We start from the raw sequence: 72,089 nt of genomic DNA, 5'->3' as shown, positions 1-72,089 counted from the left end.
TCCTTTGTGCGTTCTGTAACAGCACCAAAGAGGAAGGAGATCCCATTTTCAGCTTTTAGGTATTTCTTGCTGTACCTCTTTTCTTTTCCTTCTTTTTTTAAGTATTTTTTTTGGTTGGATCAGACCTATCTCATAAGTAGAACCATTTATCCACTTACTTACTAAGCCCAAAACCAGTAGCTTCTTATTTTGTTTTTTTTTTTCCAAGCCCACTTATTATCTATAGAAGCCCACAATCCAATTTGCCTCCCTGTTATACTACATGTAGTTTAGGCTGGTCACACATCACCCTAAGCTACAAGTAGTTTAGTGTCACACCACCAAAAAAAAAAAAAAAAAAAAAAAAATCAATCATGGTTGAAACTACAACTCCCACATCCTCTACAGTGTCTATACCTCCTTGCCAAGATCCCAATCATCATTTATACCTCCACCATTCCGATCACCCTGGTGTGGTACTAGCATCTCAGTCTCTTAATGGAGACAATTATCAAACTTGGAGCCGGGCAATCATTATGGCTCTCAGCGCCAAGAACAAGCTCGGATTCATTGACGGGACCATCTCTCCACCAGTAGCCTCCTCCGACGATTTTCCACAATGGAGTCGTTGCAACAATATGGTAAAATCTTGGTTATTAAATTCCATTTCTAATGACATTTGCACTAGTGTTATTTATTGCAACCTTGCAAGCGACATTTGGTCGGATCTTAAAGAGCGATTTTCTCAAGTGAATGGTCCTCGCATGTTTCAACTCGAGCAAGATATCAGCACCCTCGTTCAAGGCACTTTGCCTATTGCCACATACTTCACAAAACTCAAAGGGTTATGGGATGAACTATCAGCACTTCAGCCCACCTCCCCTTGCACCTGTGGCGCACTAAAGGAAGGTCTCAAACTACAGCAATGTCAGCGTACTATCAAATTTCTCATGGGTCTCAATGAGTCATATGCAGCTGTTCGGGGACATATCCTCTTGATAGAACCATTGCCTGCAGTAAGTCGTGCATATGCCTTGGTCCTTCAAGAGGAACGCCAACGTAGCATTACCATCCCACCCACCATTGAGGGCATTGCCCTGGCTGCAAAAGGCAATCTACCACCACGAAGGGACAATCGATCTATTTTTCAGAAGAAGGAAAGACCGAAATGCACTTATTGCGGTCGTGATGGCCACACTACTGAGCGGTGCTACCAACTTAACGGATTCCCTCCTACTCGTCGCAAGATTGACTCAGGCTCAGGCTCTAGCCTTAAGCCCCGTGCTCATCAAGTTTCCACTACCAGCAGTTTTCCTTTTACACCTGATCAATGCCAACAGCTCCTTGCAATTTTGAATAATGTCACTCCACAACAGTCCATGGCCCACCAAGCAGGTAGTACCGAACCATCTCTCTCAGGTATGTCTTCTGTTTTATCTAATAATTCATTATGGATTCTTGATAGTGGTGCTACTGATCATATGGTCTGTTCTCCCACTGCCTTGACCCAGTCATATCCTGTCCATGGTCGTACTGTCCAATTACCTGATGGCTCATATGCTTCCGTAACTCACATTGGATCTGTGACTTTCTCCCCATCACTCATTCTTCATAATGTCCTTTGTGTTCCTACTTTTCATTTTAACCTAATCTCTGTACGTACACTATGTCGGACATTGCATTGTCTCATTATTTTTTCTTCTGATTTTTGTCTCATCCAGGACCTTCGCTCGATGAAGATGATTGGTCTGGGCACTGAGTGGGATGGCCTGTATCACTTCACTAACACGAGACCCTCACGATGTCAGGTGGCAAAGTCAACCTCACAGCTTTGGCATCGCCGATTAGGTCACCTCTCCAATAAAGTTTTGTCATATCTTTCCAATAATGTATCTGAAATTTGTAGTTCAAATTCAGAACAATGTTTTATTTGTCCTCTAGCAAAGCAAACACGTATACCATTTACAACTAGTCATATTTATTCTATTGCACCTTTTGCATTAATACATGTTGACATTTGGGGTGGTTACCGCACATCTTCAATTAATGGGGCACATTATTTTCTGACCATTGTTGATGACTACACCCGATGTACATGGGTATATTTGATGCAACATAAATCTGAGGCTCGTTCTCTTCTCCAATCCTTCATTAACCTTGTCGAGAACCAATTCTCGACTACCATCAAAACTATTCGTAGTGACAATGGCCCTGAATTTATTATTCCATCCTTTTATTCTAGCAAAGGAATCATCCATCAGACTAGTTGTGTCTCTACTCCCCAACAGAATGGAGTTGTTGAACGCAAGCATCGTCATCTTCTCAACATGTCCCGAGCCTTACTCTTTCAAGCCCACTTACCCACACGTTTCTGGGGAGATGCTATCCTTACTGCTACCTATTTGATCAATAGAACGCCTACCCCCTCCTATCTGGAAAATCTCCATATGAGAAGTTACACAACTTGAAACCTCAATACAATCACTTGCGAGTTTTCGGTTGTTTATGCTTTGCTTCCACTCATTCACAAAATCCATCAAAATTTGACCCTCGTGCCATACGATGTGTCTTCCTCGGCTATCCTTATGGTCAGAAAGGATACCGTCTATATGATCTTGAACATCACAAAACTTTCATATCTCGTGATGTCATTTTTCATGAAGATCATTTTCCTTTTGCCAAAACTCCCACTGAGCAATCTCTACAGGTCTTACCTATCCCTTTTGACATTCCTGATAATGTCACAAACCCTTTGTCACCTGTTGTTGAAACTCAAGTTGCCCCTTCCACCATCCAGACTTCCGCTTCTCCTTGTCCGGTCACTCGGCGATCCACTCGGTCGACCCAGCCACCTGCATACTTACGTGATTTTCATCTTGCACAGGCTTTACCGTCTCGTCCTACTCAATCGTCTGAATCAGCGTTGGTGCGTTCGTCAGGTAACCCTTACTCCCTTGATTCCTTTTTATCTTACACATGTCTCTCTAACCACCATCGTGCCTTTACCACTGCTATTTCCCTTGCACAAGAGCCAAAGTCCTTTTTGCAGGCCATGCAAGATTCCAAATGGCGTGATGCTATGCGTGCTGAGGTGGATGCTCTTGAGTCGACTCAGACATGGACTCTAACTCCTCTTCCACTCGGAAAGAAACCCATTGGCTGCAAATGGGTTTACAAAATCAAATATTACCCAGATGGTTCAGTGGAACGGTATAAAGCTCGCTTAGTGGCTAAAGGTTACAACCAACAAGCAGGCCTTGATTATACAGAGACCTTTGCTCCTGTCGCTAAGATGATAACTGTTCGCTCTCTCCTTGCACTTGCTGCCTCATGCGGATGGCACTTGCATCAACTTGATGTAAACAATGCCTTCCTTCATGGTGACCTTCACGAAGAAGTCTACATGCACCTTCCTCCTGGTTTCGGACGAAAGGGGGAGACTAGAGTTTGCAAACTCAATAAATCTTTGTATGGGCTTAAACAAGCGTCAAGACAATGGTATGCAAAACTCTCTTCCACTCTCATTAATGCAGGATATAAACAATCCAAGGCCGACTACTCACTATTCGTCCGATCCCACGAAGGTAACTTCACAGCTATTCTCGTATATGTAGATGATATTATATTGGCAGGCAATAACTTGGAGCAGATTCAAAAGCTTAAGAAACATTTGGGGGACCATTTCAAACTCAAAGATTTGGGCAACCTAAAGTATTTTTTGGGTATCGAAGTGGCTCGTTCAAAGAAAGGCATCTTTCTATCACAAAGAAAGTATGCTCTTGAAATACTTGAAGACACAGGCTTCCTCGGTGCTAAACCCAACACTTTTCCCATGGAGCAAAATCTGGCACTCAGTAAACATGATGGAGACCTCATTGCGAATCCCTCGTCATATCGTCGACTAGTTGGTAAGTTGATTTATTTAACGATTACCAGACCAGATTTGGCATATGCAGTGCAGGTGTTGAGTCAGTTTATGGACAAGCCACGAACATCTCATTTAGATGCAGCACATAGAGTATTACGCTACATCAAGCAGTCTCCAGGACAAGGAATTCTCTTATCGGCCACAAGCAACATTCAATTGCATGCATTCTGTGATGCAGATTGGGCACGATGTAGAGACACTCGACGTTCAGTCACTGGATATTGTATACTTCTTGGAAGCTCACCAATATCTTGGAAAACAAAGAAGCAGACAACAGTATCCCGTTCTTCAGCTGAGGCAGAATACAGAGCTATGGCTTCAACCTGCTGTGAAATTACCTGGTTAAAACAATTGTTGGCAGACCTCTATATCCCACATCCACAACAAGCAAAATTGTATTGCGACAACAAGGCGGCCATCCACATCGCCTCGAATCCCGTCTTTCATGAAAGAACAAAACATATAGAAATTGATTGTCACCTCATTCGGGAAAAGTTGCAGGATGGCATAATTCAGACTTTTCACATACCTACCACTCAACAACCCGCTGATCTATTTACTAAGGCTTTGGGTTCAAAACAATTCAATCACCTACTTGACAAGTTGGGTGTTATGAATATCCACTCCAACTTGAGGGGGAGTGTTGAAGAAGGAAATATCAGCAACGGTCATAAATTAAATGAGAAAATAAATCCACAACGTTAACATCCCATCTACGTGAATGATTTCCTTGTATAGAAGATCACAACATCAATTCTCAACGGCTATGTAAACCAAAATTTCTGTACAAATACATGTTCATGTAATTCGATTATCATCAAGTAAATATACAAGTATTTTCTTCTATTGGATTTTTTCAGTGTTGAATATTAACTAAATAATTAAATCAACTATTTTCCATAAGCTTGAATTTTTAAACTTTTAAAATAACTGGTGATTTACTAGTTGTCACATCCTATATACCCGCAAAAAGCCCATGAGATGTTGTTCAGGATCGTTGAGATCAGGGACGGAACCAATAAATTTTATTGGAGTGGGCCAGCCATTTTTTTAAATTTTTTTAAATTTTTTTTTTATTTTCAGTTCTTTAGAATTTTTTTATTAAAAAAAAAGTATTTTTGTTATTTTTTATGAACTAAAGACATTGTAAAGGCCAAAAAAATGGGCAATAAAATTGAATGATATCAAATAATACAAACTTTGAGTAGAACTTACGCTGAAAAAATTGGCTTATAAAGAAAGGGTGTTGAAAAGCTTATATACACATTGTTAATATTAGATTTAAATTATGTAGGGCACAATGTTTGTATCATATTGAGCCTCATTTGTTGATGGGAAAGTTTGTGTAAATTCATAATTTTCTATCAATTTAAGCTTTTGAGAACGACGTTATCTTGTCATTCTCCTCACATCTCAATTAAATATTATACTGTGTTGAGCTTCACTTATTAGGAGATAGTGTTGAATATTAACTAAGTAATTAAATCTACTATTTTCCATAAGCTTGAATTTTTAAACTTTTAAAATAACTGGTGATTTACTAGTTGTCACATCCTATATACCCGCAAAAAGCCCATGAGATGTTGTTCAGGATCGTTGAGATCAGGGACGGAACCAAGAAATTTTATAGGAGTGGGCCAGCCATTTATTTTTTATTTTTTTCGGTTCTTTAGAATTTTTTTATTAAAAAAAATATATTTTAGTTATTTTTTATGAACTAAAGACATTGTAAAGGACAAAAAAATGGGCATTAAAATTAAATGCTATCAAATGATACAAACTTTGAGTAGAACTTACGCTTAAAAAATTGGCTTATAAAGAAAGGGTGTTGAAAAGCTTATATACACATTGTTAGTATTAGATTTAAATTATGTAGGGCACAATGATTGTAACATATTGGGCCTCATTTGTTGATAGGAGAGTTTGTGTAAATTCATCATTTTCTATCAATTTAAGCTTTTGAGAACGACGTTATCTTGTCATTCTCCTCACATCTCAATTAGATATTATACTGTGTTGAGCTTCACTTATTAAGATATAGTGTTGAATATTAACTAAATAATTAAATCAACTATTTTCCATAAGCTTGAATTTTTAAACTTTTAAAATAACTGGTGATTTACTAGTTGTCACATCCTATATACCCGCAAAAAGCCCATGAGATGTTGTTCAGGATCGTTGAGATCAGGGACGGAACCAATAAATTTGATTGGAGTGGGCCAGCCATTTTTAAAAATTTTTTAAAATTTTTTTTTTTATTTTCAGTTCTTTAGAATTTTTTTATTAAAAAAAAAATATTTTTGTTATTTTTTATGAACTAAAGACATTGTAAAGGCCAAAAAAATGGGCATTAAAATTGAATGATATCAAATGATACAAACTTTGAGTAGAACTTACGCTGAAAAAATTGGCTTATAAAGAAAGGGTGTTGAAAAGCTTATATACACATTGTTAATATTAGATTTAAATTATGTAGGGCACAATGTTTGTATCATATTGGGCCTCATTTGTTGATAGGAGAGTTTGTGTAAATTCATCATTTTCTATCAATTTAAGCTTTTGAGAACGACGTTATCTTGTCATTCTCCTCACATCTCAAGTAAATATTGTACTGTGTTGAGCTTCACTTATTAAGAGATAGTGTTGAATATTAACTAAATGATTAAATCAACTATTTTCCATAAGCTTGAATTTTTAAACTTTTAAAATAACTGGTAATTTACTAGTTGTCACATCCTATATACCCGCAAAAAGCCCATGAGATGTTGTTCAGGATCGTTGAGATCAGGGACGGAACCAAGAAATTTTATGGGAGTGGGCCAGCCATTTTTTTAAATTTTTTTTTTTCGATTCTTTAGAATTTTTTTATTAAAAAAAAATATTTTTGTTATTTTTTATGAACTAAAGACATTGTAAAGACCAAAAAAATGGGCATTAAAATTAAATGATATCAAATGATACAAACTTTGATTAGAACTTATGCTTAAAAAATTGGCTTATAAAGAAAGGGTGTTCAAAAGCTTATATACAAATTGTTAATATTAGATTTAAATTATGTAGGGCACAATGATTGTAACATATTGGGCCTCATTTGTTGATAGGAGAGTTTGTGTAAATTCATCATTTTCTATCAATTTAAGCTTTTGAGAACGACGTTATCTTGTCATTCTCCTCACATCTCAATTAAATATTATACTGTGTTGAGCTTCACTTATTAAGAGATAGTGTTGAATATTAACTAAATAATTAAATCTACTATTTTCCATAAGCTTGAATTTTTAAACTTTTAAAATAACTGGTGATTTAGTAGTTGTCACATCCTATATACCCGCCAAAAGCCCATGAGATGTTGTTCAGGATCGTTGAGATCAGGGACGGAACCAAGAAATTTTATTGGAGTGGGCCAGCCATTTTTTTTAATTTTTTTTTTTTTTTTTTCAGTTCTTTAGAATTTTTTTATTAAAAAAAAAATATTTTTGTTATTTTTTATGAACTAAAGACATTGTAAAGGCCAAAAAAATGGGCATTAAAATTAAATGCTATCAAATGATACAAACTTTGAGTAGAACTTACGCTTAAAAAATTGGCTTATAAAGAAAGGGTGTTGAAAAGCTTATATACACATTGTTAATATTAGATTTAAATTATGTAGGGCACAATGATTGTAACATATTGGGCCTCATTTGTTGATAGGAGAGTTTGTGTAAATTCATCATTTTCTATCAATTTAAGCTTTTGAGAACGACGTTATCTTGTCATTCTCCTCACATCTCAATTAAATATTATACTGTGTTGAGCTTCACTTATTAAGAGATAGTGTTGAATATTAACTAAATAATTAAATCAACTATTTTCCATAAGCTTGAAATTTTAAACTTTTAAAATAACTGGTGATTTACTAGTTGTCACATCCTATATACCCGCCAAAAGCCCATGAGATGTTGTTCAGGGTCGTTGAGATCAGGGACGGAACCAAGAAATTTTATTGGAGTGGGCCAGCCATTTTTTTTAATTTTTTTTTTTTTTTTTTTTTTTCAGTTCTTTAGAATTTTTTTATTGAAAAAAAAATATTTTTGTTATTTTTTTTGAACTAAAGACATTGTAAAGGCCAAAAAAATGGGCATTAAAATTAAATGCTATCAAATGATACAAACTTTGAGTAGAACTTACGCTTAAAAAATTGGCTTATAAAGAAAGGGTGTTAAAAAGCTTATATACACATTGTTAATATTAGATTTAAATTATGTAGGGCACAATGATTGTAACATATTGGGCCTCATTTGTTGATAGGAGAGTTTGTGTAAATTCATCATTTTCTATCAATTTAAGCTTTTGAGAACGACGTTATCTTGTCATTCTCCTCACATCTCAATTAAATATTATACTGTGTTGAGCTTCACTTATTAAGAGATAGTGTTGAATATTAACTAAATAATTAAATCAACTATTTTCCATAAGCTTGAATTTTTAAACTTTTAAAATAACTGGTGATTTACTAGTTGTCACATCCTATATACCCGCCAAAAGCCCATGAGATGTTGTTCAGGGTCGTTGAGATCAGGGACGGAACCAAGAAATTTTATTGGAGTGGGCCAGCCATTTTTTTTAATTTTTTTTTTTTTTTTCAGTTCTTTAGAATTTTTTTATTGAAAAAAAAATATTTTTGTTATTTTTTTTGAACTAAAGACATTGTAAAGGCCAAAAAAATGGGCATTAAAATTAAATGCTATCAAATGATACAAACTTTGAGTAGAACTTACGCTTAAAAAATTGGCTTATAAAGAAAGGGTGTTGAAAAGCTTATATACACATTGTTAATATTAGATTTAAATTATGTAGGGCACAATGATTGTAACATATTGGGCCTCATTTGTTGATAGGAGAGTTTGTGTAAATTCATCATTTTCTATCAATTTAAGCTTTTGAGAACGACGTTATCTTGTCATTCTCCTCACATCTCAATTAAATATTATACTGTGTTGAGCTTCACTTATTAAGAGATAGTGTTGAATATTAACTAAATAATTAAATCAACTATTTTCCATAAGCTTGAATTTTTAAACTTTTAAAATAACTGGTGATTTACTAGTTGTCACATCCTATATACCCGCAAAAAGCCCACGAGATGTTGTTCAGGATCGTTGAGATCAGGGACGGATCCAAGAAATTTTATTGGAGTGGGGCCAGCCATTTTTTTGAAATTTTTTTTAAAATTTTTTTTTTTAAAATTTTCAGTTCTTTAGAATTTTGTTATTAAAAAAAAAATATTTTTGTTATTTTTTATGAACTAAAGACATTGTAAAGGCCAAAAAAATGGGCATTAAAATTGAATGATATCAAATGATACAAACTTTGAGTAGAACTTACGCTGAAAAAATTGGCTTATAAAGAAAGGGTGTTGAAAAGCTTATATACACATTGTTAATATTAGATTTAAATTATGTTGGGCACAATGTTTGTAACATATTGGGCCTCATTTGTTGATAGGAGAGTTTGTGTAAATTCATCATTTTCTATCAATTTAAGCTTTTGAGAACGACGTTATCTTGTCATTCTCCTCACATGTCAATTAAATATTGTACTGTGTTGAGCTTCACTTATTAAGAGATAGTGTTGAATATTAACTAAATAATTAAATCAATTATTTTCCATAAAGCTTGAATTTTTAAACTTTTAAAATAACTGGTAATTTACTAGTTGTCACATCCTATATACCCGCAAAAAGCCCATGAGATGTTGTTCAGGATCGTTGAGATCAGGGACGGAACCAAGAAATTTTATGGGAGTGGGCCAGCCATTTTTTTAAATTTTTTTTTTTTTTTTTCGATTCTTTAGAATTTTTTTATTAAAAAAAAATATTTTTGTTATTTTTTATGAACTAAAGACATTGTAAAGGCCAAAAAAATGGGCATTAAAATTAAATGATATCAAATGATACAAACTTTGATTAGAACTTATGCTTAAAAAATTGGCTTATAAAGAAAGGGTGTTCAAAAGCTTATATACAAATTGTTAATATTAGATTTAAATTATGTAGGGCACAATGATTGTAACATATTGGGCCTCATTTGTTGATAGGAGAGTTTGTGTAAATTCATCATTTTCTATCAATTTAAACTTTTGAGAACGACGTTATCTTGTCATTCTCCTCACATCTCAATTAAATATTATACTGTGTTGAGCTTCACTTATTAAGAGATAGTGTTGAATATTAACTAAATAATTAAATCTACTATTTTCCATAAGCTTGAATTTTTAAACTTTTAAAATAACTGGTGATTTACTAGTTGTCACATCCTATATACCCGCCAAAAGCCCATGAGATGTTGTTCAGGATCGTTGAGATCAGGAACGGAACCAAGAAATTTTATTGGAGTGGGCCAGCCATTTTTTTTTAATTTTTTTTAATTTTTTTTTTTTTTTTTTTTTTTTCAGTTCTTTAGAATTTTTTTATTAAAAAAAAAATATTTTTGTTATTTTTTTTGAACTAAAGACATTGTAAAGGCCAAAAAAATGGGCATTAAAATTAAATGCTATCAAATGATACAAACTTTGAGTAGAACTTACGCTTAAAAAATTGGCTTATAAAGAAAGGGTGTTGAAAAGCTTATATACACATTGTTAATATTAGATTTAAATTATGTAGGGCACAATGATTGTAACATATTGGGCCTCATTTGTTGATAGGAGAGTTTGTGTAAATTCATCATTTTCTATCAATTTAAGCTTTTGAGAACGACGTTATCTTGTCATTCTCCTCACATCTCAATTAAATATTATACTGTGTTGAGCTTCACTTATTAAGAGATAGTGTTGAATATTAACTAAATAATTAAATCAACTATTTTCCATAAGCTTGAATTTTTAAACTTTTAAAATAACTGGTGATTTACTAGTTGTCACATCCTATATACCCGCCAAAAGCCCATGAGATGTTGTTCAGGGTCGTTGAGATCAGGGACGGAACCAAGAAATTTTATTGGAGTGGGCCAGCCATTTTTTTTAATTTTTTTTTTTTTTTTCAGTTCTTTAGAATTTTTTTATTGAAAAAAAAATATTTTTGTTATTTTTTTTGAACTAAAGACATTGTAAAGGCCAAAAAAATGGGCATTAAAATTAAATGCTATCAAATGATACAAACTTTGAGTAGAACTTACGCTTAAAAAATTGGCTTATAAAGAAAGGGTGTTGAAAAGCTTATATACACATTGTTAATATTAGATTTAAATTATGTAGGGCACAATGATTGTAACATATTGGGCCTCATTTGTTGATAGGAGAGTTTGTGTAAATTCATCATTTTCTATCAATTTAAGCTTTTGAGAACGACGTTATCTTGTCATTCTCCTCACATCTCAATTAAATATTATACTGTGTTGAGCTTCACTTATTAAGAGATAGTGTTGAATATTAACTAAATAATTAAATCAACTATTTTCCATAAGCTTGAATTTTTAAACTTTTAAAATAACTGGTGATTTACTAGTTGTCACATCCTATATACCCGCAAAAAGCCCACGAGATGTTGTTCAGGATCGTTGAGATCAGGGACGGATCCAAGAAATTTTATTGGAGTGGGGCCAGCCATTTTTTTGAAATTTTTTTTAAAATTTTTTTTTTTAAAATTTTCAGTTCTTTAGAATTTTGTTATTAAAAAAAAAATATTTTTGTTATTTTTTATGAACTAAAGACATTGTAAAGGCCAAAAAAATGGGCATTAAAATTGAATGATATCAAATGATACAAACTTTGAGTAGAACTTACGCTGAAAAAATTGGCTTATAAAGAAAGGGTGTTGAAAAGCTTATATACACATTGTTAATATTAGATTTAAATTATGTTGGGCACAATGTTTGTAACATATTGGGCCTCATTTGTTGATAGGAGAGTTTGTGTAAATTCATCATTTTCTATCAATTTAAGCTTTTGAGAACGACGTTATCTTGTCATTCTCCTCACATGTCAATTAAATATTGTACTGTGTTGAGCTTCACTTATTAAGAGATAGTGTTGAATATTAACTAAATAATTAAATCAATTATTTTCCATAAAGCTTGAATTTTTAAACTTTTAAAATAACTGGTAATTTACTAGTTGTCACATCCTATATACCCGCAAAAAGCCCATGAGATGTTGTTCAGGATCGTTGAGATCAGGGACGGAACCAAGAAATTTTATGGGAGTGGGCCAGCCATTTTTTTAAATTTTTTTTTTTTTTTTTCGATTCTTTAGAATTTTTTTATTAAAAAAAAATATTTTTGTTATTTTTTATGAACTAAAGACATTGTAAAGGCCAAAAAAATGGGCATTAAAATTAAATGATATCAAATGATACAAACTTTGATTAGAACTTATGCTTAAAAAATTGGCTTATAAAGAAAGGGTGTTCAAAAGCTTATATACAAATTGTTAATATTAGATTTAAATTATGTAGGGCACAATGATTGTAACATATTGGGCCTCATTTGTTGATAGGAGAGTTTGTGTAAATTCATCATTTTCTATCAATTTAAACTTTTGAGAACGACGTTATCTTGTCATTCTCCTCACATCTCAATTAAATATTATACTGTGTTGAGCTTCACTTATTAAGAGATAGTGTTGAATATTAACTAAATAATTAAATCTACTATTTTCCATAAGCTTGAATTTTTAAACTTTTAAAATAACTGGTGATTTACTAGTTGTCACATCCTATATACCCGCCAAAAGCCCATGAGATGTTGTTCAGGATCGTTGAGATCAGGAACGGAACCAAGAAATTTTATTGGAGTGGGCCAGCCATTTTTTTTTAATTTTTTTTAATTTTTTTTTTTTTTTTTTTTTTTTCAGTTCTTTAGAATTTTTTTATTAAAAAAAAAATATTTTTGTTATTTTTTATGAACTAAAGACATTGTAAAGGCCAAAAAAATGGGCATTAAAATTAAATGCTATCAAATGATACAAACTTTGAGTAGAACTTACGCTTAAAAAATTGGCTTATAAAGAAAGGGTGTTGAAAAGCTTATATACACATTGTTAATATTAGATTTAAATTATGTAGGGCACAATGATTGTAACATATTGGGCCTCATTTGTTGATAGGAGAGTTTGTGTAAATTCATCATTTTCTATCAATTTAAGCTTTTGAGAACGACGTTATCTTGTCATTCTCCTCACATCTCAATTAAATATTATACTGTGTTGAGCTTCACTTATTAAGAGATAGTGTTGAATATTAACTAAATAATTAAATCAACTATTTTCCATAAGCTTGAATTTTTAAACTTTTAAAATAACTGGTGATTTACTAGTTGTCACATCCTATATACCCGCCAAAAGCCCAGGAGATGTTGTTCAGGGTCGTTGAGATCAGGGACGGAACCAAGAAATTTTATTGGAGTGGGCCAGCCATTTTTTTTAATTTTTTTTTTTTTTTTCAGTTCTTTAGAATTTTTTTATTGAAAAAAAAATATTTTTGTTATTTTTTTTGAACTAAAGACATTGTAAAGGCCAAAAAAATGGGCATTAAAATTAAATGCTATCAAATGATACAAACTTTGAGTAGAACTTACGCTTAAAAAATTGGCTTATAAAGAAAGGGTGTTGAAAAGCTTATATACACATTGTTAATATTAGATTTAAATTATGTAGGGCACAATGATTGTAACATATTGGGCCTCATTTGTTGATAGGAGAGTTTGTGTAAATTCATCATTTTCTATCAATTTAAGCTTTTGAGAACGACGTTATCTTGTCATTCTCCTCACATCTCAATTAAATATTATACTGTGTTGAGCTTCACTTATTAAGAGATAGTGTTGAATATTAACTAAATAATTAAATCAACTATTTTCCATAAGCTTGAATTTTTAAACTTTTAAAATAACTGGTGATTTACTAGTTGTCACATCCTATATACCCGCAAAAAGCCCACGAGATGTTGTTCAGGATCGTTGAGATCAGGGACGGATCCAAGAAATTTTATTGGAGTGGGGCCAGCCATTTTTTTGAAATTTTTTTTAAAATTTTTTTTTTTAAAATTTTCAGTTCTTTAGAATTTTGTTATTAAAAAAAAAATATTTTTGTTATTTTTTATGAACTAAAGACATTGTAAAGGCCAAAAAAATGGGCATTAAAATTGAATGATATCAAATGATACAAACTTTGAGTAGAACTTACGCTGAAAAAATTGGCTTATAAAGAAAGGGTGTTGAAAAGCTTATATACACATTGTTAATATTAGATTTAAATTATGTTGGGCACAATGTTTGTAACATATTGGGCCTCATTTGTTGATAGGAGAGTTTGTGTAAATTCATCATTTTCTATCAATTTAAGCTTTTGAGAACGACGTTATCTTGTCATTCTCCTCACATGTCAATTAAATATTGTACTGTGTTGAGCTTCACTTATTAAGAGATAGTGTTGAATATTAACTAAATAATTAAATCAATTATTTTCCATAAAGCTTGAATTTTTAAACTTTTAAAATAACTGGTAATTTACTAGTTGTCACATCCTATATACCCGCAAAAAGCCCATGAGATGTTGTTCAGGATCGTTGAGATCAGGGACGGAACCAAGAAATTTTATGGGAGTGGGCCAGCCATTTTTTTAAATTTTTTTTTTTTTTTTCGATTCTTTAGAATTTTTTTATTAAAAAAAAATATTTTTGTTATTTTTTATGAACTAAAGACATTGTAAAGGCCAAAAAAATGGGCATTAAAATTAAATGATATCAAATGATACAAACTTTGATTAGAACTTATGCTTAAAAAATTGGCTTATAAAGAAAGGGTGTTCAAAAGCTTATATACAAATTGTTAATATTAGATTTAAATTATGTAGGGCACAATGATTGTAACATATTGGGCCTCATTTGTTGATAGGAGAGTTTGTGTAAATTCATCATTTTCTATCAATTTAAACTTTTGAGAACGACGTTATCTTGTCATTCTCCTCACATCTCAATTAAATATTATACTGTGTTGAGCTTCACTTATTAAGAGATAGTGTTGAATATTAACTAAATAATTAAATCTACTATTTTCCATAAGCTTGAATTTTTAAACTTTTAAAATAACTGGTGATTTACTAGTTGTCACATCCTATATACCCGCCAAAAGCCCATGAGATGTTGTTCAGGATCGTTGAGATCAGGAACGGAACCAAGAAATTTTATTGGAGTGGGCCAGCCATTTTTTTTAATTTTTTTTAATTTTTTTTTTTTTTTTTTTTTTTTCAGTTCTTTAGAATTTTTTTATTAAAAAAAAAATATTTTTGTTATTTTTTATGAACTAAAGACATTGTAAAGGCCAAAAAAATGGGCATTAAAATTAAATGCTATCAAATGATACAAACTTTGAGTAGAACTTACGCTTAAAAAATTGGCTTATAAAGAAAGGGTGTTGAAAAGCTTATATACACATTGTTAATATGAGATTTAAATTATGTAGGGCACAATGATTGTAACATATTGGGCCTCATTTGTTGATAGGAGAGTTTGTGTAAATTCATCATTTTCTATCAATTTAAGCTTTTGAGAACGACGTTATCTTGTCATTCTCCTCACATCTCAATTAAATATTATACTGTGTTGAGCTTCACTTATTAAGAGATAGTGTTGAATATTAACTAAATAATTAAATCAACTATTTTCCATAAGCTTGAATTTTTAAACTTTTAAAATAACTGGTGATTTACTAGTTGTCACATCCTATATACCCGCAAAAAGCCCACGAGATGTTGTTCAGGATCGTTGAGATCAGGGACGGATCCAAGAAATTTTATTGGAGTGGGGCCAGCCATTTTTTTTAATTTTTTTTTTAATTTTTTTTTTTTAATTTTCAGTTCTTTAGAATTTTGTTATTAAAAAAAAAATATTTTTGTTATTTTTTATGAACTAAAGACATTGTAAAGGCCAAAAAAATGGGCATTAAAATTGAATGATATCAAATGATACAAACTTTGAGTAGAACTTACGCTGAAAAAATTGGCTTATAAAGAAAGGGTGTTGAAAAGCTTATATACACATTGTTAATATTAGATTTAAATTATGTTGGGCACAATGTTTGTAATATATTGGGCCTCATTTGTTGATAGGAGAGTTTGTGTAAATTCATCATTTTCTATCAATTTAAGCTTTTGAGAACGACGTTATCTTGTCATTCTCCTCACATGTCAATTAAATATTGTACTGTGTTGAGCTTCACTTATTAAGAGATAGTGTTGAATATTAACTAAATAATTAAATCAATTATTTTCCATAAAGCTTGAATTTTTAAACTTTTAAAATAACTGGTGATTTACTAGTTGTCACATCCTATATACCCGCAAAAAGCCCATGAGATGTTGTTCAGGATCGTTGAGATCAGGGACGGAACCAAGAAATTTTATGGGAGTGGGCCAGCCATTTTTTTTAAATTTTTTTTTTTTTTTTTTGATTCTTTAGAATTTTTTTATTAAAAAAAAAATATTTTTGTTATTTTTTATGAACTAAAGACATTGTAAAGGCCAAAAAAATGGGCATTAAAATTAAATGATATCAAATGATACAAACTTTGATTAGACCTTATGCTTAAAAAATTGGCTTATAAAGAAAGGGTGTTGAAAAGCTTATATACACATTGTTAATATTAGATTTAAATTATGTAGGACACAATGTTTGTATCATATTGGGCCTCATTTGTTGATGGGAGAGTTTGTGTAAATTCATAATTTTCTATCAATTTAAGCTTTTGAGAACGACGTTATCTTGTCATTCTCCTCACATCTCAATTAAATATTATACTGTGTTGAGCTTCACGTATTAGGAGATAGTGTTGAATATTAACTAAGTAATTAAATCTACTATTTTCCATAAGCTTGAATTTTTAAACTTTTAAAATAACTGGTGATTTACTAGTTGTCACATTCTATATACCCGCAAAAAGCCCATGAGATGTTGTTCAGGATCGTTGAGATCAGGGACGAAACCAAGAAATTTTATTGGAGTGGGCCAGCCATTTTTTTTAATTTTTTTTTTTTTTTTCAGTTCTTTAGAATTTTTTTATTAAAAAAAAATATTTTTGTTATTTTTTATGAACTAAAGACATTGTAAAGGCCAAAAAAATGGGCATTAAAATTAAATGATATCAAATGATACAAACTTTGATTAGAATTTATGCTTAAAAAATTGGCTTATAAAGAAAGGGTGTTCAAAAGCTTATATACACATTGTTAATATTAGATTTAAATTATGTGGGGCACAATGATTGTAACATAGTGAGCCTCATTTGTTGATGGGAGAGTTTGTGTAAATTCATAATTTTCTATCAATTTAAGCTTTTGAGAACGACGTTATCTTGTCATTCTCCTCACATCTCAATTAAATATTATATTGTGTTGAGCTTCACTTATTAGGAGATAGTGTTGAATATTAACTAAATAATTAAATCTACTATTTTCCATAAGCTTGAATTTTTAAACTTTTAAAATAACTGGTGATTTACTAGTTGTCACATCCTATATACCCGCAAAAAGCCCATGAGATGTTGTTCAGGATCGTTGAGATCAGGGACGGAACCAAGAAATTTTATTGGAGTGGGCCAGGCATTTTTTTTAATTTTTTTTTTCAATTCTTTAGAATTTTTTTATTAAAAAAAATATATTTTTGTTATTTTTTATGAACTAAAGACATTGTAAAGGCCAAAAAAATGGGCATTAAAATTAAATGATATCAAATGATACAAACTTTGAGTAGAACTTACGCTTAAAAAATTGGCTTATAAAGAAAGGGTGTTGAAAAGCTTATATACACATTGTTAATATTAGATTTAAATTATGTAGGGCACAATGATTGTAACATATCGGGCCTCATTTGTTGATAGAAGAGTTTGTGTAAATTCATCATTTTCTATCAATTTAAGCTTTTGAGAACGACGTTATTTTGTCATTCTCCTCACATCTCAATTAAATATTATACTGTGTTGAGCTTCACTTATTAAGAGATAGTGTTGAATATTAACTAAATAATTAAATCAACTATTTTCCATAAGCTTGAATTTTTAAACTTTTAAAATAACTGGTGATTTACTAGTTGTCACATCTTATATACCCGCAAAAAGCCCATGAGATGTTGTTCAGGATCGTTGAGATCAGGGACGGAACCAAGAAATTTTATGGGAGTGGCCAGCCATTTTTTTTTTTTTTTTTTTTTTTTTTTTTTTTTTTTTTTCAGTTCTTGAGAATTTTTTTATTAAAAAAAAAATATTTTTGTTATTTTTTATGAACTAAAGACATTGTAAAGGCCAAAAAAATGGGCATTAAAATTAAATGATATCAAATGATACAAACTTTGAGTAGAACTTACAGTTAAAAAATTGGCTTATAAAGAAAGGGTGTTCAAAAGCTTATATACACATTGTTAATATTAGATTTAAATTATGTGTGGCACAAGATTGTAACATATTGGGCCTCATTTGTTGATGGGAGAGTTAGTGTAAATTTATCATTTTCTATCAATTTAAGCTTTTGAGAACGACGTTATCTTGTCATTCTCCTCACATCTCAATTAAATATTATACTGTGTTGAGCTTCACTTATTAAGAGATAGTGTTGAATATTAACTAAATAATTAAATCAACTATTTTCTATAAGCTTGAATTTTTAAACTTTTAAAATAACTGGTGGTTTACTAGTTGTCACATCCTATATACCTGCAAGAAGCCCATGAGATGTTGTTCAGGATCGTTGAGATCAAGGACGGAACCAAGAAATTTTATGGGAGTGGGCCAGCCATTTTTTTTATTTTTTTATTTTTTTTTCGGTTCTTTAGAATTTTTTTATTAAAAAAAAAATTTTTTGTTATTTTTTATGAACTAAAGACATTGTAAAGGCCAAAAAAATGGGCATTAAAATTAAGAATATGGCCGAAATATTTAAAAATAGGGCCAATTTTTTTTTGGGAGGCCATGAATGTTGATATTTTTTAGTAATTATCTTCACACTTGTTGACAATTTGAGCCATTATCAACAGATTGTAACATATTGGGCCTCATTTGTTGATGGGATAGTTTGTGTAAATTCATCATTTTCGATCAACTTAAGCTTTTGAGAATGACGTTATCTTCGTCATTCTCCTCTCATCTCAATTAAATATTATACCGCGTTGAGCTTCACTTATTAATAGATAGTGTTGAATATTAACTAAATAATTAAATAAACTATTTTCTATAAGCTTAAACTTTTAAACTTTTAAAATAACTGGTGATTCAATAGTTGTCACATCTTATATTCCCGCAAAAAGCCTATGAGATGTTGTTCAGGGGATCGTTGTGATCAGGGACGGAACCAAGAAATTTTACGGGAGTAGGCCAGCCATTTTTTTTTTTTATATATATATATATATATATATATATATATATATATATATATATTTTTTTTTCGGTTCTTTAGAATTTTTTTTATTAAAAAAAAAATATTTTTGTTGTTTTTTTATGAACCAAAGATACTGAAAGGGCCAAAAAAGTGGGCATTAAAATTAAGAATATGGCCAAAAAATTTAAAAATAGGGTCAATTTTTTTTTTTTGGGAGGCCAAATGATTAAAATTAAAACTTTACCTTTTTTTTTTTTTTTTCCTTATTTTTGTGGGGTGGGGGGATGGCCTAAGCGGGTTCCCCCTCCATCATTGGGTTGATACGATACAATTTAGTAAAAAACAACTAAAAAAAAGAAAAAATAGTATAAAAAAAAATTACGTGATTTGACAATGTGTTTACCTTCATAAAAGTAAGTGGGTAATTTTTTAATATATCAACAAAGAATATGATATATATACATATGTCATAGTACTTACATAATTTAGAATATGATTCACCATCTTTAAAAGATGCAAACTTACTCAATATTCTATTCCTCGTTCCAAACAATTTATCCACATTCTTACCCTGATTATCTTATACGAATAATTCATTTTTATTTAATATTTATGCAATAGACTTGGGCTTGGAAATGACAAACAACACGTCAGCAATGAAGACAATAATGGGCCGGAAATTGAGCCTTGGGCTCTGTCCTTTCTTGTTTTTTTTCAAAAAGTCATTTCTTAAGCAGAAAGAAGGCCTCGCTCTCTTATCTATTATCTATGGATCTTGCACGATCTTCTTAGAGTATTAAATCAATAAAAGGATTTTTGGAGGAACCAGGTTAACTGGCCCAAGGCCTCCCCGTCCAAGTCGCCTTCTCCCCCTCCCCGCCGGTCAATTTCTCTCCGTTTGGGTCACCTTCTCCCTCTCTCAGCCGGTTACTTTCTTCCTCTCTCGGACGGTCACCTTATATGCTTGTAAATAAGGCTTACAGTACACAAATCTCGACCTACCCTACCTACACTATCAATAATATTTTCTCCTCACCACATAGCTCTCCATCACATGCCATATTGACTTGGGCGTCAGAGTCCCTCTACCCCTTTAGGGTTGGCGGGAGCTTCTGACGCTTTTTTCCTCATTAGCAGGCAGTTCTCCTCCCTTGAAAGACGGCTTGGTGCTGGTTATTCTTGACATCAACAATTTTGATTATGAATTTGAAACTTTTTAAAAAACCTTTTCAAAGAAAAATCATTTAGAGGCCGACCATCACATAATTTGTTAATTCTATTAATTTAATTAAATGTAGAATATTTAGCAATCGCATGTCATAAAAATAAATAGGGGTAATTTCACTTTAGACCTTTGAATTACCACGCGATTTGAGAAATCTCTCAAAACTTTAAAACCTCTCAATTTTGACCATTGAACTTTTAATTACAATCAATTTGAATCATTCCATCAGATTTTAAACTGTAAAAGTGAGACAATAACGTTTGTACCCTCGAATTTTTTATAAAATTTCAAATTTACCCTTAATTCCAAATTAAAAAAATTAATTTTAATTTTTTTTATTAAAAAAATCAAGGATATTTTGATTATTTTAGGGGTAAATAAGGAAAATTAATGGCTAAATCTGATTGAGGAGTTCAAATTAACTGCAATTGAAAGTTCAAGGGTTCAAATTGAGAAGTTTTGAAGTTAGAAAAACCTTTTCAAATCGGATGATAATTCTATAATTTAAAAGTGAAATTACCCCAAATAAATATTAATTTAATAAATTTCCGCCCACCCGGATGAAAGGAAAATCAGTTTATTTATCCTCGCCAAAACGTACAAAATTTCGCGCCTTGAAGCCTTCTTTCGCTTTCTGTTTGTAAATTTTCCCACAACCCCAACACCCCCAACGCCCCCGTCGCTCTCGCAGAAGGAAAAGCCACTCCCATGCACCATGCATGAAGAGACTCAGACGATCCATCAAAACCCTACTCACCAACGGTCTCTTCTCACAAGCCCTCAAAGCCTCAACCGTCTCTCTTCCCAACCCGCACCTTACAGACCAAACCTACGCCCTCTTCATCAAGTCCGGCCACTCCCTCGACCCCTTCCTCTCCACCACTCTCATCTCCCACTTGTCCAAGCTCGGAGATTTCTCTCGCGCTACCAAATTTCTTTTTGACACCCAGAAACCCGATAATGTCGCCTTCAACGCCCTCATTTCTGGATTCGTCCGGTTTCGCCGACCCGGGCCCGTTTTCGAGCTCTTTCACACGTTAAGGCATATGGGTCTGAGACCTGATGTGTTTACTTTGAGCTCTTTGGTGAAAGCGTGTGAGAGTTTGGAGGAAAACGAAGCTGCCCATGGGGTTTGTTTGAGAATGGGATTTGGGTCGGCTGCGTATTTGGTGAGTGGATTTGTTGAGAATTATGCGAGAGCTGGGGATGTTGAAAAGGCTGAGAAGTGTTTTGGGGAGTGTTTGGAAGTGGACAATGTGGTTTGGACGGCAATGGTTTGTGGGTATGTGTGGAATGGGGAATTTGAGAGGAGTAAGGAGGTTTTTGTGGAGATGAGGGGTTTGGGTATGGAGCTAAATGAGTTTTGCTTCACTGGGGTGCTTGGTGCATTGTTTGATGTCAGAGAGGGGGAACAGGTTCATGGGATTGGTGTTAAGATGGGTTTGTTATGTAGTGGATCGATCCATTTGAATAATGCAATTATGAGCATGTATTGTAAGCGTGGGAATAAGGTGGCTGCTGTTAGGGTGTTTGATGAAATTGCTGACCCAGATGTTGTATCTTGGACTGAGCGAATTGGAGCTGCTTGTGATGGTGTGGAGGCTTTTGAATTGTTTAAATTTTTGCATTCTGGAGATTTGGAGATGAATGAATATACAATGATCAATGTTTTGTCTGCCATTGCTGGCCCTAGGCTGTTAAGTTCTGGCAGGCAAGTCCAAGCACTTTGTCAAAAGGTGGGGTTTTTGCAGGTGATTTGTGTTAGCAATGCATTGGTATCAATGTATGGGAAGTGGGGTCGAATGGATGATGCTAGGCGCATTTTTGATGATATGCTTTGTCGAGATTCTGTTTCTTGGAATTCTCTGATTGCTGGGTCCTCTGAGAATGGATTTTGTGGTCAGGCTCTTGAGGTGCTCTCTAAGATGCGTGATCTTTCAATACAGCCAAATGAATATACTCTGGCTAGCATTCTGGAAGTGGCTGCCAGCTCATATTCTGTAAAGCAAGTGATGCAAGTCCATTCACATATGATTAAATGTGGCTTCATGTTGGATGATTCTATGGTGTCTTGCTTGATAACAACATATGGGAAATGCGGCGGGGTTGATGAATCAAAAGAGGTATTCTCTGAGATTGATAAGATCAATGTGGTGCACCTCAATGCAATGGCTACTACCTTTGTTAACACCGGGTGTCATGCCGATGCTCTAACATTGTTCCACACCTCAAGAAGCTCATACCTTGAGGTGGACAGTATAATTTTCAGTATTGTCCTTAAAGCTTGCGGTATTATGACCGATTTGGTACACGGAAGAGTAATCCACTCCCTGTGTCTTAAATTTGGAGTTGATCAGGATAGTTTCGTTGAAAGCACTATTATTGACATGTACTGTAAGTGTGGAAGCATAGGTGATGCAGAGAAGGCTTTCAGGGTTATATCTAAAGACAATTTGGCTGCTTGGAATGCTATGATAATGGGATATGCTCAACATGGTTGTTTTCATGAAGTTTCCGAGATTTTTGATAAGATGTGCAAATTTGGAGTAGAACCTGATGAGATTACTTTTCTTGGAGTTCTTACTTCATGCTGTCATGCAGGGCTGGTGAGAGAAGCATGGGCTTACTTAAACTCTATGTTTCAACGTCATGGAATAATCCCGCATTTAGAACACTATGCCTGCATGGTTGACCTGCTTGGTCGAGTTGGACTCCTAGAAGATGCAATGAGGACAATAGATCAAATGCCTATTCACCCTGATGCTCATATATGGCAGATTCTTCTATCAGCCTGCAACGTCCATGGAAATGTTGCTCTGGGGAATTTCGCAGCCAAAAAACTTCTTGAGCTGCAGCCTGGAAATGAATCTGCCTATATTCTTCTGTCAAACCTCTATGCTTCTGCTCGTATGTGGAATGCTGTTGGGAAATTGAGGAAGGAAATGAAAGAAAATGTAGTTCGCAAAGAACCTGGTTATAGTTGGATTCAAATTGGAGGATCCATGCATTACCTTTTTGCTGGCGACACATCACATCCTGAGAGTAAAGAAATATATACGGAGCTAATGAGGCTGTATGAGCATATACTAGTGTCACCAGGACTGGAACAAAATGATGTTTTTCGAATGGAAATATTAGCTATGAAGTAGAGGAATTCAAGTTTGATTTTTACCTCAATTAACTATGGGGTTTCTGTGTTTCCAGAACTCATCAACTTTTGTACCTGTCAAATCTAATCAGGTTGGTGTATGAAATCCACTCGATAGTATGTTACATTCGGTATCAGAAAATTCCTCTGGCTAGCAAAGGGAGGCACAAGTCTGAAAATGCCATAAATTAGGCTGTGCAGCTGAGCATTCAAGGTAACGAACACGACTGTGAGATAGAATTCCCCATGAAAATTATAATCAGCCATAAGCTATGGTTGCAACTTGCAAGGTGTTCATTGCTCACTGAAGGGTCTGTAATTGTTAACCTACTTGGGTACTATGTTACTAATCACAAGTTATAGGCTCAACCAATGGTATCTTACTTCCATTACGGATACCGTTAACAATTATGAAGTTCTTTCAACTGAAATCTATAAATGAACTCATCGGAAGAGTTAAAAAGAAAAAAAAAAAACGAAATGCTTGATTGATGGATAAGTTGGGGAGTTGGTGTAGATGCAAGCCAATATCTAGCTGTACTAGATTCCTTTCGGACCAACTTGAGATTCATTGAATTGATACAATGACCTGGCATTTGACTGATAATTGATTCATGCTTGAATATACTAGTGGTTGTGAGACTATCTGATTGTGAACACGTGTGGGTTGAGAAGAATATGAAAGATCACATTATCTTTGTGATGGTTTATGGTTCTTGCTGTAGAAAGTGGATGAGGACAGTGGGTAATTAAGGAATCTGTGATGGATGAGGATGTGGTAGAATTAATGTATATAATGTTTAGATATTCTTTGACCATTATGTTTATTTCACGGAGCCAGTTTCATATTATATAGTGTAAAGATAGATTGTGGAGGTTGCTTTACCCAGAATGGCCTAAAGTCCCGGTAAGAATAAGCTTGGCACGTGAAACCTTGCTACAACATGTATAACCTATTATTTGACATTTTCAAATGCCTCAGTAATACACATTTATTGTAACTCCTAATTTTAAGCATTGGAATTGCTTTATTATATTTATTGGTGGGTGAAATTCATCAAGTTTCACACCGGATTCGATGTGACCTCTTGCCTTGAGTAAGCTGGATTAGGGGAACCGACGCCGAACTTACTGACTTTCTTACAAATTACATCTCATATTGTTTCAGGCCAATGTCTATTGGTTTCATACTTGGTTTTCATTAAATAGTTGTTCTTTAATTTAGTGGCCCCTTCGGTAAAAACTCTGGTAGTGGTAATGGTATGACATGCTAATTTGCTTTCATGTTAGCTTCTGTTGCATAACCTTTGCCAATCGTGAAATCATGCTTGTCCAGTTCAATGCTAATATTACCATGGATGTTGGAAACTTAAGTAAAATCAATCAGACTAGAAACACTGTTCAAAGAAGAAGGGAAAGAAGAGGGAAAAATAAAGTAGAAGAAGAAATTTGTAAGTACATTAAGAGCTAATCATCAAGGATCATACAGTGTCTTGACATCAATACTTTCTATTGTTTCAGGTCTCGCTCCTAGGTTTTCCTGCAGGAGTGTTGGCGATCTGAAGAGGCTTTAGAGAGCACAGAGACTATCGAATGGAATGCATGTGCTGCTATCCTTGACTTTATCTGCCCCCTTTTTGGAAGAGGCATTTTGTCCCCCAAACTTTTGGTGATTGCAGTAGCGGGAGCATTACTGACCCTGTTGCTCATTGTGTAAACAAAGGCGATTTCTCCTTCTTCCTTGAAGATATTCTTGTTTGATAAATTTTGGGTATGATCCAATTTGCATTGGTGATGAGTTTATATAGCACAACATCTACCCACTATAATACCAGTGTCTGGGGGTGATTTGATCTGGGTGAATGAAGCTAGAAACAGCCTTTGCAGACTGGTGGGGGTTGGGGTGCATGCCAGCGAGATTGTCTGGCTGTCCAAGATTCCTTTCAACTCAGCTCGAGACAACCTGAAATCATAGTAGGATGGTTTTGAGCACGATGGTTTTGAGCCGGTCTCATCATAAACACGTGTGGGTTCAAGACATATCAAGAAGCTCCCTTGTTGACCTTGGGGCTGGTTTCTGGATTTCTTTAGTCAATAAGGTACGGGAGGATGCAAATTCGTATAATGGTCAGGATTTAGTGATTTGTTGTTTTGTTATTTTGACAGGAATAATATTATTTAGTACATTGTTATACAACTGCAATACAATTGAAATGTCGTAACAATAAAAATTTGTCATTGGATTACTATTTGTAAAAAGAAAAATTGATCTTTACTGCTATGCCATTCTAATTGTATAACAGTTGTATAATAGTCTACTAAATAACATTACTCTTTTGACAGACATAATTTGTTAGTTTAATACAATTTGGCCGGGGTTTTTGGAAGCAGAGCTCATATTTATGGATGTTTTTAATGACTGTCCTTATTTTCAGGGAGATCTCATTGGAAATGTCAAGCAAACTTGCTCAATTATATGTTATATTTCATGCTGCATCACATGGTCGACTGGTTTGTTTCCCAGGGAGAGACTCGTGCATTGGGATGATGATGATGCTGACGGTTGTGATGACCATTATACTCTTTAAAATTTCCCCTCGTAGTTCTTTTGTTATGGAAAGTTGCATAAAATTTGCGTGTGTTTTTGCTCATTTCACTCTGGAAACCAATACTACTGCTAGAATTGAAACAGGGGCTCATCTTTGTCTTGCATACTGACACTCCTGCACACTCCTGCCATCTGTGCGATGCGCTACTTACCGTATTGTATGCATGAGAGCAGAAACAGAGACTCGTGCTTAGGGCATGTCTGATAATGGTTTTGAAATGATTTGGTCAAAGGGGATGGCTCCCAAATGGCCGAGCCACCCCCAATTTTTCCCCTTTTTTTTTTTTTTTTAAAATATGTGTCACGTGTCGACGTCTGATTGGTCTACGTGTCAGTTGTAACGGTGAATGGACTAATTTGGTCACTTATCAAAACCACAGGAACCTCGTGTGATAAAAATAAAATTACAAAAATAAAAATAAAATTAAAAAATCCTAAAAGAGTACAGAGTATTTAACCCTTATAAATAATAAGATTCTTGTAGGCCTCAAGATAAACATTTGACAATCTTAAAACTCATTGGGCAGCCATCCATATAATATATGCAAGTGTTTATGGTCATAGTCAACAACATAAAGCCGTGAATGCACATAACTTTTCTGCTCTATGTTCAACAGTGCCAAAAGATTCCCAAGACCTAGAGCTCTACTCTATTGAAGCTATATATATATATATATATATATATATATATATTACAGCAATTTCCGCTGGCGTGCCTCCCAACACCCCCCCACCGTTTTAGACTTTTAGTGATTCTGTTCCAATCGTATGTTGTGGGCTGCGACTCAAAATCAGATCAAGCAATTGACTCACAACCGCCTGATTCAATTTAATGTAAACATTTTTTTTTTTTTAAATTGACTTGCAAAAAATAAAAAATAAAAAAATAAAAAAATTCAAAAGTTTATATACATATGATTAAAATTACATTTAAGTTATATAAGACATTTAAAATCGTAACATACCATAATGCTTCGCAGTTGCTGTCCATGTCTACAGTCCATCTATAAATTACCTATTCCGTGACTTAAATTCGTGATGTGGAGTTTGACTTTGATGTCAAATAATACGAATTTTAGATAAACTTACCTTTGAACGCCTATTTGCAAGGAAAGGGTACTCAAAAATTTATATTACATATGTTTAAGATTGCATTTAAGCTATTTGTGACACTAAGGATCGTAATACCGTGCGGTTCAACGTTTAAAATCCTTCATATCTTTTAAAATGCACAACACCTATTTGCTAGCGGTTTGAAAACTGATTTTTTTTTTAATTTTTTTTTTTTTAATTTTAAAATTTTTTAATTTCACAAAATGTCATATTTAACTACGAGTTTGGAAAAGCAATGCAGATAATGAAATATATTAAGAATGTTTGGTTGTTTTAGTTTCTTGGTTGAAAATATTAGATAATTAAAGTTGGCAAATTTGGCGATTGACAAAATCTTGGTGTTGTGAGGTATTTGCCAAAAGTATGCTCATACAAGAGAATGCACCCAATGCCCTCTTTGGGACCTAGGGCAAGCTTTCATATATTCTTTTGTTTACCTGTAAATTCTAGCCGACCATCCCAAGAATCCAGGTATCAAGGGGAGAAATATTCCATACTTATTATTCATCCAAAAACTTAAAAAATAAATAAATAAATCACTCCTTATTCTTCAGTGCAATTTAGGCAAGAAGAGCATCAACTTGGAGATCTAGATCCTCAACAATTTGTTGTTGGGACTGCTAGTAATCCAAGTAATAAACGTAAACGTAAAAAAGCTTCTATGAAGCCTACCTATCTAAAACTTATCCAGGCAAATGAGTTTCTGACGAAATCTCTCATATTTATTATCTAAATTACTAGCAATCTAAACAGTAAAATTGGAGCCCCTATGATGCCTACCTACCTAAAACTTGTCTAGGCAAATGAGTTTCATATTGATAGAATCTCATATTTATTGTCTAAATTACTAGCAATCTAAATGGTAAAAGTGGGTGCTAATACTTAAGGCAGAAGTGCTAATAGTACGTTGCCATTTATATTGCCTATATGCTATTCTTAGGTGTGATGTCCTCGTACAAAGGGAATCACCATTTTGCCAAAAGAGTAAATTCTTAGATTTCATAGCAAGGAACAAAACATTGGAAAGCAAAACAAAGGAAACCAAAAACCCCCTCTAAATGGAGATTCCTTGTTAAACTAAGGAAAAAGACGTATCTTTATTCTTTGCTCTATTCTGTCACACTACACAACCTATTAACCCTATTCTTTTCTTTAATTTCTCACCATCATCATGTGCTACTGCATTCAAATGATTTGACAACAAAATCGCCCGGCCGGACTCATCTTTTCAGAGGGTAATGGCTGCTGCTATCAATTTCTCCGGCCAGGCTTCACCGCCGCATATGTGCTTCAAAGCAGTGGCAAGGCACCCCCGTGGCATCTTGCCCTGCAAAGAAACTTTTCAACTTAAGAACAACAGCTTGAGATCACTGCAGCATGGCCTTCATGTTGGAAGGAAGGCAGAAAGTAGAATGTTGAGTGGCCGAGCACCCATTATCGTTATGTCAGCAAATAGTCATTCAATTTTCGAGTCATTTTCATCATCTCCATCAGACACAATCAACAAATTTTACACAAGCATCAATGAGAAGAACTTGAAGGAACTAAGTGAATTCATATCAGAAGACTGTTATATTGAGGACTGCTCCTTTCCCCAACCATTCAATGGAAAAAAGGTCTCATCTTCTAACTATTCTTCTTAACTAGCATTGAATACCTATTTTTGTTACATTAACAGGGCACTGTTGCAGGAGATTATGCATTTTTATGAACAACTTACTGCATCCATGGGTCAGAATGTGAAGTTCAGCATTGGACATGTTTGTGAAGGAGATGAAAACACAGCTGGAGTGCAATGGCACTTGGGTAATTCCCATTTTTATTGTTTCAGCTACTTGTACCCCTACAAAATATTTCTGTGAATGATGAGTTTCTTCTATGATATGGTAGAATGGAAACAATCACAGATCCCCTTCACCAGAGGCTGCAGCTTCTTTGAGTACTCAAAACATGGAGAAAGAATAATCATCAAGTATAGAAAAAACCTATTCAATTCTTAGCCTTTCAATTGCACCAAGAAGATCATTTTCTCACAAATTGATATTTCTCTGCAGGAAAGCTCAAGTTGTAATTGAATCACCAGTCAAACCAGGACGCTTCGTTCTGGTAATTCTGCAAACGATACTTCTCAGAAAAAAAAAAAAAAAAAAAAAAAAAAAAAACCTCCCAAGTGTATGACAATATTGTGAACACCAATGACTACATATATTTTTTGAAACTTGGATTTTATTAATCATGGGACTTGCATCATTAAATTCAGATTCTATTCAAGACAGTGACATCACTATTTGATGATTTCCCAAGGATCACTGAATGTATGTTAAACTTCCACTAACTTTCCACAACTTCAGTTTATCATAAGCATCATATCCTCATTCTGACACACCATTGATATATGACTACTTCAGGGTTCCTAAGAAGTCCTCATGTCATATTTCAATTGATAATGAAGATTTACAACATGGTTGTGGCTCCTTTTATCAATCCGCTAATAACAGGCTACATACAGATTTGGAATCTCTCGACTCGGATTCTTCTCTTCACATTCAACATTTTGCGCTACATTTCTAAAATCTTCTTTAAGTAGATAACATTGAATATACAAGTTCTATTTCCACATCAAGGCTACCAGTAAATGGGTGGCTTCAGATCACCTGTCAGTCATCGTTTCCGTCACAACTAGACCACGTATCGAACAATGAGAGAGCGAGCAATGGTCCAAGTACAGGCGGGAGTCGCGGTGGCCTGCTTAAGGCGACAATAGGATCATTCTTTTCTTTTGTAATTAGCCCTTCTTCCCAAGGATTATTGTTCCCTTGTTTCTTTGGCATTGAAGTGGCCAATGTACCTGATTTCATTAACATATTATTGTAAGATAAAGGAAATTCAATATACAATTGCAATCATAAGGGCATCAAAGGATGAGTATGATGTAATTACCCCATGATCCAGCCATAGGGAAGATTTGTTTGAATTTGTACTTTGCAGGCGAAAACACAGCTGTTCCACGCATGTAGGCTCTAGTTAATTATTTGATGCCTCTTCAGCAAGCAACAATTAAACTAAGAAACCAGCAATCCTACAAAGTGGAAAACATGGTAAAAGATCATCAAGAATCATCATTTGGGCAAGTGTCCAATCCAAATACCAAGCTAAATAAAGCAAAATATAATCATGATAGCAAAGTTTGGGCAGCAATATCATTGGTTCATCTTCCTAAAGATGTACTTTTGTGTTTGTTTGTTAAGGAAATGTTCTGAATTTGAGATCCTCCCTCCCTTGAAATTACCAAACCACTTATCCAAAAACACTGATAAAAAAGAAACTAATATATAAAAAAAAGTAAATTTAATCATTTAATTAACATTTTAACATTAACTGCTCCTTAATTATGTCCGATATGACCTTAATCATTCAAGATTACACACATGCATGCTTTAACATAGAAATCATGCTTCAAGTTCTTCCTTAATGCACCATTTTAACTAGAACAAATTAAGCCAAAAACTAATGAACAAAGTTTTTCAGCAAATTGGGTCGAAGAAAATAACTTTTTCTATTAAAAATACATATAAAAATCACCTGCATTTTCAATCCATGTCAGTTTGGAAGAAAATTTGTTCAAAACTAATACAATCTAATTAGCGAAAGCTGAGAATTGTAAAATTTAGCAAAAAAATTTACGAATAGAGAGCAGAGTAAAAGAGAAACAGAGCGGGATTAACAGTACCTGCTACGGTTCTACTTCGCTTTCTGGGCAGCCGGCTAGAGACTGACAACGTTGGGAGATTCCGTGTTTTGTGGAGAGCCGAAGAACGTTCGGGAATTTTCAGGCTGTCTGGTCCCACCACTATAACTGATCTCAGGCCCTATGGACAGTTTGATCCGACGATCTGGACCGTTTGGATTGATTCTGCTAACGCTATCATGGACTAGGCCAAGCCCGGCCCGTTAGTCAGGCTACTATTTGAACCAAAGCCCATTAATGATAACAACCATGAATTGCAGTTTTGTGGCAGATAAAAAAACAAAGAATTAGATTTTACCTAAAGAAAAAAAAAAATAAACAAGAATTTGATTTAAAAGCATGCAATACATCATTCTATCAATCATTTCATTTTGTAAATTTAATGAATTCACCATTAGACTTGTGAATACATGTGAGTCCCACACAAATTCAATGGAGATGGTTAAAACCTATAAACTCAAGAAAAATATTATACAGACTTGTTGACACATGTTAGCATATCATTGAAGGGTATTCATTTTCTTTTTCTTTTTTTTTCTTTTTTTAAATTACACAGTCCAAATCACATACTGACATGTGTTAACAAGTTGTAAAAGAGTTTTAAGTATAACATTACTTTAAACTCAATGGTTTCTAGTAAATAGAAATATTTAAATAATGACAAGAGAACAATTATAGGCAGTCTTATTGGGTAGAAGGATGAGTAATATTACTCTTCACACAATTTTATCATATTTATTTAGTTGATGTGACGTGTTTTAAGTGGCTTGCACGTTAGTTACTTGAAGCAAAAGAACAAAAGAAAAACCAATTAAAATATGTCATATTAGCAGAGCACATTACCTTGACTTCGCGCGAGCAAAATTCGAGCAAAGCATACAACTTTGATTCCGTTCGAGCTGATTTCGAGTCGTTCATCCTATCTTTCTATTTGTCATTCTTCAATTGGTCATGTAAATAGCATAAGCATCGTCTCAGTGGCGGAACTAGAATTTCACATTTGGATGGGCCAAACTAAATATAAAGTAGTAAATAAAAAAATCATTATTCATTTAATAAATAAAATCATTTTAGAACAATCAACAATATGTACATCTTTAAATCGTTCCTCGTCAGTGGTTTTTTTTGTTGTGGTTATTTTTTGGGTGTGTTGCAACAGTTTTCTCAACTTTACAAACCACCTCTTTTTTAGTGGCTAGGTTTCTTAGTTGTCCCAAGAAGCGATGGACTTGGATCCTTTGAAATGGAGAGGAACAAGTTGGTTTTTTTTAGGGGGCAATTTTGTCATTTATGGTTTCCTGTTTTTTATTTGAACAAAAATTTCCTCTTAAAACAATTAAATGGATACCCTCAATTTCAAAATGGAGAGGATCCTTCTCCAGAAGCAATACGACCGCGTCATTTATTTGATACATTTCTTTTTATTTTTTGTTTACCTTTTCTTATGAGAACATTTTGGGACTTATTGTTAGGTTGCCCAGCCGTTGATGTTTTTTTCCCTTTCCTGCTTTCCCATATTTACTTAGAATTATTTTATTTTTTATTTGTTTTTGGGTAAAAGCGTATAAAGTTCATTAATTGGTAATAAACATCCAATTGGACGATGTTGTTTGGACGTTGGTGGATTATTTGCTGGCAGCCTCCACATGGCAAGAACTATTAACTGACACGTGGAGGTCTGTCGTTTAGTTTCCCCATCGTTGCATGTCAATTTCCAAATTAGGCTTTGCTACTTGTCATACTTTTTGATGCTTGGAAGTTGCAAGTTGCAAGGCGGCCTCTCAAACTCAACTCCTAGCTTCCTTGCACGTCATCTCTTCCCAAAGTGAAGTACTGCCTTGGACGTCAAAACATCCCCTTAAACATCATCATTAGGTTGAAGGAAGCTTCTCATATTTCTTATAGCACGTGATGCTAATCACATATTTTAAGTGAAAATGTTACTTTAATAAATTGAATTAAAAAATCATTTCTATCGTTGAACTTAGAGGTAACAGTTCATGTTCATGTGTTGAATTTTAATCGTGCGTCAAGACATATGTATAACTATATGAATCAACCATAACTTGACATGATCAACTTAATTAAATGGGTTAGACCTATCACCTGCAACTCGTTGATTTCGTGTTGGGTGTCAAAAATGACCAACATTGGTGTAATGTGTTGGGTTCGGGTTATGTTAAGACATGTGTATAAGATTATGTAGATAAACACTAATCTGACCAATTTAATTAAATGGATCTAGTGCCTCAATTCTGATCTTCTTATTGGGTTCAGGTTGAAATTCTCGAGTCATGTCAATAATTGTCCGCCTAAATTTTCTTTTAGACTGGGTTGGAGGAAACTTCTCAAAGACATTTGATTAAACTGACATATGTCCTTCCTTGTCCCTCTCTCTCTTCCTCCCTTTGGTAACAGTGCTCGATGTCTTTTCCGTACTCTTTTTTGGTCTCCATTTTTGTAGTTTCGTTTTAGATCTAGATCTAGTTCTTCATTCTCAGATCTACTTGTCCTGGTCAGCTTCTCCGCTTTCCATCGCTTCTACGCCAATCAACCAATGGAGTCTCGCTTGCCAAAGCGTGTTTCTCATGTGCCGACGTGTGAATCTCACATGCCAAGTCGTGGCTTCCCGAGGATGTTTACGATGCTGTGTTCCTCCGCTGTTGCTTATGGTGGGGCTTTTGTTGTTTTTAGTTTTGATTTTATTTTTGTTCCTTTTGTCCAAGCCTTTGGGTCGAGGACATGAGCTGTTTCCTGACCTTTGGGCTGAGGAAGAGTATCTCGGTGTGAGAAATTATCTCTCATGGCCGAAAAATACGTTTTGAGATTATGAGCTACCTATGTCTTAGATCTAGTTTGCTCGGAGCAGATTTGTTTCATAACTGAAGTTGCATATGGGTTAACGAAAGCTGATGTCATATATAGTATTTAATTGTAAGAATCTTATAATTGTATTTATGACTTTGTAATTTCATAACATTTGACTATGTTTTATCAAAGTTTTATGCTCTGTGATATAAGAGTTGTTATATATGCTCATGATCTTTTATCAATGAAATTTGAATGATTTCCGCTCAAAAAAAAAAAAAAAAAATTGATATATGTCCTTATAACATATAATTCTTACATACATTTTTAAGTTTCACTTGTAAATACACATAAGAATTACATACGTTAAGAATATATGTCAGTTTAATAGAATGACATAAAAAAAAAAAAAATCAGTTGCCTATTTAATGGAAAAACTTAATAAAAAAGACAAAAAGGTCGTTCAACCATAATAAGTTGGAGAAAAAGAGAGAGTAGGGCATGCTTGTGTACCAAAAGAAACATTCACCACATGGGCAGTGAATCACAGAATAAAAGCCAAAAGTAACATAGCGAAATCCAATATACTGTGGAACTAAAAGCTGGCTAGGGCTCCTGTAGAGAGGTTCATGCTCTTTTGGTGCCTTTTTTGCTTTAGTTACCGTTTTTTGTGACACATTTTTTTTAACTTTGTCCAAGATATAGAAGACCTGGTCTTTTTTAGGCCAATTTTCTATTTTTTTGGTTATATTTTTTACATTACATTTTCAATTTGAGACTGTTGTCGAGAAATTCACCCCATTTTCGGCTTTCTGATTCCTTGTACCCCATTCCCCAATTTGCTTAGAAAAAAGGTTGGTAGTGAGGTTTGATGTTGAAAGCAACATAACCATTTTGGGAACATGAGGGAAGGCAATAGGAATAGTTTAAAGGCAATGTAGAGAGGTGATGGCAGTGAACAAGCACCCCCACCAGCACCACTCATGGGCTCGAGGTTTAGTGGGTTTTGCACCATTTTTGGATTGATACCAATGGTTCCTCTCATATTCAACTCAATACATAATCTAGAAAACCCACCAATGACGTGAAGGCATATAGTGCCACCAATTATCACTTTTTTTATACAACGCCACGTTGGTCGATGGTAATATACAAGGTATATATTCTATACTTTTTCAATAACTTTATGAAAATGAATAAATTTATATTTTAGTGTTGAGATGTAAGTGTTATAGACTCATAGATTGTTACATCAGCTTGTAAACATGAGAAGTGACATAGGAACCACCATGTAAGTTTGTAAGGGACTTATAATAAAAGTTGTAATGTTCCTAACAGCACTATGTTTTAGTTGGAAGAAATTTTCTCTTAATTGGGTTAGGAGTCCTTTATTCCGGTCTATAAAACTGTAATGTGTGTCTCCTGAGCATGTGAAAAGTACATAATTTTTAAATAATTCTATTAAAAAAATTTATAGTGCAATGGATGATAATGATGTGAACTGTCCGTTTTAACGTTTATGTGGTTGTGATTTGGTCTTGATTGAGTGGAGAAACACGAATTGGCAGCATACCTACCTTGGTTAGTCAATGAATATGGTTCTAACGCAAGTCATACAAAATTGGAAAGTACTTTTCCATAAAAGTCATTTTCACACACCCAAATTACTATTATACAATTGAATATGCAAGATTAATGCCTTTTGTTTACCAAATCACAAAATAAAGACCAACCCATTTCTAGAATTGACTATCATAAGAACTAAGAACCTTTGGATTGCTTGATCCTTCGTTGGATTTCATTTTCCAACTCTTCCATTCCCCCAACTTCTTCTACTTCCTGCAATAGCATTCATGCAAGATATTTGATGACAGAAACACAAAAAGAAATTAATCAAATTCATTAGAATTTAGAAAGTGAGCTTACCTTTGGGCCCAAGAACAACCCATATGGCACCCCATCAAATCTATCAGAGTGATGAAGCTATTTTTTCAAAAAAACAAAAAAAAAAAGTTAATTAAACAACAATTTTTCAATGAGTCATATCCTTCTCTTTTAACTCACTAATTTTGTTTTAATTTAACGTAAGCCAAATAGAAACTAAGAAGAAAAGCAATGATGATGAAAAGATGAATATGATTACTTGGTGAGCTGCAGCAACTCTTCGTAAATAAGGAACATTTGCGATGGGCCCTACCGGAAATCGACGGTGGACAAGTCCATCATGCACAAACATGTAGGCCATCCCAAACACAGTGATCCCTAGACCCTGTTTTTAACATGAAATTAATTTAAAAATACAAAAAAAAAAAATGATAATTTAAAACAAATAAAAAAACATGTCAAGTACATTAACTTTTCGTAATTAATAAGGAAAAGTAGTAAGGGCTGGGGCCAATAAGATCTGGCCATGTCACCGGTGTTAGATCCTGTGATCACTGAAGTGTGTAAAAGCCATGAAAACGACGTCGTTGGAAGTGAGAAACTTACCGCACCGAAGCAGAGTCCTGGAATTACATCCTTGTTAGAGAACCCATAAGCAAGAAGAATAATCGCTGGGATAGCGTTGATGATGGCGAAAACATCGTTGACTTCAAAGGGACCCTTTCTGGGTTGGTGATGGGACTGCAGTAATCGACGGTCAAGATCAACTACACAAATTACTAGCCCTTTTGTACATTATTAAAAAAAAAAAAAAAATGGGGTTACTACCCCTTTTACTTTTTTATCATAAATTTCTTATAAATTCACCAAACAATTTATGTGAAACATCACTTGTCATGTATATTGTCACGGCAGTTTGTAATATTTACGAAAAAAAAAAAAAAAGATTAGAATTCAAAGTATATAACCGACCTCGTGCATATTCCACAATGAAGCGTGCCAGAGCACCCTGTGAGCCCACCTAGCCCAGAATTCCATTCCCACCTGAAAATCATTGACACCCAAAAAGTGATTGTTTAAGAGAAGCGTTTGGGATGTTTCAAATTTTGTTATGAAAAAAAATGAGGTTGATTAATTAATATTAAGACAAAAGATTTTCTGGGAATGAGAAAATGAAAGAATCTGACTTACAGCAGCGCCTACAGAGAGAGCAAATGTGCAGAACATTTCCAAAAGTGGAAATTCTCCACCCTGTTCATCAAATGTCAACAAATTTCCATATTGAGAGAACAAAAACGGAGAGAAAAGGAAAAAGAAAAAGAAAAAGAAGATGGGTTTAATTGATAGAGAATCGTGATTCGTGTACCTCCATTTGCCAAGAAAATCTGTAATAAACAGATATGGCGGCCATGGAAGTGACTCCGAGACTGGACATGATTGCAGCGACAAGATAAGTATATCTTTCGAATCTTTTCCTTTCTAATCTCTTTTCCCCACGTGAGGCTCCTGTGATCTGATTGTTTATAGCGTCGCAGGATTTCAGAGTGTCAATTTCTTCGTCAACTTTGATAACATCCTCTGCTTTCTTCTCCATAACCAAGCGTACTCTCAAGGTCTTGTTTTTCCTAGAGGTAGAAGAAATTCCACATATTTTTGGCGAGCAGGAGATTGAATTGGAAAAGCGTGTCGGAATCTGGTGAGTTTTTTGTTTGAAACAGTGCGTTGATGCGCTTGAAGTAATCGAAACTCCAGTCGCCATGGCGTTTCTGTTCCAAAACAGAGCACAAGCTTCAGAGAGAGAGAGAGAGAAAACCCTGAAATTGAATGAAGAAAAAAAAAAATGGTGGGGAGCTTAGCAATGGAGTGACGTGTATATATATATATATATATATATATATATATATCATGGCCAGCTTCTGCGAAAGGTTACAGTTTATACACGCAAATGCAGACGCATGGGGAGCTGCCATTTTACAAACAGGCCCTTGCGCTTTTGGCCCGCCATGGTGTCCAGGGATGAATGAATCAATCTTTCCTTTTTGGTTTTGTTTTTTGTGTTTTTGCAAATGTTTTTAATATCCCGAGAGTAAGGACGCATGTATGGGGTGGTGTTATGACGTTGATTTTTGGGAAAACTATGGGAATGAGACGTAAGGGGAAATGCAGGCCAAAAATATCTGAATGAGTAAAAGACATTACTTGGAAGCAAATGTTTGCCAGAACAGGAAAGCCATGATCTCCTTAAAACAAGTGGATACAAGTCAAACATGTTCATCTAAACAATTATTCTTTTTAAGAAGTACCGAGGAATTCTAGAAGTCCTTCTTTTTTTTTTTACTTTTTTTTTTTAATCATGTGATTTTTAAAATTATTGTTTGATCAAAATTCAATAATAATAAATTACAATCCTAATGGTAATTTTAAAAGCCATATCATTTTTAGAGTAACACAAGAGTGACTTCTATCATTACTTAGAAATAACTCCTATTCCTTATTTGAGTCGGTTTGGTTGTGTGATTTTGGATATCAAATATACATTTTTTAATGAAAATTTGAGTGAATTTGGCATTGCAATTTCATAGGTCAAACACGCATTTTTAAACAAAATAATAAGAAAAAATGTGTTTGGGAGTTCGTTTAAAATAAATGGTAGCCTGAAAAGTGAAGAATCTACTACGCTTTTAAACCGCAGATAAAAAAGTGCATTTTTAAAGCACAAGACTTTATAGGTTGAACATCTATTTTAAAGAAAGATTTGCAACTTTACTATACACTTATTGCGTTTTTATTAACTGTGTTTAAAAACGCTATTTCTTTATTTAAGTTGCATGCTTTGAAACCATTAAACGAAATGCATACAAAACAAAATATTGTTTTTGTAAACTACGTTTTGAAATTGTTATTTTTTAAAACAAAATCTCTCTCTCTTCATGTCGTTTTTTTTCTTCCTATTTTTTTAAACAAAATCTCTCCTATTTTGAAGTTTGGGTAAATTATATTTTATCCTTTCAATCTACTATCCCAATTGCACTTATACATTAAACAACCGAATCACCACAACTCAAATCTTCATGTGGTTTTGAAATTGTTAGATTTGGCCATTACTTTGAATATAAAACATCATGCACAAACATGTCAAATAAAACAAGACTACATCCAACTGAACTACTATTCATCATCAGTTGGATGCTCTTCAGGAACAACTCACAGCATGGACTTTCCCCATTGATAATTTAGACCCAAAACAACAACATTACAAATTTAAAATCAGTTTCCTCTATAAGGCTTCGATTGAAAAAAAAAAAAAATAGAAATGCAAAACATAAAAAATATAAAATCAGTCTAAATGTAACACATTAAAAAATGGATGTTAATGGCAACCGATTTACAGCACACCATGAAGCCAAATTAGCACCCCTACAAGTACAAATTATGAATAAATTAAATGTAAAATATAATGACAATTGTATTGTAAGTAAAATATGATGAGAATTCAAAAAATTAATAACCTTAATTCCTAACAAACTTCTAAGCGAGAGATATTCATTCCTTGAATTTGAAGGTTGAGTTTGAGGCCCATCTACAATAGACAAAATTTGAGTTAAATGAAATAAAATAATTAATGAAAAATAAGTTTCAACTAATTTATAAACATTTACCTTACTCATCGTAGCTTTCCACAAATTCCTCCAACTCTCGAATGTCAATTGGTTTCTTCCTTATCCAATTTTGTGTGCAAATCAAGGCCTCAACGGTAAGTGGAGACAATGAACTCCTAAAAGGATCTAATACACGTTCCTCGGTGCTAAATTTGGACTCAGAGGCAACAGTGGAAATGGGGATGGCTAATACATCACGAGCTATCTCTGCAAGAATAGGATATTTGGGCGTGTTAATCTTCCACCAAGCTAAAACATCAAACTCCTTTGTTGTTGCTTCACACCTATCCAACAAATACCTATCCACCTCTGATCTATAATCCAAATCATTCTCTTCCACAAGATGTTGGGAGAACAATGAATTAAATTTATCCATAGCATTTTCCGAGTCGTCATCAACAACATTCGAGGAAGTAGCATTTAAACTTCCTATTGCCACATCAAATCGAGACACCACACTCCCATAAAACTTACTATATTGTTCAATTAAACGATTTAGAAGGTGTCTCACCTTTGCCTCTATTTGATCTGCCCACTCTGGCCCATTGCATCTTTTCAACCAAAATACCAAAGCCTTCATCTTGTAGCGTGGATCAACAACAAAAGCTACATATAACATTAAGTTGATCCTATCTATACTCCCCCAATACTTCTCATACTTACTTCTCATATTAATAGCCACAACACTCATTACAGGATCAGAACTGAGACAACCATCATTCAAGGTATCTTGAATAATACAAAGTTGTTTGAAATATAAATTGGAGGTAACATAATTTGAACCAGAAATGTTCAATGTGGCATCATAAAAGGTTTTCAAAAACTTCACAAATACCCTAGCATTTTCCCAGTCAAGAAATCCAGGAACAACTAAATGTTCATCCTCCTTCCCCATTAGCTCAAATGCTCTTTGGTACTTTTCAGCAACACTTAGCATTAAGTATGTCGAGTTCCATTTAGTGGGAACATCTAGACACACCATCTTCTTACACTGGATATTTTTTCGTTCTATACAATCCTTAAACTTTGCCATCCTCGTTGGAGAAGACCTCACATATCTCACTGCATTCCTAACATTACAAATAGCATCATTTAAGTCTTTCAAACCATCATTTACAACAAGATTCAAAATATGAGCAGCACACCGCATGTGAATAAACTCACCTCCCAAAACTGTAGAATTCTTATCCTTCATCTTTCTTCTCATATATTCAATACCCACATCATTTGAGGATGCATTATTAACTGTAATTGTGAAAATACTATCAAGCCCCCACTCTATCAATGTAGTCTCCAACACTCTTCCAGTGGTGTCACCCTTATGATTAGCAACTAGGCAAAACTTGAGGATTTTCTTATGCATTATCCAATCACAATCTATGAAATGAGCAGTAACACACATGTAATTCAAATTTTGCAGGGATGTCCATGTATCAGTAGTGAGGCAAACCCTTTGAGCGCTCAGCAAAGTCTTCAACTTAAGCTTCTCTTCCATGTATAATTTCATGCAATCTCTTTGAACAGTAACACGACATGGCACTTTGAACCTAGGTTCCAATTCATTAACAAATTCTTTAAATCCCTCAGTCTCCACATGCCTAAAAGGCAATTCACATTTGATCAAATATTGAACAAGTAAACCCCTTACATTGTCTGGATCAAACTTCATAAATCGCATTTGGGGGCTACGAGTGCCGTCTGCTGCCTTCTTAAGTGACATTTGCATCAAGGTTTGATTTTTGGAGAGTTTCGATTTCTTAAGTGGAGAGTTTGGACAGTTAAACTGTAGGTGGGTCATCATGGCTGAAGTTCCATTTCTTCTATGGTGACACCCAATCAGTCTATTGCAATGATTGCACATAGCTTTAGGGTTCTCCTTGTCAATTGGTTCCACTTTTTTAAAATGACACCATACAATAGACTGATTAACAGGTGGTTTTTTGGTTTGTTTCTTTTGTGGTGGAAGGGAAGGTGTGAGGATTTGAGCATTTTTTATGGAGGAAGGTGTTCCATTATTGTCCTCTTCCACAAGAACAGGGGCAGGGCTACCTGTGAGCGTCAAACTCATACCATTTGTACCATTAAGAGTGTCCTCCATCTGTTATTAAACAAATAATAAATTGTATTTAACTACTCGTAGAAAAAATTAATAAAATAATAATGAACAACAACATTACTTCCTTAGGAACCTCAACCCCACAAAGCATTGTTCAACAAGCATCTCAAGGTAGTCATGTTAAGAGGTAAATTTGTACTTGGTCTTAACTTGTTTGTAATTATCATATTGATAGTACAAAAAAATAACTCTTTATAAATGAAACTCAGCTCCTAGTAGATAAAGTGAGGAGAACAATTATTACAATTACAATAAAACTTCAAGTAGGGATTCATGAATACATTACGCAACAACAAGATTTTTAACTCGAAACTATTCTAGTAAGCAGAAGGACAAGAACAACTAAATAAACCTCAACATTTCACTTTTCTTTGATTTATGGCTTCTATTTTGAATAAAAAGAACAAACACTAATTTCTTTCACTTAAAAGTGGAAAACTCACTCACCAATGGTCAATCACAATGGTCTTAGCGTTTGCCTCCAAGTTTACTTCAAATGCTCCGAATCAAACTACAAATTCCATCAAAAATCAATATTCACCATCTCTCTATCATTTTCTTAGGTACCAAGCAGAAAGAATTACTGTAAACATACATTAACTCTCTTTATTTTTCAACATGTAACCCCAAATAAACCAACAACTCAAGAACAAAGCCAATTATAACAAAAACCCTAATAAGCTTATTAATAAAAAAAAGTAAAAGGACAAGAATAACTAAATAAACCTCAACATTAATTCACTTTTCTTTGATTTATGGCTTCTACTCCGAACCAAAAGAACTAACACTAAATTTCTTTCACTTAAAAGTGAGGGAAAAAAATGCAAAATCACTCCACGTGGTTACACTGATTTGCAATAAGCTCCTAGAGTCCTAGTGGTGTAAAAATGTTATGAGAGCTCCATGTGGTATGCAAAAATAATAATTAGGAGAAACTTCACTTTAGCCCCCTGAACTTCCGGCCAATTTTACAAACTCCGCTTTGAACTTTCAAATCTCTCACTTTGGACTCTTGAACTTTGATTTGCTCTCACTTTGGACGCCACTGTTAGTTGTCAATGTTAAACTTAAGCGGTTTGACTTTTTATACCCATTATACCCCCACATTAAAACTACACCGTTTTGGACCCCAAAACTACAACACCCACCCAGCACAAAACGACGTCGTTTTGGACATTAAAATTATTTTTTTTTAAAAAAAAAAAAAAAGAAAAAGAAAAGAAAAGGCAAAATATTATTAAAAAAAAAAAAAAAATCAAACAACCCCATGGCCAAGAGGGTGGTCCAGCCACCCCCAAAAGGCCAAAAAAAAAAAGAAAAAAAAGAAGAAGGAATGGCTTTGGGGCTTTTGGGGGTGGTTCGGCCACCCCCAAAATCCGAAACCCATCCCAAAACCCATTTTGTTTTTATTTTATTTTTATTTTTATTTTTATTTTTTTTGGCCTTTTGGGAGTGGCCGGACCACCTCCTTGGCCATGGGGGTGGTCGAACCACCCCTAGACCGGCCATGGGGGTGGCTGGAGCCACCCCCTTGGCCAAAAATGGGGTGGTTCGGCCACCCCATTTTGGCCAAGGGGTGGATATTTCTCAGTTTTTTTTTTTTTTTTTTTTCTCAATTTTTTAATATTTTTAATATTTAGCATTTTTTTTAAAAGAAAAAATATATATAATTTTAATGCCCAAAACGGTGTCGTTTTGGGCTGGGGTGGGTGTTGTAGTTTTGGGCATTTTTGGAATTTCAAGTGGGCTGGGTGGGGTATAATGGGCATAAAAAGTCAAACTGTTTGAATTTAACGTTGACAACTAACAAAGGGGTCCAAAGTGAGAGCAAATCAAAGTTTAGAGGTCCAAAGTGAGAGATTTAAAAGTTCAGAGGGAGTTTGTAAAATCGGCTGGAAGTTCAGGGGGCCAAAGTGAAGTTTCCCCTAATAATTAGGTCATTGTACCCAACTTCTGTATATTTTTGACGGAAATCGTCAAATGCTATATCAGCATCGAATAGATTATGATACGCATAAACCATAAGATGCGTTGGCTATTTGGCGGTTTTTGTCAAAAAAATTAGATAGAAGTTGGGTACAAGGACTATTTTTTTTTTTTTTTTGCATACCAAAGAGAACATTCAGAACATTTTTATATCACATGGAGCTTATTGCAACTCAGTGTAACCATAGAGACTACTTTTACATTTTTTTCCTAAAAGCCAAAAACTCACTCACCAGTGCTCAGTCACAATGGTCTTCACGATTGACTCCGAGTTTACTTCAAATGCTCCCAATCAAACTACAAATTCCATCAAAAGCACAACTTGGAATGTAAAACCAGGCTAACCCACATAATAAAATCAAACAATTCCACCAAAAAATACCCATTAATCCCCACCAAAGAACTAGAGACAAACAAAATACACAAACAAAAATCACAAAGAATTTGCTAAAATGGATTGGTGGAGATCTCTTAATTTTTGAGGCAGGGAATTGAGAATTGAGAGTCAAGAATTGGGTTATTAATCACTTTCGTCTACCTATAAAACCGCTAATTGCACAACCTTAGGTGGTTAGCTACTTTTGCCATCTTCGCACCAAGGCGGTTATGCAATTATTAGCAATTAATAATCGCCTGCTAGTGCACCCTTAAGTTAAATAATCTAGGAGGTGTTAGAATAACAATGAATAATTATTTGATTGTACTCTTTATGGTAGTGTGGTTGGTGAACTCCAATATTTGTTTCTAACTAACCCTAATATTGGTCCCGATGTCGACAAAGTATGTTGGTTTTGCCCTGATGATCGACGTTCTACCATGTGTTATTGCATGTTGGTTCAAACTTACTTTCATCGAGCTCTAAAAAGCAACATAATGTTGCTCGCAAGTATGGAACCTTTATATAAGTCACTTGCTAAAGCTACAACTAAAGTGTTATGGGTGCAATCATTTCTTTGTGTACTTCGCTTTTCTGTTTGTAATCCTCCTACCCAATGGCGTGATAATATAGGGATGACATATCTTACCTCCAACCTAATCTTTTAAACTCAGATAAAGCACATTTAAATCGACTTTCACTTCGTTTGTGATCGAGTAGCCAACAATTCTCTGAAGGTTCAGTTTCTTTCTAGCAAAACCCAAATGGCTAATATTCTCACCAAGCTGCTTTCTTCTGCTTGGTTTCTTCAGCTTTGATCCAGTCTCAACGTGTAACGCCCCTACCCGTTAGGGCTAGGTTCATCAAGTTTTTCTCACAGCGGCCTAAAATATTATAAGGTTTACTATATCAATTGTCTAAATGTTGAATTAAATGAATGTTAAGAGAATAGGTATCTAAAAAATTTAGCAAATGCAGAAACGTTTGGTCTAAATACTATCAAGAAGCTAGCTAGTCACTAAAAATTATTTAGTGATGGTGCACTAATTTAAAATAAACTTGAGTTTCGTGAGAACAACTCTAATACTTTCCTAAGCCCCCATCCCGGCCTCCTAATCCATGCTGCTCAAAGCCTGAAAACAAAACATAGTAAGGGTGAGCGAGAAAGGCTTCATAAGAAAAATCTCCAATTGTAAAATCAGTTGAATTAACTTCATTTTATTTAAAACACTTTCTTATTTAAAATCACGTGAAAGCATATATATCACTTCTCAACACTTTTGTATTTCTAAAAGAAAAATCATTTTCTTTAAAAATCAATTTTTAATGAAACCAAATTAAAGTACATTCTTTTTCCTTAGAACATATAAGCATTTATTTATAACTAACATTCTCATAGTCTATATATATTGTTACGCCTCGTGTACTAGGATTACGTGGTTCTTGTTACCATGGCAGCGCTTGTGGCCATATATAAACATGCCTTATAATGGGCCAATCATTTAACTTCTTGGTTCACTCAACTTAGCAAAGACGATAGATCCCTCCTTCTTTAACCTCTTTTAGTGGGTTGCGCTTCCATCTATAGCACGGGTACCGTGTTATGCCTTCTAAATTCTCTTGGACCAAAATTATCTCCTTTCATACACGTGCCGTTATTGTATAAAACTTTTCTCATTCCTTTTACTTTACTTGAAGCATCTTAGGTCCTTGGATTGACTTTCTTACTAAATTTGTAAAACAAAATATGGTGCAGAGAAACCCAAATTGGCCAAGAGATAATTGAATATCCTAAGTTTCTGCCAAACTATTAGCCTTTTTAGCTACACAACTGAAACAGTCTAGATTCTAATTCTATTTTAAAAAAATTCATTAATCGAGCCTATAAAATTGCCACATAAATTATTGTCAATCCTTGAACTACTAATAATAAATACACAAAATGTAATGACCAAACCCCAACCAAATATCTCTCAAGAAATTCGAAAACACAGAACACTAACATTAACTTTGAAATTTCGAAACTTACATCAAATTTGACAACCTTATTTTATTTGGTATAAAATAACATTATATATCCTGAATTTTGCTATTTTGCGACATGTCCTCTTGCCTACACAAATGTTTTAATCTTCGTCGCTGTTTTTGTCAACCTAGATTTTTTGGTTTACATCAGAACCCAATGTTCATGCATGTCCTCTAAAGCTATACGTAAAATTCATTAAAAAAATTAATCCCTTTGAATATTGAAAGCCTAAAATTCAAAATTCCTTGTGTGTGGTTGATACGTGTGATCCTTGTGTTCTAACTATGATCCTACCATTCAAATGTAAATAAAACAACCATATTAATTCACTCCTTAGGGCATAATCTATCATGATATGCATGTTTGAACATTAAAATCAATCAACTTTTTGAAAGAAAAGGAAGAGATCGAGTTGAAATACTTACAAGAATATTGATGATAGTGGTCGATTGTAGGTGTTTTTGGTTAGAAAGTTTGGTTGATATGACTTGGTGATGATCTTCCTTCCCCTTTGTAATCGTGTGGTTTGGGCGAGAGAGATACGTTCAAAGTTAGAGTTTTGAAACTGAAAAGAGTTATTTATTATGGGTACACAACCTGGGGTGATAGGCTAAAACAAAATCTCCAACAAAATCTCAAAACAACGTGTGACTAGGTCTTTGGAAGATTTGAATATATCTCTCTCTCTATAGGACCGAGTTTTCCTCCAAATTAGGTTGGAGGAATTTTAGTCTCTAAAGTTGACATGTGTCCTCAAACATGTGCTTCTCACGTGTTTTTTTTAATACCCTAATTTCCACAAACCACAGTTAACTCCATTGTTAGTCTCTCTCTCTCACGTTCTCTTTCTCTCCCCTTCCCCTCCCGCATGAGACCAAGTTGTCTTTCCAACCCAAAAAATTTCTCCATGGAGAGTTTCAAAGCAACTGAAGAGCACGACACTCCTTCATCAACCCTTGCATCCTTGAAGCCTCAACGTCTTCATTTGCCGACTTTTCAGATTTGACCAATCTGAAGAAGGAATCGACGTCAACCCATCTCTCATATATGGTTTCTGTGATCAATTTTTGAGATTCTGTGACTAGATTTAGATGGAGATTCGCCACTGTGACAAAGCAAGAAGAATCATGGTTGCAGGGGAAGTGTGGGGATGATTTTATACAATTGTTGTTTGTATTGAGAGAAATTTACCTGAAGAGGATTTGAGAGAAACTTTTTTATTTTTTTTATTTTTATTTTTACAAAAAAATGTTGTATGAACGTGTTTGTTGAAATGTATGAATGGCAATTAAAGTTTAAGATTTTTTTTTTTGCACATCAATTGTTTGCTAAAATGCATAGTACTAGAGTTATTATTATCATTTGTTTGCTAAAATTTAAAACCTGCCCCTAATAGTTCATGGGAAGATTGCATTCACAACTATCCGGTGCAGACAGTTGCATAGCCCGATTGCAATTCGGTTCAGGCTCCTGTTTTAGAGAAGGGATGCCTTGATAGTTTGAACAAGGCAATTATCTTGTTCTTCTGTCCTCCCTTCACTTTTTATGTTTAGAATTTAAGTTTTTTGGGTCATGGTATGTGTTGTTTATTCTTCAAAAGCCATAATATGTGTTCTTTTACGGAGCCGCTGCCTTTACACAATGCGGCACAAAGTCAACAAGGCTTGAAATAAATGGTTGTCAGTCAAGTGCTTCTTCATGAACTAAAGTAATAAAATATTTCACTGAGAAGTAAAATAAAAAGAGACTTTGTCGTTAAAAATAAACCACAAAATCCATCAAAAAGAATGGAACCCACAGTGACTTGTGAAGGTGCAAGTCATTACTCAACAGAGTGGGAGAGTTGATTTTTTTTTAAAAAAAAAAAACCAAATAGATGACACCAATGATATAAATAATAGAACACAAATGTAAACACATGAACAAATAAAAGATACAAGTACTTAACTAAAGATAAATGACTTTGTAAAAAATGAGCCAAGAAGATTTGGTACATTTCATATTATTGCAAAGCAAAGAAAAAAGAGAAAGAAATTAAATAATAATGTTGAAACATATCCTTAATGTTTAAACCTCCAAGCAACAAGTCAATTTCACTCCGAAGGAAACATTGCTACGTACAAAACTACCAAAGAAACATTCCAACACTATCAAGTTATCTCATTTTTACTAGTTTATCCTTCCTTGTATAGTTGTATTCTAGATGCCGCTCAACTTGTTGGAGGCTGCTCTCTTGGAAGTTATGTCCAACTATATGGTCTTCTGGTTCTTCTCCAACCAAGATATTACACTTCACAGATTCCTGCATCTGCATATAATTATTATTATTATTATTATTTTTGTAAATTTCCATTTTAATTTTACATATTAAAAGTAAATGAGTAGCAAGAAATTAGAAAAAAAAAAAAAGAAGATAGTTATTTCTTAGAATTATACCTAAGTTAAGTTATCAAACAACTGAAATTCTTGTCTGTCATTCCCATCCTCTCTCCGAATATTGTCATCGATAGAGTGCTCCTATATATAGCATTAAGTAATTATTAACATAATCCAAAATACATTGATGGACCTATAAAAGTTATTTTAATATAGAAGAATGTAAAATCTCTTACTTTACTTAGATATTCAAGTGATTGAATTTGTCTTGCCCTGTGAACCTCTTGCTGTAAGTTGCTAACACAACTTGAGGCATATACTATTTTGTTTTGAGATTTAACATTTTTTCGTCGTTCTAATGCACCTTTCAACCTTCTTTTTGGACGTCCAATAGAAGATTTTGTTGTAATCCCAAGTATGGCTTGCAAAGCTACATCCTCATTAGAACTATTATCAGCTTCAACTTGGACCTCTAATTGACACTCCACACCATCAGAATAACATTTTTTTTTTCTCATTTCTTGCAAATACTTTAATAATTTTTTAGAACATCTATTGGCACATTTATACATCGTCACACTCTCTGCTGCAAGTGTAGAAATTTCACGAAAATTGTGACTTAAATGGGAGTAACGCTTTCCAATTGACTCTTGAGAGTTAGCTTTAATATCAATCCCATGATAGTCCTTGATAGTACCAACCTTTCCATCCTTTGTCCATCTTTTCAATATATAATTGATTGGAAGCTTCTTAATATTTTTTTTGTGAAGAACTTTTCAAGCATGGACACATAGAATTCCTACAAAGTTAAGCATCATGCAACTGCATTGGACAATAGTTGTTGATGCCTCAAACTTAACCAAGTGCTCTTGAGGTCTCTGCCTATATTTAACTTTGTACTCTGTTATGGTATTAGATTTACTAGCCTTGTAAATAGTACAATCGCCCATCACCACAAAAAAAATGGTATTTTTTGACGTGGCAAACAGTAACTCATGTTTGCCACGTCAAAACATATTGACGTGTCTAAGTAGACATGTCAACAAAGATATTCTTGACGTGGTGCATTTTAACACGTCAAAAGTTTTTGACGTGGTAGGATGACACGTCAAAAACTTTTGACGTGTCAATTCCACACGTCAAAAGTTTTTGACGTGTTAATTCCACACGTCAAAAACTTTTGACGTGTCACATTAACACGTCAAAAGTTTTTGACGTGTCTAATCAACACGTCAAAAAAAAAAATTAACATTTATGTTAATTTGTAAAAAAAAATTAACATTAATTTGATATAAAAAATATGTATTAAAAAACAATTAATTCTAATTGGCATATAAAATTTAATTTGATTAGATAGGAAAATTAAGTTTATCATTAGTATAAATTACTTGGTATATATGTATACGTATATATATATCACATGCATGCCAATTAATATATAAATATATGCATGCATAATCATTCTATATATATATTGTATACCAATTAATATAATTATTACATGCAAGCATATAATTCAACCATTTCATTAATATTAATTTGAACATCATATTATCACGCATAAATCGATTAGTCTAGTAATATATTAATATGATAGCTAGCCATATTAATTTTTTAAATATAAAACATACTTGATACTTTTATTTTATAAGATCCGCAAACCTCACATGAATTCGGCCAACACAACATATGTGGTCAGTCAGTGGATACATCTAATTATCTATACATCTAGAATATTAATTTATTTATTCTCTAATTAATTGTAATTGGATATTGTATGGATAATGTGTTATATAAGAGGAAAAAATTATATCATAGAATAAATATAATTTTAATATAAATTATATGATAGAGTAAATATAATTTTAATAGAAATATAATTTAATATATAATTTTAATAAAATTAAAATAAATATAATTTATAATAATTTAAATAATATAATATATTTAATTATTTATTATAATTTTTTGACGTGCCATCAAAAAAAAATATTAAGTTTAATTTTATCACATGTATATATATATATATATATATATATCAAAATTAATTTTAATTTTGATATAAAAAAATATGTATTAAAAAACAATTAATTTTAATTGGCATAAAAAATTAATTTTGATTGGATGGGAAAATTATAGTTTATCATATTAGTATAAATTACTTGGTATATATGTATGCGTATATATATATCACATGCGTGCCAATTAATATCACATATATATGTGTGTGTGTGTGTGTATGTGTATAATATTAATTTGTAAAAAATTAAGATTTGAATTGGTATAAAAAATTAATTATATCATATTAGTATAAATTAATTGGTATATACGTATATATCACATGCATGCCAATTAGCTAGTATTATAATCATATACTATTGTACAATTAATATTATTACATGCATATGAATCAAACATTTCATTCATATATATATATATATATGATATGAAATTCTCATGCATAAATTATTTTAGCTAGTAATATTAATTAAACAAATGAATTTTATTATCTGTACGTTTAGAATATTAATTTGTTTATTATCTAATTAGTTTTAAGTATATTGTATAGATAATGTGTTATATAAGAGAAAAAAATTGATATAATAAATAATGATATAAATTAAAATTGTATAGTTTTAAAATTTAAATTTAAATTCTTACAAAAAAAAAAAATTAAATTTAAAAATTCTCTTGACGTGTCACATGTGGACACATCAAGAAGTCTTGACGTGCCACATGTGGCACGTCAAAAACGTTCCTCGGGAAGGCACGCCCGCCAGGTTCGCCTTCCCTTTCTTCTTTTTTTGTTTTGTTTGTTTGTTTGTTTGTTTTTTTTTTTTTTTTTTTTTTTCTTACTTCTTTCCTTCTTCCTTCTTCCCTCTCTTTCTTTCTCTCCCCCACGCAACTCAAGCTACAGACCCATTTTCATTTGCCATTTTTTTTTTCTCCATCAGCCCTCTGCAGCATCTCTCTCACCCTCGTGCTCTCTCTCAGCCCGGCCGTTCTCTAGGCTTCTTTTGGATCACGCGCGTTGTCTCTCTCTCTCCCGGTGGTTCTCTCTCTCCCTCGGTGGTACTTCTCTCTCTCACCGGCGCCCGTCACCGCCGCTGCTCCCTCCGGTGACCAAGCGTTTCCCGATCAACTCTAAAAAATCAGGTATATATATACCTGATTTTAATATATATATATATAAACTAATTTATTTATTTATTTATATAAATTAAGAAATTATATAAATATGCTATTTACAGTACTGTATATTATTATATATTGTTGATGTAGTTAATTATATTTAGCAAATTCTTTTTACATGTTAGCTAATTAATTTATTTGCTTAAGATTTATGTTATGTATTGCTTGTTTGACATATATGTTTTGTATATGTTGAAAATATTGTTTAATGTATTTGCATGCATGCATGCAAAATTACGTACCCTCATAGTTTGAAATTAGTTTTTTTGTATAGGATTTTGCGTTTACATTTAGACCCATATTTGTGTAGGTTTTTCTTTTGCACATTGTCGTAACCAAAATATATATATATATATATATATATATATATATATATATATATATATATATATATATACAAATAAGAAATGCATATCTACTTTGGTCGTTAATTTATGATTAGATTTTGTAAATTTAGAATAAGTATGTAAATGCTAAGATCGAAAAAAGAAAGTAAGAAACAACTAACATAGGTTGCTTGATTTGTTTTATGTACACTTCCCATACAAATGCATAAATGTTATAATAAGCGGACAAAAGAAAACCAACATTTAACCTAGCTAGGTATATCTAATTTATTTAGGGTCCCCATATATAACAAAATAATTAATTTAGGTCCTACAACTTTAGATTATGTAAATGTCATAAAAAACGAAAACAAAAAATTTGCAGCAAATAAGATAGCCACATATATTTTATCTAGGTTCCCTATGTGGCATGTCAAATGTTTTTAAATTTGGACCTTAATTTTGTTTAGGTTTTGCAAATTTTGATTATGTAGATGTTATAATTAATACTCAATGTATGTGTTTATTTGTTAAAAATATACAAAAATTTGAAACGATGTACTTAAACAAATACACAAAAGAAAAAAAATAACATCTAACTAACTAACTTAGATTTATTTTATTTAGTTAGGGTTACAGTAACTAAAGCTATGGACAAGAGTTGGATGACAAAGTCTAGGGGTACGAGGGAATACAAAGACGGGTGTAGATTATTCGTGGAGTTTGCAGTTAGGAATTGTACAATCCCTAATGGAAAAATTCACTGCCCCTGTAAGGTGTGCCGCAATAAGCAGCGCCACCCGCCGGATTTGGTATTTGACTACTTGACAGGGGGTAAGGGAATAATGATTGCATACAGAACTTGGTATTATCACTGGGAGAGGCCTGTCCGGTCTCCTGTTGCAGTGTCTACTTCGACTACCACGATTATAGATCAGGGTATAGGCACAACACAAGGTGAAAACATGCAGTCAATGTTACGTGATCTATTCGGCATGCACGGTGTCGTGGAAGACAATTGTGAGCCTGAAGTGGCGGTGCAGGGGAATGAAGAAACTGTGAATGAAGAAACCGACGATGGTGATGTACTAAAGTACAATAACTTGCTTAAGAAGGCAGAGAAGCCACTTCATGATGGGACCAAACATAGCAAGCTTAGTGCTACTGTACATCTGTACAATTTGAAGTGTGTTGGCGGACTTAGTAACGCAATATTTTCATCTTTTCTTGAGTTCATCCATCAGTTGCTGCCTCCTAGTGATGAAGCTTTGCCAGTTAATACATATGAGGCAAAAAAGTTTCTAAGGGACATGGGCCTTGGGTATGAGAAGATCCCGGCGTGTCCTAATAATTGTATGTTATTCTGGAAGAACAATAAAGTGTTGGATACATGTACTGTTTGTGGAGTATCTAAGTGGAAGAATGAAATTCAGTTGGATGAGGATGGGCAACCCATATCATCGAGTAAGAAACGCCCGGTCAAGGTGTTGCGGTGGTTTTCACTCATACCACGGCTACAGAGATTGTTTATGTCAGAGCATACTACTCCTTATATGAGGTGGCATGCAGAAGGTCGGACTAAGGACGGTGTATTAAGGTATTCGGCCGATGGTGAAGCGTGGAGGGCATTCGATAATTTGCATCCAGACTTTTCGGTGGACAGCAGGAACGTCAGGCTTGGACTAACCTCGGATAGATTTAATCCATTCAGGAACATGAGTACATCCTACAGCACTTGGCCTGTAATGCTTGTACCGTACAACTTCCTCCTTGGACGTGCATGAAACAAACTTCATTTATACTATCCCTGATAATCCCGAGCCTAAAGTCACCTGGAATGGATCTAGATGTCTACCTACGATCCTTAATTGAGGAGTTACAGGAACTATGGACTGTAGGTGTACCCATATTTGACATGTCCCAAAAAAAAGAACTTTGTGCTGCGGGCACAGTTGATTTGGACAATTAATGACTTCTCAGCATACGCAGATTTGTTTGGGTGGCCTAACAGGGGTGAGAAGGCACATCCCTGCTGTATGTACTCGACGAGGTCCACGCGGTTAAAACATGGCAGAAAATTTTGTTATATGGGACACAGATGATACTTGCCCATTGATCATCCGTGGAGGAGGAATAAAATATTATTTGACGGGAAACAAGAATTTGAATGTGCCCAAGATGTGCCAAGTTGAGATGAAATTCTTAGATAATTACAAGATATGGCATATGGAGATGAGAATGCCGGTAGGACAATGACGGATAATAAAAAAAAAGACAAGAAACAGAAGAAGAGTGGGCCGACAGAAAGAGAAGGCGAAACTGCTAACGTATTGTGGAAGAAGAAAAGTGTTTTCTTTAGGTTGCCGTTTTGGAAAGATAATCTATTGCAGCACAACCTTGATGTCATGCACATTGAGAAAATTGTGATGGATAACATTCTTGGCACAATACTAGACATTCCAAGGAAAACGAAGGACAACATCCAAGCCCGCACAGACTTGCAAGAAATGGGGTTGAGACATGCACTTCATCTGTACACGGGCGAGGATGGTCAAACGTATATGCCTGGAGCTTGTCACACGATGTTTAAGGACGAAAAAACACATTTTTTGAAAGTGCTTCGAAATGTAAGGGTGCCGGACGGATATGCCTCGAATATTTCCTGATGTGTACGACTTAGTGATCGTACGATATTCGATTTGAAGAGCCATGATAGTCACGTAATTATGCAACAACTTCTCCCTATTGCATTGCGTGGATCATTACCAAGAAACGTGGTTAGACCACTTGTTGGGATGTCTGCATTCTTCAGGGGTCTATGTTCAACGTCATTGACACGAAATGATATGGACCGACTAGAGGGTGACATTTATATTACTTTGTGCCAGATGGAAAGGGTCTTCCCTCCAAGTTTTTTTACTGTGATGGTTCACTTGGTCGTGCATCTTGTCCATGAATGCCGACTTGGTGGACCGGTACAGTATAGGTGGATGTATTCGGTAGAAAGGTAAAATAACTTTACTAATATTCATCAAATTATTTTTTCTCCGATATACAACCGTCACTAATTGTAATGAATGCATTATGATCATATGTAGATGCCTTGGGGTGTTCAAATCTAATGTTCGCAATAAAGCGGCTCCTGAGAGCTGCATTGCAGAGGGCTACATAGCAACGGAGTTGGTGGCGTTTTGCTCAAGGTATCTAGATCACGCACCAACATTTCACAATAGGGCTCTAAGAAACTTGAGTGGTTCAAAGGGTGCGGGAACACGAGTCATCCTCGACCGTGTCACATTGACACAAATTCACCGATACATTTTGTTTAACTCGAATGAGTTCCTTCAACTACGGACGTAAGTCGTGTTAGTAGTGTATGCAAGTTCAATATCACTTTGCACCCTTAGTTGTGAATTAGAATATAATTTAAACTTTGTATTGTAGGGTGCACATGGATACACTTAGGCGATCATGCGATAGGGGGCGAACGACGGAAGATCAGTTGGAAACCCAACATCATGCGCTGTTCTGCGATTGGTACCGTGACTACGTAAGAGTACCGTGATGTTAAACTGTTACAGACCCATTATATTTAGTTATTAGTTCATAACAAATAACCAAATGAACTTTCTTATGGTCAATTGTATGTATGTGCTAACAGGTCGATCGACAAAGGAAGAAAATAGATGACAAACTGGTAACGCATTGTAGAGGGCCGAAGGCCACAGCGACCAGATATAACAGATATGTGGTTAACGGAAACCCGTTTCGCACTATTGCATTCGATGCTGGAAAAATGACCCAGAACAGCGGGGTGTGCGTGCCAACTGTTGATGGCGAAACGTACTATAGGAAGTTAATGAAAATAATTGAGGTGGAGTATTTCGACAGGACTAAGTATGTTTTGTTCAAGTGTGATTGGGCGGGCAACACGAAGGACGGGGGGTACAAAGTAGACGAGTATGGCACACTGCTTGTCAGCTTTAAAAACCTTGTCTACCGGGGCCAGGAAATTTCTGATGAGCCGTATGTGCTAACGTCACAAGTTGACCAAGTCTTTTACGTCCAAGATGAAAGGGACCCTGATTAGGCTTGTGTTGTAAGGACGAAACCTAAAAACGTATATGACGTTGGACAAGGTGAAGGTTCTGATGATGAAAGTGTCAACTACCACGAGTGTGAGCCGCTCCTATTGACCAGCAATAATGAAGTGGATCCGCAGGATGTCATTGACTACATCCGACAAGACTTAGAAACGTATACGACGTTGGACAAGGTGAAGGTTCTGATGATGAAAGTGTCAACTACCACGAGTGTGAGCCGCTCCTATTGACCAGCAATAATGAAGTGGATCCGCAAGATGTCATTGACTACATCCGACAAGACTTTTTTGGTACCTGAGTTTTCACTTTTTTATTTTTTTCCCCCTCAGTTTTAAAACATGACAAATCTAGTACCCAACCTATGGGGAAAAGACAAAATCAATACCTCCGTTAGTTCCATCAGTCCTACGTAACGGGTTTAATAGGAAAATCAACAAGGAAAGCTTGGAACTAGTCTCTGAAATTACCCAAAAGAACTTGGACATGTAATAGTGTCTGAAATAAAAATAAATTTTTGTCAACTCGGCAACACATTATTTCCCTTGTTTTCTCGGCAACCAAACAGAGGCAGCTCTTTTTTTTTTTTTTTTTTAATTTTTTTAATTTTTTTTACTTTTTGGGATTCCAAGCTTTCCCTGTTGATTTTCCTACTAAACCCGTTAAGTAGGACTAACAGAACTTATGGAGGTATTGATTTTGTCTTTTCCCCATAGGTTGGGTACTAGATTTGTCATGTTTTAAAACTTAGGGGGGAAAAAATAAAAAAGTGATTAACCCTTAAAAAAATTTAAAACTTTAATAATATATATAGTTCATATTATTTTGACGTATTTAATGTTATTTCTGTATACATTGATTGTTTATTGTGGTGTATTTTTTTTTTTTATCTATTATATACATAATTAATTGGGTATATTATGTGTTTTGCAGGTTGATATGAGTACGAGGGGGAAGAGTAGATGACAGGGGTCCCTTCAGATAGACGACCAGGGGTATAGACCCTTACTTCCTGAGCATGGGGAAGGGTCTCAGCAGGTTCCGTATCACACGGAGGCCTCTTATGATCTTGGAAGACAGTATCCTACCATGAGCGAGTTGGGGATATGTGCACATGGTGAGGTAGAGATGATGTTCCCTCCTGAGTTGAACATGAGTATCCCATACAGTGAGCCATCGCATCCGGATGATAGTGAGACACAGTACTATGGGGAGGACGCGGATGATGGCTCAGGTGACTTGGAGCCCGATGATCCTCCAGAAGAGTTGGGCATTCTCCAGCTCCGGACAATAAGTAAGTATACATGCTTCAAATACCCATATTAAATATGTATAAAATTTATGTGGTTACTATTAAATTTCCAATAATTAACATTTGCAATTATTAATGTGTTAGGGATCGGGGGAGACGGGAGCACCCAATTTCAGGTGGTGGACATCCCACCATTGAACAAGAAGTGGGAGGTCCCCCCAGGCAAAAAATCGTATGCGAGTACAATAAGGCGTGGCAGCCCGTAGGATTTAGCGGGATGAAATTCAGAAGGGAGACCGGCAACGTCATAAGGGCCGGGACTTATGTTAGGCTCCGGGATGAATGGGAGCATGTACATCCCCGTGCGAAGGAAGATGTATGGGACACCTTGATGGTATGGTTAAATTTTTTCTCATATTTTCGCACGTGTTTTTCAATATTTTAGACATTGTTAATGTGTGCAATTATACGACTAATTTTTTCGACTTATATATGCAGACTCAATTCTACATGCCGCCTGAGTACGATCTTGAGGCGATTAAAAGGAACGCCTTTAGAGATATGGGCTCGAAGCTGAAGAGTTGGAGACATGTTGTAAAATGCTCATTAAAAATCAAGGACGGCGATACTCCAAACTCAGTGAAGGCGAGAATGGGTGAGGCTACCGTTAGGAAATACGATGCTGAGGACTTGAATGTCTTGTTGGCGAGATGGTGCGACCCGAAAAATCAGGTATGTCCGGAGTGTTTTCAGAATCTGTCTTCTTGATTGGTTTGCTTTAATTTGTTCATAGGCTTGTGATGATCGATCTCCTATTGTTAATTATTGTCCTTGTTTGGGTGTTTTCTAAAAAAATTTAGCTTTTTTATTTTTTTCATTTTCGTGATTCATGATGCATTGACATACAACTCAGAGATCATCATAATTTCTTCAACTCAGCAATTACGAGCTTCAAAACATTTTATGAATGACATATATAAAAGTTATTTTTTAAAGAAAAACAAGGAAGAAAAAGAAAAATATTCATGCTTCTTATTTTTAAGTTGTTATTCCCCAAAAAAACAACTTTTAAGAACAAAAAACAGAACATGGAAAAATAGGGGGAAAAAAAAAACCATCCCAATAAAGGTAGAGAAATTTGATCCATGATCCATCCCAATAACCCATCTAATTTCTGTTTTGAAACAACATTATCAATTGCATATATGTATATATATATATAGTAAAGAAATATATGAATATATTTGAATAGGAAGACAAAATGAGCAATTGGCTAGTGGAATTAATTGTAATTGTTTGGTTTCATTAATTGTAATTGGGTTACGCTTGACATTTTAAGAGGGATATACATGTAGGAGTTTGCTGGCAAGATGAAGGAATTGCGAGCAAAAAACAACACACCTCACAGCACCGGGTCGATGAGCTTTGCTAGAGCGACATATCAAGAGGTATTTATATATCTTTACTGCATATATATATATAATCGGTTGTTTAGATCTATGTTTTTCTTAATTTTTTTTGTTTTTGTTGTTATTGGATTGATATATTTTCTATGCAGACCGTATCCGCGAGCACTCCTCCAACTCGAGCGCAAAGTTACTTCACGACTCACACAACGAAGGACGGTGGCTATCCGAATGACGTGGTCAGGGAGAGATGTGTAAGTACTCAAGCATAAATATTTTGATAAATTATTTATGATTAACATTCCTTATACGAGATACTAACTTGTTTTTTAATGTACAGGAGAGGATGAAGGAATTGATGCCCACTGACCCGGCAAATACTAAGACCGTGACGGAAGGGACGATACGGTGGACACCTGATGACACGTATGCTCAGGCGTATGGAAATAAGCCTGAGTATGATGGCAGGGTCAGCCAGCTGGGTCCGAATGTGCTGTCGGTGTGGGGCAGCATACATTCATACTATACACCGTCCCAGACACGGTCTCAAAATTCTTGAAGCTCCTCGTTCTCATAGATGACAGATAGAATTAGAGAACTTGAAGAGGAGCGGGCACAAGAAAGACGTGTGATGGAAGAAGAGCGGGTAGCACAAAGAAGTGCAATGGATGAGATGGCGAGGCAGATTGAAGCACAAAAAGCGCAGATAGCAGATAAAGATGCTATGATTGAGGCTCGTTTCCGCCAGATCGAGGTCATGTTCGGGTCGATGTTTGGATCTGCGCCCCACAGTGGTAATGATATATTTTATTTTATTTTTGTAACAATTGTTAACTGTTAGAAACAATAGTTAGAAACAACTGTTAGAAACCCCTAGTTACAGCGGTCCATTTTAGAACTTACGTATACTTGCATCATATTACAGAGTAATTTTGAATTTTTGTATTGATTATTATTAGTTCACAACTCATTTGTAGGTAATGCAGATTAAGAGTTGGGGGATGACTGTGTTGAGTTGGGCACCACACGTCGTTTATCATCACTGTTTGTTAAGTTCTATATACATACTACTGCTTATTGTTTTGTATATAGTTAGATCAAAATATATGTTTGTTGAGACTAATTGAAACTTATTTCTAGTAGATAGTTCAGAAGTGTTTTATTGTATATTTGTTTTGTCTTGTGTTAGAACGTGTTTTCGATGTATATATATGTTTTGTTATGTGTTGTGTTGGAATGTAGTATGTGTGTTGGAATTTTGTTTAATGAAGTATGTGTTGGATATATATTATTGGATATTGGATATATATTATTAATGAAGTTGTGTTGTGTTGGATATATATATTGGATATTGGATTTTGTTTAATGAAATTGTGTTGGATATATATATTCTTTGAACCTCATAGTATGTTCTTGTAATTGCTAATGGGTGGGCTGGAATTATTAGTAGCTAATTAGAAACTTGCTTAGAAGCTTGAAGTCTCGTTTAACTTAATTTTTATAAATTCGAGCTTTGTGCTGGACAACCATTTATGAACACTATTGAGTTTCTTGGAAGAATGTTGAAAGAAATTATGAGGTGGGTTGTTGTGGTTGTGCTACGTCTAAATAGAGTGTAGTTGTTGGAAGTGGATTTTGAGCTAATTTAACCATAGCATTATTGAGCTAATTTAATAAAACTTTTTAGAGGATGTTTTTTTGCTTTTTAGTTAATAAAATATTTTCTTATAACTTTGCCTTGCTTGCTTTACTTCTGTTTAAGTTAGAGTACTCTCTAGTTGAATGGTTATTTGATAGATGGACTTTGTTTTGGTTAGGTCAGAATTGATGGTTTTGGTTAGATTTTTCTTAAATGATTTTGTTGCTCATAGTTGAATATTATCTATATATGAATGTGCATAACAATGTTTTTGGATATTTCTGAATCTGAATTGAAAAATATTGCAAATGTTGCATATGAAATTCACAATCCCATTAGCATTTTCAAATGGCTCCTTCTAGTTAGATGTTTTTAGTAGATTATGTATTAGATATTGGATTATGTATTAGAGATTATGGATTAGATTATGTATTGGATTATGGATTGAATTGGATTGGATTGGATTGGATTGGATTATGTATGTAGATTATAGATTTGATTATGTATTGGATTATGGATTGGATTGGATTGGATTGGATTGGATTGGATTATGTATTGGATTATGTATGTGGATTATGGATTGGATTATGTATGTGGATTATGGATGTGTATTATGGATTGGATTGGATTATGTATTGGATGTGTATTATGTATGTGGATTATGGATTGGATTGGATTATGTATATGGATTATGGATTGGATTAGATTATGTATTGGATTGGATTATGTATGTGGATTATGGATGTGTATTATGTATGTGGATTATGGATTGGATTGGATTATGTATTGGATTGGATTATGTATGTGGATTATGAATTGGATTGGATTGGATGTATGTGGATTAGAAATATTTGAATTATTGTATTGGAATATTGTAATTATTTCTTATATATATATATTTTGACGTGTCAAACGGCGTGACACGTCAAAAAACCACTCGTACATTTTTTGACGTGCCAAAATCGACACGTCAAAAAAAAATTTTGACGTGTCAAAACTGACAAGTCAAAAATTCTTTGACGTTTCGATTTTGCTACGTGAAAAAAAAAAAATTTTGACGTGTTGCTCCCAACACGTCAAAAGTTTTTGACGTGTCACTGTAAACACGTCAAAAATCTGGAATTTTTGACATCCCCCCTTTTAACCGTTGATAAAAGTCAAAAATCACACGTCAATAGGGGTTTTAACGTGTCAATACCATTGACACGTCAAAAACCCCTAGTCAAAGATTATCACCATTTTTGTAGTGCATCTTCATGTATTCATTTTGAAACATTTGGAACACTTCTGGGGTGTATAACTTTACAACATGTCTCAACATCTCAACATTAACTTTTAAAATAGGTGTTGTTTGACTCATTTTGAACTCTGCTTGTAGTTCTTGATGTCGTTTGTCAGCCAAGAGTCTAGAGTAATGTTCCAAAAATCGCAAAAGATTATATTTTGCTTTCAAGTACTTCTTCAACACATTGTTCATGGACTCATTGCGTTGGGTGCTTTTCATATCAGCAATGAACATATGTTGACCATATACCATAGCCTGTTTCTCTTTTACATCAAATATCTCATCCAACCATTTATTATTTGTAAGATTATACTTCTTAAGCATATTATCCCCTGAAAATAGCCATTCATCTTCATCTTCATAATCATATACACAATTGCCAAAATCATCTACAAATTGCTTTGATGAATGAAATACATGGCTCAGATGCTTAGTACCATTCTGATAAATATGCCATAGACATAAATGATGATTTGATTTAGGAAACACCTCATTTATTACTTTGGCCATTGTAGCAGATTGGTCTGTGAGTATAGTTGTTGGCTACTTTTTAGACATTGAACTTAAAAAAGTTTCAAATAACCACTTAAATGAATCTACAGTTTCATCATAAAGTAATGCCGCACCAAAGATAATTGTTTGTTTGTGATGATTAACCCTAGGGGTGTCAAGGCGGTTACGATTAGCGGTTATTGGCAATAACCGCTAACCGTAACCACCTTAGCGGTTAGTAAATTTCATTAATTGCAACCGTTAACCGCCTAACGGTTAGCGGTTAGCGGTTAATCGCCAGTTAACGGTTAATGAAATAGATAACCGCTCGCTAACCGCTTTTTCAAAATTGGGCTGTTTTTTTTGCCTTTTTTTTTTTTTTCTTCGTATTTTTAATGCCTTCTTGAGCCCAATTGCAATAAAAAGAGCCAATATTGAAAAATAAAAAAATATTTGATCCAAAATTTACTTTTACTTGTACTTTAAAAAAATTTCGTTAAATATTAAATCATAACTGGTTAACTTTAAAAAAAAAAAAATAAAAAAATTCAACACAACATATAAAGAAAAAAATTCTGCACAACATATAAAAAAAAATTCAGAATTCAGATAACTGTCACAACATATAAAAAAAGTTCAACACAAAGCATATAAAATAAGTTCAAATAAAACATTAAATAATACAAATAAAACATTAAAACTTCATCAATCCTCTCATTTGGTCCTCTAGCAAATCCTATAGACATCCAAATAAGAAAAGTTATAAACTTAAACATAATAATATTAAGGCACAAGCATGTACACATAATTTGATATTATATAATCATATAATCTCATTAAATTATATCATATGATTAATTATTTAAATTATTATCATATTTACTTATAATCTTTTTTCTTTGAATTGAACTTAATATCTAATGGTAAATGGTAATGTTCAAACTCCTAAATCCTAAATTCCTAAAGTATCTAATAATGCTTTAATTAAATTGTAGTTATAAGTAATATTTTGTTTAATTCAATTGAATCAATTGTAATTATTATTGTACATGAATCATATGATTAACTTGTAGACTTATGACTTATGAGTTATGTCATATTATATATGTATTATTTATTATTATATTATCATATGATTTAATGATCAAGTCATCATGTGACATAATCATATCAATTATAGTGATAACATATAAATTACTAAAATTATAATGATAATACATTAATACTTAAATTTTGTTTATAAGTAACACTTTGGTCATTGTTTAATCCAATGTCAATTACTTAATTTGATATTATACAAATCATATTATCATTTTACATCAATAATATGATTCACTTGAAGTCTTGAATAACGTATTTGAATTGTCATTGAATCATATGATTAAGTATTTATATTATACATTTATAGTATTCATATGGATATGTAGACTTATATAAACTTATAACATATATAGAATTATAAGTTTATAACATACATTGGAAATAAGTCTCTAGATATTTAATTGTTGTATTAGTATGCATTTGTATACTTATGAGTTATGTTATATTATATATGTATAATTTATTATTATATAATCAAATGATTTAATAATCAATTGATCATGTGATATAATTATATAAATTATAGTGATAATATATTAATACTCAAATTGTGATTTAATTATTTTTTTTAAAAAATTGTGATTTAATGATCAAGTGATTATATGATATAATCATATAAATTATAGTTATAATATATTAGTACTCAAATTGTGATTTAATTATTTTTTAAAAAAATTGTGGTTTAATGATCAAATGATTATGTTATATGTATAAATATTTTTATAATTATAATTATAAAAATATATTATATAAAAAGGCGGTTAGCGGTTAGCGGGTACGGTTAGTAGACCCAATAACCGCTAGGCGGTTATAGCGGTTAGGCGGTTAGCGGTTATAACGGTTAGCGGTTAAAAACCGCCCGCATTGACACCCCTAATTAACCCCAATGAATGGTGCAAAAGGTCAACCATACGTATTTGTACGATAAGTTGTGTCAATGCATATCACATCACCAAAGTGCCCATAATCAACTACTGATCTAGCATTTGCCCAGAAAATATTCATAATAAGATCAATGTCATTTAATTGTATTGAATAAAAATAAGATGGATCTTTTAATTGCATATTACGAAAGTACTCCATCACAGCATGATCATCCCCTTTCTTCAAAGTCCTCCTCCTATTAGAATGTACGTAATTTTTTATAGTCAACATCCAAAAAACCAAGATTTTCACGACTCCCAGCTTGCATGCTCAACAAATCTATAATTTGTTTGATTGATATTCCAGACTTCTCGGCATCATCTGCAATAACTTTTTGAGCAAGTGTAATATTTCTTTTCTACCTTAACATGTGTTTCATTGGAGTCTGAACAAAGTTCTAGGGGTGGCAAAATGGGTACCCATACACGACCCGATTAGACCCGCGGGTACCCGTTACACGATTAGCCTATACCCAGACACGACCCGTTTAGCTAAACGGGTAATCGGGTTTGACACGATTATGACACGAAAATAATCGGGTAACCCGACACGACCCGTTTTACCCGTTTAAAATAACCGAGTATAAATGGGTAGACACGACCCGACACGACCCGATTACCCTAAACTATAATTTTTTTTTTAAAAAAAAAAATTAAAATTCAAAATTGTAATAATAATACTAATACATCAATATAGTCAATGCAAAAAATTGAGTTCTAACTTCTAAGAGATTAAAGGTTTTAATAAAGGATAAGAAAAAAAAAAAATTTGGAAAGTGACCGTAATTGACAAATTGTACTCCAAAATAAATTACTAAACTCATAATTTCACCTAAACTTAAAAGTTAAAAGTTAAAACAAGTAAGTTCATTTATTAAAATAGTCCACTTATAATTTAGTCCCACATGTAACAAAAGTGTTAAAAAATTAATTTGAACAAAGATACAAATTCTCAGACATTTTTTTTAGCATCCAACCCTGGGCCAAGACTCAATATTTTTGAATTCCATGACCATGAGACTATGAGAGCCATAGAAGACCAAGATCCTTATTTAATTGTGCAAAGACAGAGGAGGTTAAAGGGTCTCCTGGAGTGGGTTTCAGGAAAAAAAGAGATCATAAATGTTTTGGAAGGGTTTAAGGAAGTTGGATAGGATTTTATATGTGGAACTGGAGATTGTTGACTTTTCAACCCAATGTTTTGTGTGAGGGTTCCATCGAATTTTCTTCCCTAGATTGTTGAAGTGAAGAATGGGTTGGTGGTGAATAGTTTCTGTGGATACAAAGATATGCATTGGAATCCCATTCTTCGAGAAGGCTGCAGCATCTGGAGTTGAAGTTGGTTGTGACATTATTTGAGTAGTCTTGTCCTCTTAGGGTGACCACTGGCCAGGGAAGTGGAAAAGAGTGTTAGGCTTTAATGACAGGATTCTTTTTCCCCAGTGCATGCTCAAGCAATGGTAGGATTCTTGTTTCTGGTGGGTTTTGCTTTCCATGGTGGCCAATCCTTTTGAGGACTGTGGTCTGTGAAATTCACTTCTCATATGCATATAATCCCGCCAGTAACAATTAACATTCGATATCTAGTAATTTTCTACTCATATTTGATACTTTCATACTGCAAATACATTTATCAAAATGTGTAATATAATAGAATAGTTATAATTTAAGTGATTTTCATTTTAGCAACGAAATAAAAAAAAAGCTAACAAAAACAAAATAATAAATACAAAAAGAAACAAAACTCAAAACTACATCAACATTAGATTCATAATTCCTTGCAAAATACAAAATAGGTTCCCATGAGCCAATGTCTATTATGCCACTCCACTTAAGGATCCATGAAGGCATCCATGATCCACCCATATAATCAAAGTCCAAAGATATAAATTATAAAACACTACAAATATAATCAGTTTAAGAAATATTAATAGATTGTGCTCCAGATGAATCTGGAATGTCACAGGAAATTGTCAAAACATCATCTTCTTTGCCATCCAAGTCCAACTTCATTTGTGTGAGTTCTATATCAAAAAATAAGAAGAATTAGTATTATTTTATTATAGTGTAATAAAAAAATAATACACATAAACGAAGAAATTAAATATGGAAATAACTAATATTACCTTCATCTCCATATAACCAATCTTTGGTGCAAACTAATGCCTCAGCAATGTCAGGCTTGAGTGAACTCCTATATTGATCAATCACACGTCCACCAATGCTAAAAGTGGATTCCGAAGCAACAGTAGAAACAGGAATACTCAAAACATCACGAGCCATAGCAGCTACTTCAGGATATCGAAATTGATTTCCTTTCCAAAATGAAAGGATGTCAAATGTATCATCCAAATCGACAGACCTAGGCTCCTCCAAATAAATGTCCAATTGATTCTTTTGAAAATTAATATCATCTCCAGCAAATGCTAAATAGTCCTACATGAAAGTATAAAACAAAGAGAATATAAACATAAATAATTGAGTATATATATATATATATATATATATATACTAAGTTACAAAAAAGATAAGAAATTAATGATATTATTCACCTTTTGCCAAGATAGTTTTGCTCTAGGTGCTTGGGGGCGCCGAGCAGTTATGGAGCTTGAACTTGAAGTATTAGAAGAAGCACTATACTCCATAAAAAGATTCTTAATTTTCTCACGAACATTCTCGAATTGTATAGAATCCATAACTCCATAGATCTTCGTATAGTAATAATTTACAAGATGAAGCTTATAACGAGGATCTAATATAACTGCTATGGCCAACACTGCACTGAATTCTAACCAATATTTCTCAAATTTAGAGATCATTTGAGTTGCCATTAATCTTTTATGCTCATCTTCACTCACAATGTCTTCCTTCAAAGATAAATAAATCATGGCAACTACGGGAAAGTATAGGTTGGCAGTAGGATACTTAGTACCAGAAAAAACACATGTAGCTTCATAAAAGCAAGCTAAGAAACTACTGATATCACCCACCTTTTCCCACTCAAGTGCACTAGGACAATGCGGTGTATAGTTTGAATCAGTCATTGCCAAATAACTAAAAGCACTACGATAATGAATAGCACTCTCAAGCATAAGATAAGTAGAATTCCATCTGGTTGGCACATCTTGTTTTAATCCCTTATGACTGTCCAATGACATTTGATTTACCGCATGAAGAAATTTTTGTTTTCGCCCTTGTGATCCCTTAATATACTTTACGCTATCTCGAACCTTTTCGATAGCATCATCAATTTCTTTTAATCCATTTTGCACAATCAAGTTAAGAATATGGGCACAACAACGCATATGAAAGAACTCACCTTCACAAAGAAGGGCTTTCTTAATGTTCAGTGTTTGCTTTAAAAAGTCAACACAACGATCATTAGCAGAAGCATTGTCCAATGTTATAGTAAAAATCTTGTTCTCAATCCCCCACTCTTGTAGCAAATCATATATCTTTTCTTTCAAAGAAACACCATCATGTGGTGGGGGCATAAAAGAAAAGTTTAACACCCTTTTAGTTAATACCCAATCTTTGTTAATAAAATGTGCAGTAAGGCACATATATCCATCGGTTGTCAAAGACGTCCACATATCAGATGTTAAACAAATCCTCCCAGGACAAGCATGCAACATAGATTTAATCTTTTCTTTCTCCCTCATATGCATCTTAACCAAATCTGCCTTAGCAGTATTTCTAGATATAGAGGGTACATCACCACGCTAGTACTGATGTAATTGTCTTAAACCATCATATTCAACAAATGAAAAGGGCAAATCATGCTTAATAATCAAAGCAACCAACAATTCTCTATGTACTTTGGGATCAAATTTAGAGCCACTTACTGACAGAGATCCTGCTTTCCCAGCTAAGAGCATCTGCCCAACATCACGAGTGTTTGCCCCCCCACAAACTTGAATGTGCTTTCTCAAATTCCCAGTCCCATATGAACTTCGAGCCTTGTACCTATTACCACATGTCTTGCATTTTGCCCACACCTCCGGGTCATTTGGATCCGTATTGGGAACGACATCATAATATTGCCAAACAGTTGAGGTCCTCCTCCGCTTCTTTCCCTTTTTGTTACTCCCAGTCCCCACAGAAACAGAGTCACCTTCTAGTGACGGTAATTCGACCACATCGTCATCAATGTCGAATGCATCTTCAAGAACTTCTTCAATATTCATCTACACACATAAATTACATAATCATTAGTTAAACTATTAAAATATATGACTAATGACTATATGCTATATAACTATAAATTAAATATTTAAGAATAAATTAAAAGCTATATAGCTAAGTGAAATAAAATAATCCAACCCAAATCTTGCAATAAGCAACTATGGTTAATCTAAATATCTTTTTTATTTTCCTCTCTCTCTCTCTTTATGAAGTTCCATTCTACTTTTAATCCCCCAATTTTATTTTCAGTTTTAAGTTTTTAAAATCTTTATTTTTAATTAAAAAAAATCATTGCTTTGGCCATATTTGCCATAAATTGTTCAACAATGCAAATTCAATCAATGATTTAGCAAAATTATGTACACTAATATATAGTAAAAAAATGTAATTAAGCCATTAAGGTATAAACCCTAAACCATATAATATCACATGATTCACATAATTGCTTGAAAGACAAATATATATCAAAAATTCAAACAATCCAAGATTCAAAATCAGAGTCTACAATGTCAATATATATAAAATTTTCAAACAATTAAAATCAAAGTCTAGACTTACAAAAAAAAAAAAAAAAAAAAAATCAGAGTCAGAGAAATGTAATTAAGCCATTAAGGTATAAACCCTAAACCATATAATATCACATGATTCACATAATTGCTTGAAAGACAAATATATATCAAAAATTCAAACAATCCAAGATTCAAAATCAGAGTCTACAGACTACAATGTCAATATATATAAAATTTTCAAACAATTAAAATCAAAGTCTAGACTTACAAAAAAAAAAAAAAAAATCAGAGTCAGAGACATACCACGAGAGACAGAGAGCTGCGGGCCTGCGGCTGATGGCAACGGTGACTCGGTGAGGACGGCGAGTCGGCGACGGTGAGGTACGTTCTTGGCTCTTGCTAACGCCTAAGGCCCCTAAGTTCCTAACGGCGAGGAGCGGAGGAGGCCCACGAGGAGGAGGGAGACTGGGAGAGTGGAGCTGTGGAGACCCGAGAGAGAGAGAGGGAGAATCGGGAGACGGGGAGAGTCACGAGTGGCCGAGTGGGACTGTGGGATGCCGGACTGTCGGTGACGGAGGGAGAGGGAGAGACCGAGTGAGAGGGAGTCAGGGAGAGGGTTAGGTTACGCTTACGTTACAGAGACTAGAGAGACTTATTTTTACTTTTTAGTTCAAAAATCAAATGGTAATTGGTAAAGTGAGCAAACTGACTTACTGAAGTCTAACGTGAGGAGTGTCTGAGGAGACTGAGGCGAGAGAGAAGAGAGTCGTGCGTGCGCAGCGTGCCCCAGTGCCGGGTCCAGAAAAAAACAAACGGGGTTGCGGTTGGCGGGTGACGGGTCCAGGAAAAAGAAAAAAAAAAAACCGGGTCTGGCGGGTCGACCCGCCAGACCCCGCCAGACACGAAATTTCCGGGTCTTAATCGGGTAGACCCGATTACGACCCGAACCCGATTAGCCCAAACCCAATACCTGTTTTTTCGTGTCGTGTTCGTGTCGGATTTGCGGGTCGTGTCAAAATTGCCGGCCCTAGAACAAACGCATGATTATGTTGCTCATAAAAAGAAACAACTTCTAACATACCATCTTTTTGAAGTTGACAAGTCATTTGTGCTAACGCCCCACATGTGAAATTGGGTGATGAAAAGATACTTGTACTTTCCGTTTATCAACAACTCATTTACCTTCTTTTGAGAAACAAAATGTTCTCCTTTGAACAATTCCTAAATTGGATCGCTTCACAAATTGTTTTCTTGCATTGAAGCCTATTCGGTGATCATATTCTTTGTAAAATTCATATGCACTGTCATCACAATCAAATTTCATACCAATTTTTGGCACTTCAGCAATTTATGTGCTTTGTTTACTTGGGGTGTTTAATTTGCTTAAGAGACCATGCACATGTTCTTGTACATTTAATTCATTGTCCAATGCATATCTTTCATTAGTATCCAATATCTGCAATGAAAATAGTGGATTTAACATTCAGTACGAAATTTTTTTTTTAAAAAAAATGTGTAAGCAAATTGGTTAAATGAACATGCATATTTACAAATATTACAAAGGTATGCTTGCTAATTCTTTTTCTCTTCCCATTTTTCTTTTTATTTTAAAAAAGTAACATATTAACAAACAACTTTTCTGAAAGAAAAAAAAAAAAAAATCATGATTCTTTTATCTTTAAATCACATCATACAAAAAAATAAAACTTTGTCAAAATTCTTTTATCTATAAAGCATATTGGTGACACTTTGCAATTGTATTGAATAGACTCTTCAGGAAGAAGACTTCATAAGCAACTCAAACGCCTAGCAATTCAAACACCTCAACAACAGAGTCCCATAAGAACTGCCCTTAACAAAAGAGGAGTTCCACACAAACTCTTCTATTCTAACTCAAGTAAACAGAGGTTAGGATTGATTCTAAAGCCATAAATATCATAAGGTGAAATTATAGTCAAAGCAGCTAAAAAAAAAAAAAAAAAAAAAACTTTTGTTATAAAATTGATTTAGTCGAACTCCAATATTAAATGACAAACCCATAAAATTAGAGAAAACAGAAAATAGAGAAAAATTCTAAAGCTTAGAAAACTCTCACCATCAACGGCTTTGAGGACGTGAGGGTTGATAAAGGAGTGTCGTGCTCTTCTATTGCCTTGAAACTCTCCATGGAGAGATTTTTTGGGTTGGAAAGACAGCTTGGTCTCGTGCGGGAGGGGAAGGAGAGAGAGAGAGAGAGAGAGAGAGAGAGAGAGAGAGAGAAACTAACGGTGGAGTTAACTGTGGTTTGTGGAAATTAGAGTATTAAAAAAAAACACGTGAGATGCACATGTTTGAGGACACATGTCAACTTTAGAGGCTAGGTTGGAGGAAAACTTTGTCCCTCTATATATATATAGAACAAAGTTTTCATTCAAACCGGGTTGGAGAAATTCCCTTCAACCTAGTCTATAAAAGTGACACGTGTCTATTTTTTTAATAACATGTGAGATGCACATGAGTTTTTAATAAAAGTTATTCAAGCTTTGTTCCTACTATTAAAAAAACATGTGCATCTTATATGTTCATGGACACATGTCATTTTTATAGAGTAGGTTGAAGGGAATTCCTCCAACCTTGTTTGGAAGAAAACTTTGTCCATATATAAAAGAAGCCACGCGATTCTTGGAGCTAGATTAGGAAAGTTGGTCCTCGATTTTAATTAGAATGAAAATTTCTTATCAATCAGCTTCTATAAGAGTGTATTCGTTAAGCTATTAAAATAGTATGTAATATGCCCATGCTACTAAAAAAATAGGGAAAAAAGTTGAATTAGTTCTTGTGGTTTACTTTATTTATAATTAGCTGCATGTGGTATCAAAATGAACTCAAAGATCGTTGAAGTATGTCAAAAAAACAATTTAGTCCTTATCGTCAAATTCTTTCCACTAATTTAACAGATTCCGTTAGTATGACATTGGCTTAAATAGGACAAGTATCACAATTTTATTGGCTCTAACATTTAACGCTATCAGAATCTATTAAGTCTGTGAGTGAAATTTGACTGTAGGGACTAAATCATTTTTTTGGCATACCTCAAGGACCTTTGAATTCATTTTGATACCATATGAAGTTAATTGCAAATCAAGTAAATCACAATGACTGATTTTGCATTTTTTCCAAAAAAAAAAAAATTGTACTTCTCACCCGTTAAAAACACACGTCAGTTTTAGAGACGGGTTTATTGAAAACTTCATACGAACTAGTTTGGAGGAAATTTTTGCCATTTATTTTATAACAATAAACATAGCATAACCCACTTGGGCATATCAAACCTACTTACCTTACAAGTGATCCCACTCAAGCGCTCTCTCTGCTAGGGTT

At 34.0% G+C, this 72,089-nt stretch overlaps 3 protein-coding genes and 1 pseudogene across 4 annotated transcripts; 2 read left to right on the top strand and 2 right to left on the bottom strand.

The window, feature by feature from the left end:
- The first annotated feature begins 21,097 nt into the window (after positions 1-21,097).
- On the top strand, positions 21,098-26,307 carry LOC132173356 (pentatricopeptide repeat-containing protein At2g13600). Its single transcript, XM_059584831.2, has 3 exons — positions 21,098-23,833; positions 25,141-25,718; positions 26,055-26,307. Exon 1 carries the CDS (start codon positions 21,191-21,193, stop codon positions 23,618-23,620), a length of 2,430 nt encoding a protein of 809 aa, XP_059440814.2. The 5' UTR covers positions 21,098-21,190; the 3' UTR covers positions 23,621-23,833; positions 25,141-25,718; positions 26,055-26,307.
- A 2,271-nt stretch (positions 26,308-28,578) lies between these two features.
- On the top strand, positions 28,579-30,014 carry LOC132175239 (Nuclear transport factor 2 (NTF2) family protein). Its single transcript, XM_059587111.2, has 6 exons — positions 28,579-28,956; positions 29,032-29,146; positions 29,231-29,312; positions 29,395-29,446; positions 29,601-29,655; positions 29,749-30,014. The coding sequence occupies exons 1-6, from the start codon at positions 28,579-28,581 to the stop codon at positions 29,925-29,927; spliced, it is 861 nt and encodes a 286-aa protein (XP_059443094.2). The 3' UTR covers positions 29,928-30,014.
- Positions 30,015-35,601: 5,587 nt separating this feature from the next.
- LOC132175240 (beta-carotene hydroxylase 1, chloroplastic) lies at positions 35,602-37,583 on the bottom strand. 2 transcript variants are annotated; one of them, XM_059587112.2, is made up of 7 exons: positions 37,147-37,583; positions 36,972-37,031; positions 36,753-36,824; positions 36,387-36,521; positions 36,040-36,165; positions 35,823-35,879; positions 35,602-35,735 (listed from the first exon to the last, which is right to left on the bottom strand). In XM_059587112.2, the coding sequence occupies exons 1-7, from the start codon at positions 37,537-37,539 to the stop codon at positions 35,658-35,660; spliced, it is 921 nt and encodes a 306-aa protein (XP_059443095.2). In that variant the 5' UTR covers positions 37,540-37,583; the 3' UTR covers positions 35,602-35,657. The 2 variants fall into 2 exon arrangements, with proteins under 2 accessions (XP_059443095.2, XP_059443096.2); XM_059587113.2 differs by lacking the exon at positions 35,823-35,879.
- A 9,277-nt stretch (positions 37,584-46,860) lies between these two features.
- On the bottom strand, positions 46,861-70,896 carry LOC148586782 (protein FAR1-RELATED SEQUENCE 5-like; annotated as a pseudogene).
- Positions 70,897-72,089: the final 1,193 nt, after the last annotated feature.

Source organism: Corylus avellana, chromosome 3 (assembly GCF_965113065.1).
Source record: "Corylus avellana chromosome 3, dhCorAvel1.hap1.2, whole genome shotgun sequence".
NCBI classification, from domain to species: Eukaryota; Viridiplantae; Streptophyta; class Magnoliopsida; order Fagales; family Betulaceae; genus Corylus; species Corylus avellana.
This window is presented reverse-complemented; position numbering and strand designations above follow the sequence as displayed.

Bases quoted from the DNA above. Each gene is read 5' to 3' on its own strand.
- LOC132173356 (XM_059584831.2), top strand. From the start codon at position 21,191: ATGAAGAGACTCAGACGATCCATCAAAACCCTACTCACCAACGGTCTC.
- LOC132175239 (XM_059587111.2), top strand. From the start codon at position 28,579: ATGGCTGCTGCTATCAATTTCTCCGGCCAGGCTTCACCGCCGCATATG. The intron at 28,957-29,031 runs GTCTCATCTTCT...GCACTGTTGCAG, and splicing joins AACCATTCAATGGAAAAAAG to GAGATTATGCATTTTTATGA. The intron at 29,656-29,748 runs GTATGTTAAACT...TGACTACTTCAG, and splicing joins TTTCCCAAGGATCACTGAAT to GGTTCCTAAGAAGTCCTCAT.
- LOC132175240 (XM_059587112.2), bottom strand. From the start codon at position 37,539: ATGGCGACTGGAGTTTCGATTACTTCAAGCGCATCAACGCACTGTTTC. The intron at 36,825-36,971 runs GTAAGTCAGATT...AATGATTTTCAG, and splicing joins CTCTCTCTGTAGGCGCTGCT to GTGGGAATGGAATTCTGGGC. The intron at 35,880-36,039 runs GTAATCATATTC...TTGAAAAAATAG, and splicing joins GAGTTGCTGCAGCTCACCAA to CTTCATCACTCTGATAGATT.